This window comes from Glycine max, chromosome 10 (genome assembly GCF_000004515.6).
Source record: "Glycine max cultivar Williams 82 chromosome 10, Glycine_max_v4.0, whole genome shotgun sequence".
Lineage (NCBI taxonomy): Eukaryota > Viridiplantae > Streptophyta > Magnoliopsida > Fabales > Fabaceae > Glycine > Glycine max.
In genome coordinates, this window is record NC_038246.2 from 2,454,964 (window position 1) to 2,516,078 (window position 61,115).

A 61,115-nucleotide genomic window follows, 5' to 3' on the forward strand; every position below is an offset into this window, starting at 1 on the left:
TATCAGAATATATTTATTATTTATTTAAAATACTAGACGTGAGATGATGTATTAAAAAAAATTCAAATTTTATATCATTTAAAATAAAATTAAGATAAAATATATAAGTTAATAACTTTTACAAATCTAAGAATAATTTTTACAACGCAACGAATGAAAATAGTGTAGCAAAGCCAAAGGTGAAATAACACATTAACACAAATCGAAAACTAACGTGCCAAAAGCAAGTGATTTAGATTTAGATTCAAAGAAGGCATAGTTCAAACCACGAAGCACGTCTTATCGATCCGGAGAGTCTGGTAAATAATGTGATGTCTAAAAAAAGTGGGAACATGATATGAAAAAACCCTCAGAGAATCTCATCAAATTTGCCATTTTTCATAACAATATATACAAGTGCCAGGCGGCACGTTGCCAGAATGTCTTCAGGTTAAAGTTTTCGTGTCTCCCTTAGTAAAAAGAAATTCTTATCTAGACTTCATTAGCAGAAAATGTGTACCCTCAATTATTAATATTCATTAATTTGTTATCATTTTGAATACGAAAAATTCTTTTATAAAAACATTTGTATATAGCTTTTTTTATTTACTTAGCAACTATAAATATCAATGACTTATTATAAATATTAACTCTTATGTACCTTATCAATGACTTATTATAATTATGAAAAAAAAATGTTATGAATATATATTTTAACCGATTCCAAACGAAATTAATAATATGAATAGATAAAAAAAACTTTATGTAACTGCGGCAAAGTCAAATCAGAAAAAAAAAGTATTTTCATACATGTTTCACTAAAACTCCTTACTATTTTTCAATATACTAGTGTTTCTTAATTTAGTATTTTTTCTATTTTAAAATAATTATTATTCAAAATTATTACATATCCAAATTAAAAAAAAGTCCACTACTTATTCTTAATTTTAAAAAATAGCATAATTTACTTAAGTATATTATTATTTCCCTTTAAAATACTGTTATTTCTTTTTATCTCTCTATTTTTAGTTTGTTTTGTTACGAAGCTCGTGTTCTTATTTATGTCTTTTTACAATTTAAGAAAATACTAGTACATAATTGAGGTAATTCATAAATAAATAAAATATTAAATATTAATTAAAATTGAGGTAAAAATAAATTGATAGCATCGTAGTTATGATTTTTAATAATTTAATAATTGCTCTTACGATTAAAAAATGTTGTTTTAACAACAACAAAAAAAAATCTTATAAGTACTAGGTATAGTTTGGACCGTACGAGTCGTGCTGAGATTTCCCACGGAAGAAAAGAATCCGTTTACAGCACGCTTCGAACCTGAGGATGACACGTAGGATAGTTAGTGGAGTTGTGATTCACTCTCAGCAACAGAGCGTGTAGATTAGAAGAGAGAATTTTGAAAGCCAAGTGGGGTTGGCAGAGAAAACCTAGTTTGTGTATTTTGTGTAACTAAGTCTAAAACCATTTTCAGTTAGCAAATCGTTCTTAGTTGTTTGTTGCTTTCCCATTACTTTTCCAAATTCCAAGTTCCGATTCCGAGTCTTCAACACTTCCCTTGTTTTTTGGTTTTTCTGTTCCATTTAGGTTGTGGTAAAAAAGTGAAAGTTAGAACCATGATAACAACAGTATCTTTGGCATCCCTATCTGGACTGCATTTTATATTATTGCCCGATCTATCTTTGTCATATCAGATTTTTTTAATATTACTATCATACTAGTATTAAATAAGAGTTTTTTTTATAAATAAATTTTGATTTGAATTATGTTTCACAACATATTTTAATTTTTTTTATTAATTAAAAAATTCATTTGATTATTTGATAAATATTTTTTAGTAATTTCTCAATAAATTCTGACACTTTTAAAACACTGCTTAAAATAATATTTTTTTAAATACTAGATTTAAATTTGTAACTTTTTATATTTTCTTCTATTTTTATTTTTAATATATTTATCAAATTTTCTGTTTATTTTTTTAATAAATCATTACTTCACTAATTTTATCACTAATTTTATCGAACATCTATAATTTAATAAAATAACTTTTTGACTTTCAACAAAATTTTCGATTAATTTTATGAATCATAACCTTATTAGTTTTGTGACAAATGTTTTATTATAAATGTCCTTGAAAAATTCGAACCCTTCCCTTCTTCATTTATCATTCTCTAACCCCTAGATCAAACCATATATCTCTGCTATTAAATAAGAGTTTTGTATATAACTTTCATGTTAACTATCATTATAAAGTATCTTTAAAAAATAGTACTATTAGTTTTTTTTTCTTATAAATTAAGTCACATTAATTAGTCACTCTATAATTTTAATTATTCTAATTTGTCATAATAAAATAACTATCATTTTTAATTTTAAAATTAACAAATAATTTAAAACAAATAAAAATAAATAAATTAACAGTTATCTTGATAATGGAGAAGTGGCATCCTTGTGGTGCACACAGATTTGACAACTTAAATGAGAACCATTATTATTGGTCCGTTGGTCCGAAAATAAATTCTCTGAAAGGATCAACATAGGTGGATGAGCAAAGCACTTTGGCACGTCCTTTTCTTTCTATTGCATCGCTATAACAGTTTATGTCATTCTTTATTAGAACTACTTTTCAAAATCCTCACATGAAATATTCTACAACATGGCAATGCCAAAAAGGAGTGCGATTACAAGATTTATTAAGCATGGGCCAAATTCACCGATTCATCATACAACAAACATTGACGGAAAAGGTGTTGATGTTGCCCAAAGAATCATTCCCGAATCGGAATGAAAGTAAAAGAAAAAATAAAAGGGGTCATAATTTGGAATTTGGGTACAAAAATAATGACTTGCTGATAAAAGCCAATAAAGCAATGTATGTTGTGCGCATTTCCTTCTTTCCTTTTGGTTGCAACTTTCATCTTAACAATCAGAAAAAGAAAACACTACAACATGTTGAAAACAAAGCCATAATAAAATTTTACCCATAAGCTTTAATGGTCCTCGGTGAAATCATTAGCTGCCACGAGAAAAGAAGCTTCATATACGTCAGAACTTGCACATATCTTTTCTAACACAAGCAATGAGTACCCTTCACAGCGGTAATTCTTTTTATGTTTCTGCAACACATGCACCAAAGAATGAATAAGAAAATTACATGGTTTATTCCTAGCTGAGTTGTAACAAAAGTAAAGTATAAATAAAAATACTACTTTACCTCATTTTAATCAGAATTGAGATGGTATTTTACATTTGAGTCAGACAGTGATTAATTAGTCTGCCAAAAAAGATTATTCAGTTTCTGTGGTTGTGTGCAAAATCAAACCCTGCAGCTGCAATAAAGAGGTATGGAGTAGATTTAGGGAAAAATCAAAAAATAAAAATAATTACAGAGAAGCCGAGAAAAGGAGAGAAGGGAAAGGACAACCTTAATTGGGAGTGTGAGAGTAACAGAATGTTTACATCACCATTGGGGCTAGAATTCCCCAGAGCATTGCCCACCTACAATAACAATAGTGGGGGACCAAACTACGGATAAGAATAAGTCATGCAAGAGATCTCAACCAAAAACTTTATTAGGAAGGAAGGCACAGTCAAATGCATTGCTGTCAAGAAATCTATGAACTAAATAATATTCCATGAACTTATGAAAACTGAGTGCCAAAAAGTTTGAAATGAATATAGCCAAGAACAGACAATCTAAGTATTTTTTTTTCCATGAAATGGATCCCCAATGCTTTAACCAGTTTTATCAATTACATAAAACATGCTTCTAGGAAAATGTTATGTATTTAAAGATGAGTATGTGGAGAATTTGTAGCATGTCTTCAATGAATTTTTTAATTGTAGGAAGCATAGCATACTTGGTGACAAAGTAGAGTTTGATTCTTTTGTAAAATGTGAATGACATTCAAGCAAGACAGAAATTACCTTGTATCGTACACTTTGCTACTTCAGATTCTTCAATTGGTCAGGTTGATCAGACGGAATATGCATTATTATAGCATTCATCAGAAGAAACTCAAATCAGTGTAACTGTAACCGTGTGAATGAGGCAACAACTCTTCCACTTCAATCCTTGAACTGGAGCAGCTAGAGCATTTTTTGATTCGGTTACGGCTAACAGACTCAACTTCTGCCAGAAACATGCTATAAACTGGTCTATGATCTGAGAATCTTGACTCCCCACGAACGTACGATAATTGGCGGAGGCCTCTTCCATACCACAAGATACGATCACACCTTCATGAACAAAGATTTGGATTAGATTCACATAAACAATGACATGGTACTAGATCCAAATAATGAAGGACATTTCTTATGATAATGGCATTATTCATATGTCTCCTCTCTTTTCCATTTATGTATTCATTGATACAGGTGATTATTAGCATAAAAGAAGAATACCATGCTGGAGTTCTTCTCTTTTGTTTTGACTGTCTTTCATCGCCTGCATATCTATCTGAATTGTTTGAATACTTGTATGTGGGAGGGAAATATATTTTCCCCTCATTCCATCCTTCAAAGACTCGACCTTGTCTCCGCTCTATATGTAGCTGAAAGAAGAAGCTATGAAATGGTTAGGATGATATTATATATAATTTAAGAAAAGAAGCTACACTCTAACAAGTTGTAAGGAAAGTATCATGCCTGGTCATTCTCCAACAGAACCTTCCAATTATGCATCTCAACAAGAGCCTTTGCTGCACGGTAAGAAAGGGCTATCCGGTAATTTAAATCCCCCAGCCAAATTATTCGACTACACCAATTAAACCACAAGTTTAGGTCTTGGCCAGGGTAAAACTTAAGACTTAGGACTGCATTTTATTTAGTTTCACGATCTCTAAGCATCAGTTGCTAGTAAAGATTCAAGGAAAAGAGATGAAGGGCTTACTCATGATCCAGAATTGTCTGAGGAGAACTCTCATCTCCCATGTCTTGAACTCGGGGAAACCTTGTCTTTCTGAGAATCTCCATTACATCTGAATTCCTCCTTAGTTCATCACCTTCCTTTTGTCCAGAAGTCAAATGACTACAGATGAAGCAAAAGCTTGTTTGGTGCAAAGACATGCTAATTGATATTGAACCCTGGAAAACTAAAGAGAATGAGAATGCGGTCTCCAGGTTCACAATAAACTCTTCTCATAAAAAAATATATACATCAAATTAAAAAATTACCTTGTTTCCAAGATATCCCATTAATCCTCTGCCAACACAAGACACTTTCATATTGTGAACATCATCTCTTATATCACTTTTCACCCAAACTGTTAGAAATATTCCAACCATTTGCTTACTAGCAACCAAACAGTATCTTGACTGTCCTGTCTGTCTAAATCTATCCTCCATAGAGAAGCAACCTCTATATGTCATTGGTGAATAATGTGTTACAACTGGGGAGTCACCAGGGCCATTTTCATCATCCGAGGAAGCCCATCTATAACAGGGGTCATAGTCACTTGGCCTGTGACCAAACATCATTCTATCACATACGCTGAGACGACGATCAAGGCATGCTTGTGGTAGTGACATGTCATTGTCCATTCTCATACTATGACTCAAGGATTGGAATGACCGGCGATGGAAGAAAGAGGTCGTCTTCTGCCTCATTGATCCCTCAAAATCAGCATCTAACTCTACAATAGGGTCAGGGAGCGGTGAAGTAGTGTGGCATTCACCGCTTGTTCCAGGAAGACTGTTTAGGGTCTTCCTAATAAGAGATAGCCACTTTCTGGCAGGGCCATTATCTTCTGTGCCCAAAACATTGCCAGCATTGAGAGGTACAATTTCTTGAAACCTGAGTGCAAGAAAAGTCAAACTAGTTCACTCTTGAACTGTATATGGTGAAAGGAGAGAATATACAACACACTATACAAATACAATGAGAAATTTACCCAAGAACATAGATATCAGCAGGAGGAGAAGAGTGAAGCCAATCTTCCAGACTCAAATAACTTGGAGGAGATTTTCCAGCTACATTCCAAGTGGCAGCAAAGATTCTGTATGCAGGAGAAAAGAATAACTCAATAGAATAATAATTATTCTGAATCTGACTACACCAATAATTAAGCACAACAATGTACAGTAACATGAAGCATACCTATAGTTATGCACATCTGTAACCGGAGCTGCATCACGGTCAATTCTACCTCGCCGCATTCTATCTGAGTGTCTCCTCTTTGCTCTCTCTGCATTAAAATATAAATTATCTCTCCGAGAGACATAGTAGGAGACAAAAACAAGGGGGGGAAGCAAAAACAGAAAATTTCTGAAATGTATCGGTACTGAACCTGTTTTGCTTCTCTTGATAGTGTCTTCCTCCCTCTGTGAGCAGTTCCTCCACTCTTGATTGACACCTGAAAAAGAAAACCATAAAGTTAATAAAGTCACACTCTTTCCACTGTAAATTTTATCAAACCACAGAATGAATCAAACACACAAACCAGAAAAAAAAATTATAACAAAAGATGAAAACCAAGGAAGGAGGAAAACAACGAGCTGAAGAGTTCAGATCTTTGCTTTTTAGTTGCAGACTCGTTCAAACAAAAACTGTTACACGAAGACAACCCAAGTTCCAGAAGAAGAAGAAGAATGGAAGTTTGTTTATTATTCAGAACATAGAAAACTTATGAGGGCAAGAGAAATCTGATTCAAACAAAACCAATCCTCATCTTTAATTACAATAAAATCATGAGAAAATTGACCAATCACCTGCGTAGAGGACATCATCTGCCTGAAAGTCCTCGTTTTTGCTTTTAATGTTGAACCACTTCTTGACCAACGTTTTGGGCCATGAAAGCTTCAGAGAGAAAAAACAACAACAGAGAGATTAAGCAATGGCAGAAGCAGAACACAAATGCAAAGGAATCTGAAGGGTAGAGCCATTCAAACCTTGCTTTTCTTCGAGTTGTCATCTCTCATTGTTGGGACAACTTCATAAAGCCTTCTGAATTAACAACAGAAAACAACCCAATCCAATAATAACCTTTCCTTGTTGAAGAGAAGCTCGAGTATAATAATAATAAAGACAAGAGGAAGAGGCTCAGGACCCTAAGAACATGGGTTTCGTTTCACTTTAATTTTTGGTTCTGTTTATTAAAAGGGAAGAAAAAGACATAATAACGGGATGGTTGATCAAACATGAAAGCACTCACTCGGTAAATGGGAGAGGATAGGAACACAACAAAGTGGGGGAAACAGGGCACTCCTCTGTTTCTTAGGTAACGTTGAGGGAACAGAGGAAATCCCAGTTTGTCACCATTTTAGGCAATGTGGTACAAATAAAAAAAAAAAAAACACTCACTCACATGGTCGTGTTTTTGGAGAGGATGAAAATCCAAGGGAAGAAAGAAAGCGCAGATGGGACAACCCCCCCTGATATGTTATAAGAACTATAAGAGATTATGAGGCACAATGTGCTAGTTTGAGAGAGAGAGAGAGAGAGATTCTCTCTTGCAAAACCAAACCAAACCTCGTTATGGGTACAGAGCAAAATATCGAATTTGAAGGGAGGGAATAAAGTGAAGCAAGCTTCGCTCTCTCTCGAGGCCTTTTACCCCAAATCCAAGGCTAAACCAAGCTTAGGAACTTGGAGACACTAGAGAGAAGCAATGGTTATATTGGTCTCTCTCAGACACACACACATTTTCTATCTAAAATAAACTAAAAATGTGCATTTTCACTCTACTAACTTAAAGTTAGGTTTGATCTTATTGTGCCAAACTCCAGCAGTGGTACTAGCAACAGTATCACATCACTTCCTTACATTGTCTTTCTTCCAGCAGATAAAAAAGCGGTTAAAGGGAGAAAAGTTAAAGAGGTGGATGTAATGTTGAGGCTTGCTTTGTTTTGTTTTCCGTTTAATTTTCTCTTGTTTTGTTTATTGTTTGTTGGAATCATTTGCATTGCACAAATATTCCTTTTGACTGTGACTGTGTCTATGCATATTTGTTGCATACATTATATACTTTTGCATATATTATATACTTAGTCACTGTCGAACTTGAAAGTCGAAACGATCCTTTTGGATTTAATTTTCCTATTTTGACAAATATATACACACTTTTACATGCGTATGAAATCTTGACTTTGTTTATAGTTTTTTAAGTGTACAAAAGCCTACTAGAAGTGTGGTTTAGCTGGTCACCCAATATGAAAAAGAAGGAACTACTCTACCACTTTGGGTAAAATAATAGATAATGTCATTGACATGCTATTTTATTATATCTTTTTATTATTAAATAAATTTTAATTTCATTTCATTTGCTTATACTTAAATTTACTATTATTTAATAAAATTTATCTAATAATAAATTATATATTAAATAAATACTACTATCGTTTCTCTCTACCTAAAATATAATTAGTGTATAAGCCTTCTTATTTTTGCAAGGCTGGAATCTTGGATGGTATGTTTGGTGATTGAAAGAAAACAGGAAAAGTACTCCTGATTACAGGGTCCCAATTTGCAATTTGGTTTTTGATGTCGTACAACATAAAAATCAATGCCTTTGATAAATTTATAACAAGATTTATTTTATTTTATTTTTGAAACTATTCTAGATTGGTTCAAGAGCTCATTATCAACTCAGAGTATGAACCAATCTGTTCACTTAGTTTGTGATTTGAACACTTCCAAAATCAAACGCCTGCTTCCTGTTACATTGATCATGTCAAAATTCTAGAATATGTTGGCTCTCGTGTTGTCTGCATTACAGGCACAGTTAAAGAGGTTCATGGAGATCAATTTGCATCACTTAATAGTAGTTCATTAATTCACAACATAGCTCTATAAATGCAAGTCATAACTTCAGTTCAGAATTTGTGTGTGTTTTTTCTCTCGCTTAGGTTGCCATAATTGATAAAAGATATTCGGAAAAGACCTCAAATTTTTTTTAGTACTAATATATTTTTAAAAAAAATTATTGTAAAATTATATTTGAAAATAAATTTTAAATAAAATAATGATAATTTTAATAAACTATTTTATGAGTAAATAAAATGCTTCATTTTTAAATTTGTTTTAGGCTTTTCAAGTCCTTAAACTATCCCTAATTTTGTTTAATGAATAACTTTTCTTAAGAAAATTTTGTTGTATTTAAGAGTTAATTGACTCATTGAATAATCTTAAATGAGTAAAATTATTTGTGATTTTAGGTGAATTTTTATTGACAATTTAAACATGTCATACCTAATAATATTTAAAGTATTCTTATATTTTATAATATTTCTAAGAGAGAGTTTCTTTGTCGCCTATATCATTTGAGAGAAATAATATTATTATATGAAGAAAAAATTAACAAATAATTTAGACATTATCATATGCATAATATATTATTCTAGTTGCATTGCTTTTTAGTATAACTATTTCAAATGGAGTTAGATTTGACTCAATTCCAATTACTAGTTAATGGAGAAAATTGTCATGTTTTCTAATATTACTTTTAACATATTTTTAAATTACATAAAACATATTAACAATAACAATATATTTTAGTTTTTTTTACAATAATAACAACGAGAATTAAACCTAAATTCTCACATATATATATATATATATATATATATATATATATATATATATATATATATATATATATATTATTTAAAATCCTCCACTAAGTCGATCCTAATGAATAATATATTGTAGTGTCCTAATGAATTTTGAGTTTTGTTTTTAATCAATTTTGGTGCCTGTTAAATAAAATTATTTTTAGAAAGAATATGTTTTAAAACATACTACTATTTATTTTGAGAACAAGTTTCATTTGAATAAATATATAATAAAATTACTTATAATTACAAATAAAAATAAATAAATATTAATAATATCTAACCATACAAAATTATGCAGGCACATTAATAATTAAGAAAGTACAAATAAAATTATTAAATTTTTATCTTTTAAATAATTAAAAAAATTAATAAAATATACTAAATATCTTTTAAACACTTATTAAGAGTATTATACATAAATGGCTTAAATACATTTTTTCCTTTAATTTAGAGGTTTTTTCATTTTCGATATTGTAATTTTTTTTCTTTTCATTTTAGTTATTGTAAAATATATATATTATTCCTAAAGTATTTTAAATAAAATTTTTATTGTTTAAAACATTTTTTACCGTTAAAAGTGTTATCAAAACACTTCAAGAAAAAAAACAAAAAAAACATATTTTACAAGAATCAAAATGTAAAAAAAATTTACAAAATCAAAATTAAAAAAACACTAAATTATAAAAACCAAAAATATGTGTAACTCTCCATAAATTTATCCCTTCAAACCACGTTGAGGCAAAATTATCAAAACGTTGCTTGTCTCTCGACGTATGCTTACGGTGTTCAGGGTACATAGATCACAACCAAACAAATGATGTCTGAGGGCCAAAATGAAGCTTTAAACCAAAAAATCCCAAACATGCCTTTACAGAAAAGAAATTTTTACCAAGACATGGGGTCTTGTATTAAGTACTTTACATTTGCACATGGAATGCGTTGATGTAATGTAAGTATTATAAGTTTGCTTTGTGTGACGCGTTGTTCAATGAACTAGTGGTTCACACTTCGCATAAATATAGGATCTTGGTAGACCACTGGGGTGTTCGTAAACCTATTTCATCTCAAACAAATAGTGAGTTGACACCCATTATGTTATTTACTAACAAATAAAGAGAGAGAAACAAAAATACAGATATAATAAATTTTTTAATATGATAAAAATATTAAATAATATTTAAAATATTAAAATATTTATATACCATTATTCTTAATTTTATCATCCTTCTTAACCCATGCGATCTCATTGGGTATTATGAAATGAAGCTATATTTTAATGGATTAAGCAATTAAGTGCTATCTTGATGGTCTAATATTAGTAACGTGGCACATATGGGAGATCGTGTCTGCAATTCCTCATATCTTAATATTCTCATTTTTCAACGATCTTTTCTTTTAGCAATCAATTATGTTCAAATTGCTGAGGTAACAGGTAACTTGTCGGATTTGGTATTCACTATTCAAAGGAGGAGTGGTCAAATATTTATCGGTTTTATATTAAATATTTTAAATTTTATCAAATTTTGTAATGCATTGTAAAGATTTTATGCGCACAAATTATATAAACTAAACTGATTCATATGATAGTATATGATAGTAAGTACTATTAAATTAATTTTTCAAAACAATTATTAAATTAAATGATTATATACAGTAAAAAAAAATTCACCAAAAAAAAATACAGTAAATCTTAATCATTTATTAATATAAATAATTATGTGCATCTACTAAAAAAATGTCATTATAATAATCGTTGTTAGTTAAACTAATATTTCAAGAATTAGGAAGGAAAAGATTATTAAACTAACAGGTTACGCAAAGCTCAGCAAATTTTAGGTCAATCTCCCACTATTTGTCGTATAAACCTAAATCTTAGCCCTCCAATTATTCATAAGTCATCAAGACTTGTCCAGTGGTTGTCGCAAAACAAACCAACCATCGTATTGTGTTTTAGTGGTCTGAATGGATAGGGAAAAAAATAGAGGGGAGAATGAATAACAGCGTGGGAATTCATTAGATGAGTTTCTATAGTGTCAAATCTTAACAGCCTAGCCTAAATTAATTAGCATGAGATTGTTATAATTTAATTAGTTAGTAGTATTAAATATTTAGAAGGGAAATTTTATCTTTCAAAAGGATTTTTATCTATCTAAAACAATATTATCTCTTGTTAAATTACCATACCAGAATATATATAGTTAATAGCAAACCAGAAAATATATATTAATAGTCTGTGATACAAATCCCTCAATTTTGAGTTTGCTTAATTCAGTTGTTAATTAAGAATCATTCGCCAGATACTATGTTCCAAGGCAGGGGAAAACATTTCATTTGGGTTTAAAGGTCTTAATAATTTACACTTGTTGACCGAAAACCACAAATTGAATATGACAGATGCAAGATTTCTATGATTTGGTTTTATCCCCTCTTCATACGCTCACAATTAAGAACAAATGGGGTCCCAATCTAAACGTTTACTTCAATTTGGATATTCTAAAATGAATCGTGAAAGTTTGTTGCTGCCTTCAGAGTTAAAAAAAAATTGGAATCTGCCATCCACCAGGGAGACTATACTTGTTTATCTCTACGATTCCTAATTAGGTGTTTTTCCTTCTCCCTTTTATGAGAGATTCCATTTCCACACAAGGACGGATGCAGAAAACATAAAAGGGACTCAAAAATAAATAATTAAAATTAAAATATATTTTTCTTCCTTATAAAATTAATAAAGTTTATTTTTTATTCTTGAAATTTATTTTGTTACTTTTTTTATTTGAAGTCATGTTTGGATGACTTTGGTATTTGTCTACTGAAAATTACTTCCCTTTCTCTTCTCCCACACCGTGCTCCTTCCTCCGATCTTGTCTCACCCCGGCTTCCACTAGCTCGCAACGGCGGCGCCGTCGCTCTCAGTCGCCGCAACCACCGCTTCCGTCGCTTGGAACGATCCTTCCACTATCTTCGCTCCCTCCGATGCTTCTCGTGCCCCATTCTGAACGTCCTCCGCAAACACTCACCTCCGACATCACCACCAGCAGTCAGATCCAAACCCAAAACGCCCAAATCCGGTTCCAATTACAATTCCCTGTTTCTGGGCATTTGGCCATGGACGATGATTTTTGCTGGGTCGATTATTCCATTTGATTGGGGTGATCTCACTTTGATGAACTACAATGACTTCACGTGAATAGAGATTTTTAACTTCGATTACAAAATTAGCAAAATTCCTTTCTTTTTGTTTTGGAATATCCCACCGTTACGGTGTGGATTTCCTTCTCTGCCTCTGATTTTTTCTATTTGGTATTTGTTATTTTTGTCAATTGTTTTGGTCTTGTTGATCGTCCGTTTTCATAGGAGTTTCATGATTTGTTGCTCATAATTGATAATGTCACAATAAATGGAGACATTTGGTCATATAATTCAGTTTTTCCTTCTTTTTTTGTGTCACATAATGGATTTATGTTATGTCTTTGTTTGTAGGTTTGAGACATGAGATTTGCTAGTCAGTTATATTTTTGAGGTACAGACTTTTCCAAGAGTTGCTATAAATTAGAGAAACATAGAAATGAATGAATGTAGTAATAAATTTGCACACATTTTCATAATTCCTTAGAACAGTTTAGATCTTTTCTTCTGCAAAATTTGGGTACTGCATAAGGTTTGGCAGTGCCCATGAATGCCACAACAGCTGAACCCCCCAACTATATATCTAATTCCATAACATTTCAGCTTTGTTCGAGTATGAAAGAGGGGTTTAAAAGATAAGATTGTGCAAAAAGATCCATTCTTGCTTTTTTTTTTTCAATTTGTGATAATTTTTAACCGTTTTAATTTTTTATTCAATTTTTGGTGATTTTTAATTCTCATGAATTATATAAATTTATAAGAAAAAAATAACAAAATGAGTTTGGAATCATGCAAACTTAACTTCAGACAATCATTATAATTTTATAAAAACGAAAAATATATTTTAACTTATAATTAATTATATTAACTAATAAATATTGTCATATGATGAGTATTTTAAAGTATTATATATATATATATATATATATATATATATATAACTATAAAATAAATTTATATTATATTGACGGTTTAAATCTGATGCAAGTCTTTTGTTTTGACTTACATGCTCCAATTATGAATAGATCTTATCCTTTAATATTTAGTTATTCTTTTTTAATTCTCCATAAATGTTTATAACTAATGTTAAAAGAGTCCATTTTCAAATCAATAGTAATAGCTGTACAAACAAATGTTCCAACCAATTTAACCAGTAAGTGTTTTTTAAGACAGTACTTAGACTGTCCTCAGACTGCATGAATTGCCATGTGGTTCTCACACCGCAGCTATTAAGTTATCCATTAAAAGAAATATATATTGGGTAAAATGAATCAACACCAAATCATTTATTTTCATAATATACTACTAGTATTAGTTTGTCATGACATTTCTTATATTGAACATAACATCTTCATACCATTTTCTTTTTAGTTATTGAACAACCATTACATTTTTTAAGGAAAAAATTTAATTATTTCAGATCATTAACGCATGCCACATATAGCAATGTGAGACGTTAATAATTATCAGCATCATCCTTTTGTTTCTATAAAATGCATGTAAGAATAAGAACTCAACACAAATTTATTCATAAAATTGTCCTTAGCTAATCAGAAACTTATTGACCTTTTTGGGTGTTTTCCATCCAATTTTATTTCGAGTTGGACAAGAAAATGGTAGATATATAGGTTAACGAGGCAGTCAAAGGATGCATTGCATCTTTAATTGCATGTACATTGGCCAAAGTATCTTCTACTCTAGGGTACGTGGAATATGGTGTTTCTTTCTGTTTTTTTGCTTTTTCATATTTGAAGCATCCCTTATTAAGCCACCATTCCCTTTTCTCCCACACTGTCTTCCTAACCATTTGATTTGAAGGTGTCCATTGGGCCATTTATTTTTTGTTTTTTAGTTTTCTTTTTCTCTTATTTGGTCGAAATCTTTTAAATGGGTATTTTTATCCCCTTGTCCTTTTTTCTTCATAATCTGGCAAATGACAGGTACGCCTCTATGCCTATCGTACATGTGTACTTACTGACGGGACATCTAGGCTTTAAATGTCCAAACAGCACTTACCCAAATACGTAGTTGTCTACACTACAAAATACGAATACAAATAATAATTACTCATATTAGACTTGGATAAGAATAGGATAATTAAATGCATATTTATTTATTTGAAATCAAAGAAGAAAATACAATATAAGTTTTACAAGTCATCGCCCCCTTATACTTTTTCTTTTATTGGACAATATGCTCAATCATGGAGGGCATCCCTTGAACGACCACAAAACAATTCTCTTGTGTCTCAAGCCTCGTCGATATACGTTAATAATAGAAAGAGGACAACAAATGTTCAGTTATAATCATATCATAGGACACTATATTTTAGCACACATAGGATCCCACTCATCATTTGTCAATTTTTGGGAACGTAATACATGCATGCCGTGGAGCAAAAACCTAGAGCAAACCTAGCCTTAAGTCTTAATTCATATCTTACGTGGGGCCTTTGTTTTTTTCTTTTTCAAACTCCTTGCTAGTACTATTTTACATTCAAAAAGATTGGTTAAGAAATCAATAAATAGAAAATTTTATTAAAATTATGCTAAAGTTGTATTGGAAATTATACTGTTACGTTCTTCAATAAAATTATTTTACTTGTAATTCCTTAATCAGTGTCTTTAAGGTACTCTTGCTATTTTTTCTTTAAAAAATTATGATCAATAAACACCCACTTTTTTAATCAGTACTATTTTAAATTTGTGGTAGGAGGAAAAAGAGGATAGTTGTTGGTGTTGGAAGCAGAAAAAAAATGTTGAAAATGAAATGAAAGGATATGATATAGGCCAACATCCATCCAAGTGACAAAACATAGCAGCAGTGAAGCAAGGCAGGAAGAAAACCAGAACACGATAGGAGCAATGAAATGATCAAATGCTTTTTTAAGCTAAAATTATGAACAAGTGGATCATTGGGGTTGTTGCCAACACAAGTTACAGAAAATTGTTACAATATTGTGTGAAAACAATGTTCAGACAGGAACAAATATTTTAGTTTATTTGACTCTATTTATTGGTGGGAGAACTAAAGGAAAAGGCTGATATATATTGATGTGAAACTTTTCACGTTGGGGTAGAAAAAAAAAAAGAGAAGATTTTCACGCAAACTTCTCTAGCTATGGTTGAGACTCGAGTCCCTTTCCTCATTTCATTGAACTAGCAACTAGGCAAAAGATCTTGTCATTGTCTTTCGTATAACATTTTCCAAGCTTTTATTTGTCATTTATTATTATTATTATTATTAAGACCAATGGGCCATTTCAAGTTTTCAACTTTTGTACCCTCTTGACACTTCACAACGGAAGCGGCCCCTTCTTAAAGGCAAATTAAATCTTGCAATTGTTTATATCACATACTTGTTTTCCCATATATCTTAAAATTTCACAAAACTGGCTCGGCCCTTAAGGTATAATTACGACCTGAAAACATGACATAGCACGAAGGTATAATTATCTGCTGAAAACATGACATAGCACGAAGATCAGGGACTACAACTGGCATAGATTTTGGTCAATTACGACCTGATTTGGCAAGTGACACTCTAGCCAAAAGTACTTCAATCCTCCCATTCCCCATAAAATAATATGAATTAATTTAAATACACTTACAATAAAAAGTTTTTTTCTTTACAGTATCATCTAATAATAATAGATTATTATATATGATAATACTGTGGAGGACAAATTCTGACATAATAGTAAAGTTATACCTTGATTGGTTATGAATTCAAATATGACAATAGTTAGGTTGCGTATAATGACCTTCTCTCATATCTTTGCACAATGAAAATGACTTCTAGTTAGTTAATTTCTAATTGTAAAAATCATTATATTTACCATGCATAGAAATTAAATTCAAGTGTTACAACTAGGTGCATTTGTCTTTGTTCGGTTCTTCCAGACACTCAATATACACAAGAAAGCACATTTTTTACCCAGGAACGTATTGTTCTCTCAAAGTGATGGTTATCTAAATACTATCAATATTTATATTTAAATCGTTCTACATTTTTTGTATTGTTTTTAGTTCCTTTTTAGTTACTCTCGTGCTTTTGATATCTGTTTCAGCCACTCCATTGTTCATACAGAACATATACAAGAATTTGCAATCCAGCAACTTTCTCCGGTCAACAACATGAATTTTTTTTAAAAAAAAAATGAAAGCTAGTAGTTTCAATCGCACACAAGTCATGCTCTTTAGAGTTTTCGTTCCTCACAAGGACTCAATTTGAAAAAACCAGCTTTATGGTGTCCTTTTCTTTTCACCCCAGTTGTCACTGTTTTTGGACCCAACAGTACTCATTGGCATTCTATTTTTACATTTTCGAGATATTGCAATACACACATTCCATTTGTTCTCTAAATTTATTTTGGTAGCAATTTGATACGGTGGAACTCCCAACTTAAATATGTGAAAATAAACGCAATTATGGCTGGTCCAGAATTGACAAGAATTTTTCTACAACTCAACATATTGCTTGTCTCAATCAAAGTTACGAGGCAGATTGATCATTAAAGGCATTATGTACCAACATGTTATTTTGAATTACACATCTCTTTCATGGACGGTATGGACAACTTAAATTTTGTGAATAATCTTAATAACGACTTACAACCACCAAAATTATAGGAAATACCAACCAAACAATATGGAGGAACATCAACGCATAGATGCAGAAGTTCACTTCTCTACATCAGAGGGAAGAAATAATATTTTGTATTCATCTATACTATATAAATTGCAGCATGTATTGATGAACATCAGCACAAAGTATCATAAGAATAAAGAGCAGCCAATAACTAACACTTGTAAAAACAATATTCAGTCATGTTTGGCTGGAGTCTAGAAACTTCACAATCGTACAAAATGAAGAATAAATGAACGTATTTTATCTTGAACTAAAGTATAATAGGTCCTGTCAAAAGTATTGCCAACCATACATTAATTGAGGGACAAATATTGCATATTTTAATTGCAGGACCACTTTCATTCTCTAGAAATATTATCCACATGCAGTCACATGGGTGTGACTTGTAAGACTAAAACCAGGAGGGACGAAAATCACTGAGAAATAACTGGCACAAGGAACACGATTGTCCCAAGGAGACATGCGAGCAAAAACCAATACTAGGTACTGGTACAAAAAGGAAGGCCAAGGCAGTCTGATTTGTATGAAGTTAGCGAAAGAAGAAATGAACTAGATCTTATGAATGTAAATGCAATATCATAATCATAAAAATAGAAAGCATTGAAAGACTTAGAGTACAATCTTCTAAGTAAATATTTCTTAATACAAACTTAAGATAGCAAATTCCTCTGAATATAGGCAACCGATTAAATTTTACAAAGCAGAACAAGATGAATTCCCTAAAGCATATAATGTGGCTGGTTGATAGAAACCCACCTTCCTAGCCTAAAACACACGATATTATGTTTAAATGGAATGTAACTTAAACTTTTAGGTATTATGTTCATAAACAAATTACATCAATAACATTCATTTGTCTACCAACTACAACATAGGCCCTTTTACCACAGTAAGGAAAACAAAATCATATAAGAATCATCCAACCGTGGCCTTCTTTGTCACACTGCCACAAGTCAAACAAGAAATATAACAACAGAGAACTATATATCGAAAAAATATCTTAGTGCGTGTTTGAATTTAGATTGAATCATCCAAAATTGTGTTAAAATAACAGCTAAAGAGAATTAAAGTAAATGTTCACATGTTTGATCTCAAGTTACAAATTTGATTCTAGGTCAAAATATTTTAAACTGAAGCAATTTTAGGTAGTTTTTGTAATAGATAAAAAAATGATACTGAATTGTACTAATAACATGCTTTTAGAATATAAACATCCAAATATATTTCACTTCATCTCAAAATTAATTTTGTAATCACTCGCCTAAAGATTTAACTTCAAAGTAAAGGCGGGTTCATACCCTGAGCCAGTTTGTTCAATGTGGATGGCCACTGCTTTAAGACTAGTGGTATGAAGCAAGTATTCAATCCATCTATAGAGGGAGATTATGGTGTCAGCAAATGATCAGTTGTTCATTACTTATGTATGATCAATAGAAAGCATATTACAACTCTATATTAGTCTTTGGTGGCTCATTATAATCTTAGACAACTTGACTCAACTAGCATGAGAATGTAGGTTAAGTCTCTCTGTCTAATCTTCTTTGGACTAGAAACCAAAGGCAATTTAACAGACTTCATTTTGCCCATACACCAAATTATCAATATATATCACGAAAGATTCAACAAAGTTTTACATTAGTTGTCAACTTTACATAACCCTCATATTATCAAATATTGAGAAGGGCTACATAACCATATAAGAATTCAAATTGAAATAATGAGAATTTTCAGTGTTTAAAAGTATGGCAGCAAGTTTTCTCCTACATTCTCTCCTTTCCCCTTCTCTCATTTTGACCCAAGAACAGTTGAAGTAAGCCTAAGCAGGTATTGTTGTTCACATCCATAGAATAAAAGTATTCTGTTTTTGGCTTTCTTTTAGCATTAACCTATAACCATGCTCCTAAATATTAAAACCTTAATTTATTCTTTTTCATCTCTAGCCTTAATATTTACTGCTTCTTGATAATTCCAGTCCAGTAACTAATATCTAAAATCCCACTTAATTGTTTTGTGAATGTCAATCTTACCAACCTGAAGATTTTATTTTACTTCTTCAAACCTAGGACTTCATATGAACAAACTTTGGGACCATAGGACCATATAGGCTTGTTACGCGTGCCTACGAGTCTTCACCCAAATACATTGTTGAAGACTGACGAACAAGAAGCAAGGACATAATATCAAAAGCAACCGTGAAATTTATTTGTGAAGAGAGAAAGTGAAAATTCAAAAGTATTTCCAATAGCATTTTGCTTCTTTTAATTGTGTTCTAAGCACATTAATAAGTAAAAACAAACCATAACATGCATAAAAGAGGTGAAAAAGATAGTTAGATTCTATGGAGAATTGGAGATCACTCCAAGACAAATCGTAATGAAGTAGACAAACAAGTAGTAATTCTCTTGATTTCCTCAATAATCAGTTGCATATAAATCAGGAGCGAGGAGAAAGGGACTAGTTGAATTACCACATGCATTGAAAGAAGAGCTCTTTCAAAGAACATGGAAATCAAATGATTTGTCTTGTGGTAGAGTTGAAGTTGAAATGAAGATGAAGCCAAAGTTTATAGGACCTACACAAAAATAGACATGCTAGTATTTTTCAATACGATATATATAAGTTAGGTAAAAATAACAGGGACCAGTGGCCAGTGGTCCTAAGGAGATGTGAAAAGCAAATGTACACACCAACTGCATTGGTAAATATTTGATGTTTTTCAAGCACCGTGAATAAGGAAAATTAAAAATATTATACAGTCTTTATTAATTTCTACATAATACATAGTTTACATAGTTGAGTGTTATTAAATTTTTTCATAAATTAAAAAATATAAGTTTATGCAGTTTATGTAAAATTGGTCAGGACCATGACTATGTGGTAGTCTTAAACTACCTGATAATTTCCCATGAATAAGGCCACAATTATACAACTTACCAATTGCATAAGAAAGAATTTGTTTAATAGAATTTTGCAATTTTGATTTTAATATAATTAATTTTGAAATGAATTGCTTTATCATTTTATTTTAAAATGAAGTCAGTGATAAAATTTAGTAGAAATTTTTTATAGAGTAACATAAAAGTTACTTAAAATTACTTAAAAAAAATAATTCTAAATCTGAAATTAATTCTTCGATATAGAACCAACCATGTAAATATTTACATAAAATTTAGTATTTAAACATAATTTTACACAAAGAACATAGGAATTGAATGGGGTAGAGGCATACAAGTACTTACCCTTGTTTGGTAGCCAGCTGCATAGTGGGCTTTGGTCCGCTCCAAATCGATATTTTGGTTATGCTCGGTGAAGCGCTACAACTAGTTTTTAATTTTTTTTAATAGTTGAATTTTTTTTTATTATTCGATAAATAATTTTTTAAAGTAATTTTTAGTATTTTTTAAAAAATTAGCTTAGTAGATTTTAGATTTTTATATTTTCTTATTTTTTATCTTTAATATATTTATAAAAAAATTTATCATCATTTTTAAATAAATTATTATTTTATTATTTTTTTGTCACTTTATATTATTTTAGTTATTTCAATAATTAATTTTATCAAATATTTATAATTAAATAAAAAATCTTTTAACTTTCAATTAATTTTATCGAGCATAACCAAAATTCATCTCTTCCCATTCTAATAACTTGTTTTCTTTTATATGTATAATTTTTAACATTAGGACAATGAATATAAAATTTAAAGCAAATTTTCATTAAAGAAAGTAATATTTGATATTATTAATATATAGTTATTGTAATTTTTAATAATAAAAAGTTTGTATTTAATATTTTCTATTTTAAAAATATCAGGTAACTTTTTTTTGGTGAATAAATATCATGTAATTGTAGTATTTATATACATTATAACTCAATGTTTTCTATTTTAAATTTAAAACAGTAAATAATTATAAACCAGTTGGTAATATTTCTAAACTAATTTTTTAATTAAATAAAATTTCTTAGAAGTTTAAAATCTATAAGGGGGGGGACGTAATTATTTTGATTATGTAGTGGAGAGTCCTAATCCCAAATTCGTAGCTGAGAAATCCCTAAAAACTAAAAAGGGTTTTCAGTTTTGTTTTGTAGCAGAGAAGAACGTAATCATAATCCAAATTCCAATTCCAAAACGAGCCACCAACAACAACCCAACTGGTGTCGCTCTGTCAGTTCACTTTCCTCGGTACTGTATCTGTTTCTCTTCTCAGCTTTTATGCTTTCTTTTTCCTTTCGTTTTTCCCCCATTTTCCCAAAATTCATGACCGTCTAATTCCCTATTGTTACAGCAGCACGCGCATGTTTAGTTCTCTGTTTTTGTACATTTCGGAATAAAAACAAAATCATGGGTCTGTCCGCGTCTCTGACGGCAACCTCAGCTCCTAATAATTATTCATCACCTTTTTTTTTCTTTTCTTTTTAAATAAATATCAAATTTTTATGCTGATATTGAAACTGTTGTTGTTTCTGTTGAGCGATATTTGAGCATGGCATCTTTCCCTGTGTTTATTTGCAGAGTAGCATTGTTGGGGCTTGAACCAACCCCTTGTTTTATTCGTAGTCATTGAGCTGTGGCATTGTTTGTGTGTATTAGCAGTGTTTGGTTCGTACTATGAAGAGGACTATGCCATGGAGTGATGACGATGAGTCATCGTCTTCACATTCAGATTCTGAATGTGATAGTGAAACTGGAGGGGGAAATTCCAAAGGTATTATCCTCTTTTCTCTGTCTAGTTGTTTTTATGACTCTGCTGATTGCTCTCAAGTTTGATTTATTCAATGTGAAAGTTATACATTTTTATTGTGTTAAAATTTGCTTATTTTGTATAACTTGACAAATTTACTCTCTTGAATTGAACAATGGATGTACATGGGTGCTTATTGTGTTATGTCCCACATTTTTTGTATTTTGTTCTGTCGGTAGTTTGGATTATCTTTCCTGTTGTTGTTACAGCTATTTTCTTCATGTCTAGACTCTAGATTGTGGGTTGATGCTCATACTAGCTATGAAACTTTGGCATTGATAGTTCCTTTGAGTGTTGATGCGGAATTATGAATATTGCCGATGTAGATTCAGTTGTTGAGGACTTAAACCCATCCCCAACTTGAGTTAGTGCATGTCTGCAAGATAGTTCCTGAGCACTATACAGTTGCTGATAGACAAAGGCTAAATGTTTGGATTAAAGTTGGGAAAGTACTTCTGCAAATTCTAATACAAAAAATGAAGAAAGAATTTTTTGCTTAGGGAGTAAAAATACTTTTGAGCTCTCACAACTGAAATCCAAACATGTACAAACTACAAAATCTTTGGGAGGAGGATGTATTTCTATTACCTAATGTTTACAAACACCAATTTGGCACCCCCATCTCTCGCTTTTTGTTACATTATCATTTCCCTCTTCTATTTCTTTATCCCTAGGTGTTGATGGGTGGAGTGTCCACAAAACATTACTCTTATCAATCAGAGGAGTTGATTCGGATTTCTATACATTGCACAAGCATAAAAAAGATTGACTGATTTAAATATACAATTAACTATATGAACTTTATGTCTTCGCTGAATTTCTTGAAAGAGTTTCTTTAGCATATAGAATAGACATTTTCCAGCAAACAAAAATGAGAATACCAGGACTACTAAACTAAACCTCCATTCACAATATTTTATCCTGACTTTACTCCATATTTGGTGCCATGGTGTTAGTTCACGAAAATAATCCATATTGCCATATCTTCACACACTCAGTTGCCTTTTCAGTTTGACATCTTGACATTTGTCTCCCTAATTTTATTGCTGTTTAATTTTATGAAATTTATGTCTACAGGTAAATCTAGAAAGCAGACAACTAAGAAAAGTGGTCTAATTGACTTTGAAGCTCTGAAGCGACACGGTTATAGAGGTGGACCTTCAGTCCTAAAAGTACCCGCACCCAAAGAGGATGACTCGAAGAAAAATTGGTCGTGGTCCACTGGAAAAGAAAAGCATGTAGACAAGGAAATTGAAGAATCATATGAAGAGCGAAAGAAAACAAGAGAGGCTATTTCCCTAGGAGAGGAGCTGCCAGCTGCTCTGACTTGGAATGACAAGAAGAATCTTTCTTTCTCTCAGAAGGAAAAGAGGAAGAGAGAGCTGGGTCAAGCTAGCAGAGGCAAAAATTATGTTGAAGAAGAGAAGAGGTTGTTGAGAGAGAATGGAATCTATTCTGGTTTTGATGCTTAAGTTGATATGCCAGCCTAGATAGAATGTCCTTCATCTTGTACAAAGGCATTGCCTCATTTTCTTGTACTGAAAAGACTTGGTTCTAACTTGTAATTGTGGTTTCAAATTTGACACATGAATTGGGGGAGAATCTACAATGGTCTCAACTCAACTTAATGACTGAGCTTAATTAAGCCCCTTTTTTTGTTGTAGGAAAAAAAAAGCTTTTGGAGGAATTGCTTCCGATGTTTAATGTATTTAGATGAGGTGACTTTTGAACCAATGCAAATTCCTCATTCAAATACAACCTTATGAAATTATGTATTTATATATAAGGAGAATAGCAATTTCCTAAAAATATTACGAAGCTTTTATTGTGATTAGTGGTTTTTATAATTTATAATGTGCAGTTTTTCGTAAAGAAAAAAATGGAAATCTGTTAAATCAGGTAAAACATAAAAAGAACCTGTAGTTCAATTTGTATTGGCCTGAATTTTTAAGATTGAAGTGTAATTTTCCCTCCCTCATTATGCTTACATGGGATATTGGCAGTGACCACACTGAATAGAGAATCAGGCTGGGAGGTGGTGGTTATTCTAACTTGTTATAGAGAAATAATAGTTTATTTTCTTTTAAAAGAATAAAAATAAGTGGTTGTTTTTATAAACATAAAAAAAAAAAAACATGATCGGTAAATATATATTCATTTGAGAAATTGCTAAAATAAAAAATGATTTTTATTTAAATTTTTCAATCATTTTATTTATCTTTTAAATTTAAATAAATAATAATAATTAATCTTCCTCTCCTTTCCATTCAAACAAGTGCATATATATGCATTATAGGTATCCCATTCCGAATATAATTTGCTTGTAATTCAAATGGCCACAAACTTAATAGGAAGAACAAGCGAGTTATAATATACGAAGTGATAAATTAAATTAAAGACTAGAATTACAAAAAAGTGTATCAACGTTTATCCTAAACCGACCATCAACCACTTCATTCAAGTTAAGGTGGAGTACGGAGTACTTTGTTTGCTAGTTGAAGGAGAGTTAATCTATCTCTAATCTGTATCAAAAGCCATAATGTAATGATGAAGCACGCCAAAATCTCGCTTAATAATCAACTCATCCTCTGGAGAGGTCCAGATCAAGTTGCTTGAACTCAACATGCATGTGATAGATCATAGATGTATGATTATCACTTCGACTTATAATCGCTAGTTTTTTTTTTTCAGATTTGAAGTTCCCTTTGAAGCTCCATCAAACCGCATGCATATAACGACTTCAAAATTTGGAAATTAACGTGGCAAAAATGTATTAGTGTGAAAAATCAATACGCGTGGTGTGGCACAATGAGTTTAGATCAACAATGCGAAAGTTTAATTTTTGGCTCTTCACTTTGTGAGCATGAAACGCGTATATTATGAAACGAATCCATAAATTTCCCTTTTCTGTGACGGTAATTGTTAGTACCCTTGTTTCCCCAAGAAACAATTGAATCTTGGATTCGTAGTTGAAATTTGGTGTTCCGACTATCACATAATTTTAGGCGTGTGCGCATCTCCCCTTTAGAGATCTATTTGAGGGGCAGGTGAAAACCTGTGATGGAAAAATATCTAAACATGAAGCAAAATTACCGCTTTGTTATTAATGACTTGAGGAACTATTTGCATTATTGTGAAGTATATTTCATCTTTTGTAACTTGAAAAATTGAGTCACAAAGATTGTTAAGCAAGTAATCAACTTTCAGGTGTTCGGTTGTTAACCTGCGTATAACTATCCATCCAGATAATGTCCCCCTTGTCAAAGTCTTGGCGAAAGCGGTAATCCAAGTGTGATTTTATTGATCCTGCCCAAACACAACTATCAAGATCACTGATGACCTAATAAGTGTGGACACTTACACGAGACACAAACATCCAACAAAATTTGAAGTGTCTCGTTAGAATTTGAAATGATAAGTTATGTTATGCCGTATTGTCCATTAAGCGTCAGACATGAACATGAAACATGATTCCTCTTATCAGGTGTTCATGCTTCATAGCTGATGACCAATGTGTTTATCGGACAAGGTAGACCAACAAACGAGGCATTTCATTTTATGGTAAGATAGCTAACTAAAAATTAACGCAAAGAAACTAATATATGGTTGGTACTTGCTACATGTATTTTTCTAGATAAAATTAGTAGCAAAATTCAAACATAATAACCTGAGTTCCATAAACATCAACGTGAAGAAACCTCTTTATTATCAGATTCAGAAATGTTGAAGAATAAAATAATGAAAAATGCTAGTTCAGCACATTAATGTTGCAGAAGAAACATACTTTATGTACCAAGGGTCAGCTTGTCAGAGTATGTGGAAAATGAAAATGAGGGGTTAAATAATGTATTTGAACACAGTCCAGATAAATTATCATTTCCATATATGCTGTTTTTTTTACCTATTTAAACAAGCAGACTCTTAAGTAACATTAGTCATACCCAGAAAAAGAAATAAACATCAACATCATAATAAAGAGAATATATATTGAATGATACAATGTGATGCAATGATGTATACCAACACATAAAAGCAACAATAATATTGCTAGTATAACCAGGCCAAGGGTAATGCAAAGAGGAGAAAAGGTAATTAACTAACCTTTACACTGAAAAGAACACTGCCATCTGAAACCTGTTCACCCACCGCAAGTTGAAGCCCATGCACATAGCCAGAGGAAGGTGCCTTTACAACATGCTAGAAAAAGTACAGAACGTTGTTGGTTATAACTTGCTGAATAGATAAAGAAAGAAGATAAAGAGAGGCGTTTCCAACATTCACAGAGCAACTGTACACACCTCCATCTTCATTGCTTCTAATACTAACACAGGTTGTCCTTCCTCCACTCTTGTCTTGTTCTCCACTAGAACCTTAACTACCAAGCCTGCCATGGGTGCTACAACTGTCCCTTGAGGATTGGCTGATGTTTCAACTTTGGGTTTATGTTGGGATTCTTCATCCTCAGACAGCTTCAGGCCTAGTTTCTCTCTGAAATAATGATGACAGGACCCTTGCCAAATATGAATATGCCTTATTTGATCCTGAATTCCAAGAAAAACCATATTTGCCTTATAAGCTTAAGAAATTTATTTAACAATCAAGATGGATACAGCAGAAAAATGTTTTTATCAAATCAATCCACATAAACTCCAAAATCATCTATGCAGAGGAAAGCACTTACCTTTGAGTAAACAGCTACATTAACATCATTGATTACACCACCAGCTTCAACTCTAAAATAGTTATCTTTTACATATATTGCTTTCACTTCTAAAACAGGAGATCCATTTTCTCCTGTCTGAAAGATATAATATCATCTTAAGTTAACTTTTTGGAGAATTTGTGGCATAATTGAACCGGGAAAAAATTACTTTCATTTGGTACCTCAATTAGGTATCTCCCATCAGGCTGATAAGTGATGGTAAGCTTCATGATCTTTGAGCTACCACTACCATATTCATTATCCCACTCAAGTTCCATTCTACGCTTAGCTTGATAATGGACTCTGAATGGTGGAGAAGAATACCATATAGGGAGCAAGCTGCTGCCCCCTGAACATACATATGTAAATACCAAGGAAAATTACAAAAACAACTCAGCATTACACAACAATAATGGGACCAATTACCAGGGGGATTTCTAGCCAACATGAAATGCTCTTTCTCAATGAGGCATGCGGCCACAAGGGATGCATTAAGTCCAGCAGCTTCATATGCTTCTTTCACAGACACTGAATTGTTAGCATCAACAAAGAGGTCTTCTTTGTAGTTATCAATAAAATGAGTCTCCACATTGCCATTTGCAAATGCCCTGTGATTAGCAAGCTTTTGAAGAAAGTGGACATTGGTTGGTAGACCTGCAACCTGTGGAAGAAGATATTAGCAATTTAAACATGGAGCAAGATTTCAAAAAGACAGAATACAGCTAGAGAAAGAAAAAATAATTAAAATCACTTGAATCTCTATTGTATATGAGAAGGGGCATGAAAAGGCCACCATTGGCCCCAAAGGTTACAAATACAGGATCTAACAAAGGGTAAGTAATATAACATCTCAACACAGAAAAAGGCGATTTACTGCAAACCCTCAACCACAATCATGATAGCTTCATAGTTCACTATAGCACAGGCAATACAAAAATTTAAGTATACCTGAAACTTTGATAAACTATCCTTCAGTTTGACCAAGGCAGCAGCACGATTTTCTCCCCACACCACAAGCTTAGCAATCATAGGATCATAGTGCATGCTAACTGTGTCTCCTTCTTTAACTCCAGTCTCCACCCGAACTGCCAAAATAGCAAATTTTCAGTATAAAAAGAAAGATCCACAAATCTATATTGAAGTTTCATAGTTATTCCAACCAAAGTGGGGAAAATTCAGATTCATCATTAATAAATTAGTAGGCTAATTTTGCATATCTGACCTGCAGATGAGACTGGAACATGATAATGGTGTAGAACTCCAGTTGCTGGAAGAAACCCTTTTTGAACATTTTCAGCATAGATTCGAGCTTCAAAAGCATGACCTGCCATCACAAAAAGAGTTATAATATACTGAATCTTTAAGGCCTCTACATAATAGATGGATGGAACTTTACACATGATAGTAAAATTTTCTATGTGCTCTTTATTTTCAGAAATAACAGTTCAGTTTGCCTCATTATGGGGTATACTTTTGAGAATGTCATTAAGATGACTTCCACCAATTAGTCATAAATATTGGTAGGAGTTTTTTTCCTCCTTGCAGAGTATATAACAGAATTTAGGCCTATGTACTTATACATGACTTCCAATCACCCTAGTTTACAAAAAAAATAATTATATCTTAAACCTATTGGTACCAGTTATACAGATTACTTTACTCTTTAAGTGATGTTTTCTGTTTTTTGGCTCAGGAGCTTTAGTCAACCACACACTGACCCAACTGTCAACTTCAATTCATAAAAAAATCATTAAGTTTAATATGGAACTAAGCAGAGAAAACCCCAAACTCACCCTCACCCACACACACAATAAATGAAAAATTAAGGGGTAGGAAGAAACTAAAGATAGGAAAAGCAGCATCACCTGATAAGGGTACTTGTGATTGACTCAATGGAAGAGCTTCTCCATTGGCAACAAGGATTTGCCATTCAACAAGATCCTGACCAACAATCATTTCTGTGACAGGATGCTCAACCTGTATTAACATTCCCACATGTTATACTTTTGTAAGCCTTGATTTTAGGAAAAAGTGACTGAGTGACAGTAAAAACTAATACAAGCACCTGAAGACGTGTATTCATCTCCATGAAGAAAAATTCATCAGAGACTGTATCAACTATAAACTCCACAGTCCCAGCATTGTAATAATTAACTGCCTTCAGCCATCAGAAAGAAATATGAATCAGTGGATGATATCAAATGGAAAAGAAAAATATATCAATGAACTTCTAAATCAATCTGATCTTGAACACAAGGTATCTAAAGGCTTTTATACTCAGAAGAAATCAATGAATCATTGATTTCAGATCCTTCAAATAGAAAGTACAGTTTAGCATTTTGAAATAGAAGGACCTTACCTTTGCCGCAGAAACAGCGGCTTGACCCAAGTGTGCACGAAAGTTGGCAGAAATATTTGGCTGCAAATTTACAAGTTCTTAACTCCATCAATTTTTTTTAAAAGATAAATTACTTAATATTAAAGACATGATGATGGAAGCCATACAGCTGGAGCTTCTTCAATTATTTTTTGGTGTCTTCTCTGCACACTGCAATCTCGCTCATACAAATGCAGAACATTCCCATGCTTATCCCCAAATATCTACAATGATAAACAGAAAAGAATTTATAATAAACTCCAATCCATGAGACATGACAGTTTTTTATTGATGTCCGTTATTTTCATTCCATTGTTCCAGTAAAATTCTTAAACAAGTAAACAAATAATCCCTGGGCTAAAGATTAGCATAAATACCTGGACTTCTATGTGTCTTGGCCGTGTAATATACTTCTCCAACAATATCGTGTTGACACCAAAAGAAGCAGCTGCTTCCCGTTGTGCTGCTAAGAACGATTCAACAAACTCATCTGGAGCGTGTACAATCCTCATTCCCTGCAATATTCACATAGTCCAAATTTCAACATAATAAAACTGTAAGCTCAGAGCAACAAATATTCTCAGAATAATCCCTCTATCATCTATTTTCATCTCAAAAGAAATCCAGAACTCTCTAAATTTTCAGCTCTCAAACTTGCAGAAACAAACCTAAAAGAGTAGCCACGCATTATGATAACAATCCACCTTACGTTATCACATACCAAAGAAAAGGAGATGCCCGAGGTCAACACACAATATCAGAATCACAGAACCAATTTAGCAATTTAAGACCATCACAACAAATTTGAGACGAGAACCACAAAGAATGGCAAAAAACCTCCGTTGTTTGGACTAAATTCTCTAGGCAACAACACATTTCACTGTCCTACTAATAATCATCCAGCTCAGAGAGTACTTCTGTAATTGACTAGAAAATGAAGAAAAGTAGCACTAGCACACCCATGCAGCTGCGTTAAGGAACAGGAAACGGAATAACTTGTAAACATGAAGATTGGAAGCACCTTTCCACCGCCACCATGAGTTGGCTTAATCAGGACTGGATATCCAATCCTATCAGCTTCCAACTTCATTTTTTCAATATCTTGATCATCTCCATGATATCCAGGCACAAGAGGCACACCTGCAGCTCCCATTATTCTCTTGGATGCACTGCCACAATCCATACCAAAAAAAAAGATTGATAATCTAAAGACGCATTCATAACACATTCATAATGAATTATGAAACTTAACAGTACGATACCTCTTGTCACCCATATCTCGAATAGCAGACGCAGGAGGCCCTATAAACGTGAGACCACTGTCCTCACAAAGCTTGGCGAAGTCAGCACTCTCCGACAAGAATCCATATCCAGGGTGAATAGCCTAATAACGCAAACGACACGTGTCAACATTCGATTAGGTCAATTAATTAAAGAAAGACGAAAGACAAAAAATGAAAAGCAGAGGGAGAGGGAGTGAAGTGAAGAAGAGTTGACCTGCGCGCCGGAGCGAATGGCGGCGTCGACGATGGAGGCTCCGTTCAAGTAACTGAGCCGCGCCGGTGGCGGTCCGATTCGGATGGCCTTGTCGGCGGACGCAACGTGGAGCGAGTCCTTGTCGGCGTCGCTGTAAACGGCGACGGTTTGAATGCCGAGCCTCCGCGCGGTCCTCGTGATCCTGCAAGCGATTTCACCGCGGTTGGCTACTAGAATCTTCTCGATGCGGTGTCTGTTGCTGCTCTTCCCCTCAGAGAAGGCTCGTGCACGCACGTGCGAGTGGGAGAGCGTGGTTCTGCGGAGCAACGCCAGAGAAGCCATGGAGGTTGGTGCGAAATGGAAAGGAGGAAGGATTGAGTAATAATATGAATGCGTGCCATGATCGGACACTGATACTCATAGGGGTAGTTTTGTCCAATCCACAAGTGCTCTGCTGTAATGGAGTGGGATATGGATGAATGAAACTTTGGCCAGCTTAGTAAGCTCACATTCAACAGCTTCATCTTTTTGCTATTTATATTTTAAAAAAGGCTAAACACCTGTTTTACTTCCTCAACGTCACAAATTTATTCTTTTTAAAAAATACAAAATTCAAATTTAGTATACGTAAATGTTTAAGAATAAATTTCACTAATATTTTTTTAGGATTAATTTAATATTAAATCATAAATTTTATGAATTAATTTGTCATTACATTATTGATTAAATTAATTTATCATAATTTTTACAAATTTAAAAATTAACTTTGAATTTGTTATCTTCATAGACTACTTCATCATTATCTTCCATTCCCAAAAACAAAATTAGTATTTATCTTTTAAAAAATGTCAAAAGCCTACTATCTATGTCATGATAAAAAAAAACTTAAATACATTTTTTTATTCCTGTAATTTAGTGTTTTTTTATTTTCATCCTTTTCAATTTTATTTTTTCCTTTTTAGTTATCATAAAATATGTTTGTTTTACTTTTTATCCTTAAAATATTTTAGATAGCATTTTTTTCATTGATCAAAACACTTTTTTACTATAAAAACATTATTTAAAACATAAAACAAATACATTTTTCAAGAATTAAAATGAAAAAAAAAACTTTTAAACTATAAGGAAAAAAATGTATTTAACTCTAAAAAAAACCTACTATGTTATGTAGTTATCTACTAAGGGCAATTGTATAAATCTCACCAAAAAAATTTACTAAGGGCCATTTGATATGAGCAGGAGACTATTGGGCTTTATTTTCGTGGTTAATAATCTTATGGCCCAAATGAGTTATTTATTGTCACGCTCGAAATGGCTATAGTAAGGCAAGCCTTGCTCTTGATCATATGAACATGCACTTGATATTTGATTGAAAATTATTGATTTTGTTGGAAAACATAAAATCCAGTGATGGTTTTTACATTTCAAGAATTAGTCTCAATCACTTTTGGCTGTAAGAATATCTTATTTCCAGGAAAAAAAAAATACTATTGGATGGTAAATTTAAATGTATATTTAATTTGTACATTTAACTATACGCTTGATCAAATAATTTCATAAGTTTAAATACTAAGATTTTTTAAATAAAAGTAACGACCATTCGTATTTGTTTAAGGAAAAACTCAATCTCTATAGACCTATGCAATGATTTTTTTTTTAAAAGAGAGACCTATACGATGATAAACTCCTGCAAGGGTACAACAGGATTCATTTGACTTGAAAAATGATGTGTGAAAGTCAAGAAGTTGTCTATCTATAACATTAGAGTACATTTTTTAGACTCTGTATATAAAAGAAATAATAAAGTGAGACAAAAATAATTATATGTATACAGGGAACGTTTCAAATAAAAACATATCTTATATTTAGCCCTTAGAACAAAGTTAAAAACGATTGATGGCTAAGATTATAATTAAATTTTAATAAGTCAAGCGTCTGATTTTCCAATTATATTCTCCATCCCTTTTGGGTATTCTCCTTTTACACAATATTAAATATATTTAGATAAAATAATATTGAAATAACTGAGTGTGGTTAAGAAAAACAAGTTTATTAAGAGTATGATTTTTGGGTGGCCACTGCAAACACAACAGAAAAGCAAAGATTGAGATTCTTTGGGCTACCTCTATTTGCAAATGTAAAAGGTTGCGCAAACACCCACTAAGGCTTACTAGCTAGTAAATCCCTTCCCGTTTATGTGTATAAGATTACCTAAATGCAGTTAAGTGAATTATGTGGGTTTTTTTTTTTTATCACATGGAGATTTTTTTCAAAATTATTAAATGGGTTTACTTTTACGACTTCTGTGTAGAAGTCATAAAAATTTATGACTTTTGTTTACTCTCAATTATTTTTATGATTTATCCCTAAATGAAAATTATTCTTAAATAAGAATTAATTCAAAAATACACCCATTTGTTAATTTAAAGAAAGATTTACCCTCAAATGATAAAAAAGCCAAATTATGTGAATATACCTCCATATTTTTTAGAGGCTTGAGAAAACATGATCATACGAAATCCAAAGTGTAAATGTCTGTGCATACACCTGAAACCAACGGCTTCACCAAAGCAATGGTTTTAATATATAAGACGAGAGATTAGAAGTTCGTATACTACGCATCTCATTAAGAATCGTAAAAGCCAGGTTTGGATTCTCTCCATTTATTTTATTATTAAACTTTTGAGAAAATAAATGTTACTCTCCATAAAGTGTGCATCATTGTCATTTGACTTATTTTTCCAAAAGCTTCTAAAAATTTAAAAAATAGAGGAAAAAGGAAATGAAGAGGATCTATTTCCGTAAAAGCCGATAATTAAAACAATGCACAAATTGAAACAAATGACCAATATTCTTATTCTTCTACACCGATTTTACAAAGATATTAGAATCATCTTCTTTCATTGAGCATAATATCCATAAAAAAAGAATCATTAGGCTGAATTGCTTCATTGGTTTCATTCTGTGGCCATCCTATTGGTGCAATTCAAGAGAAACAAGACAATTTTATTTTTTACTTTTATTTTCAATACTTTACTAAATTTCTTCATTTTTCAACTTATTTAATATTATACTACTTATTTTAATTATTACAATATTTATATGGTTTATTTTTAATTTTCAACAAAATATTTGATCTTTATATAAAATAATGAAATTTCAAAATGAAGTAAAAAAACCTAAATGATAATAATCTAAATTATATTTTTATCTACAAAATAAAAGAAAACTATACGAAAGAGAGAAATGTTAATATCCACCCTAGTTGAAGTGCATTAGTAAGGATGACAAAATAGGACAAGATGGAGATCATGGTCCACCAAACCGTCATGGCTCGCCTCGCCTAACCTGTTGAGCCAAAGGCTAGGTGGGGAGGGTTAGTCCACCAACCCATAATACTAATTGTTTTTATATAAATAATAATTATATTGATATATGAGATTACTAAAAAAAAGGTAGGAAAGATCTTTTAGTTAGTTTATGTTTAATTACTTTATATTATTTAAGATTTGAAGACTAGTTTTAGAGTTTATGACTTTTTGTTGTGATTTAGCTACTTCATAAACTTATCATTATTAGTTATTATTGAAGATTATTAGTATTTTGTGTGTTTTAAATATTTGTGTGATTTAAGATTTTAAGACTAGTTTGATATTTTGAATATTTTACATTGTCAATTATTTTTTAAGAGTTTTTATTTTTTTTAAAGGACGGACTAAGTTACTAGCCTACCCACAACCTGTCCAACCCATCAAGTTTGAACTGGCTAGTGGCTGGCTAAGCCAAAATGGGCCGGCCTAAGCCATTTTATCATCCTTATGTATTAGCATTCAACATCAAAAAAATTTGGACTATAAAACTATTGATTGTTTTGTTTTTCAAAATTTAATTCAAGAATATTATCATTTAATTTTAAAAAATAAAAATAGATTTTATTTATCTCTCAATTCCTTTCACCATTCCCACTTTTATATATATATTATTTTTAAGTTACAATATAATGATATCCTTAAATTAAATTTTAAAAAACAAAAGATTCAATATTTTTTTGTATAATTTTTGTTATATTAAATGCTAATGCACACTAACTGACATTAGCATTCCCCTCTACAACAACATATAAACTTATGTCATTTTATAAATTGAGTTCACAATTATTTTATTCAATATTTATAATTCAATTGGGTAATAATTCTAAAAATTAGTTTTCAACTTTCTTCTAATTAACTTGTTAGCTCTCTTTATCAAATAAGGTACAAATAATAATAATAAAAAAGTAGCAATCACTTCATGTTAATTTAAGGATAAAAGGATGGAGGAAGGAGTGAGGGACCAAGAAGAGCAACCCTTCTATTTTAAAAGGGACTCATATCTATATATATATTTCCAATTTTAGAGGAAAGAAGGGAAAATGTTTTATATAGTAAAAATATTATTTTATTCTTTTTTTTATTTATTAATTTTTAACTCTATTTCCTTTCGTATGCATTCTTCTTTCTTATCAAATATTTTACATTATTATATAATTTACTTTTTAATCTCTCTTTCTTTCCTTTTAAGTTATTTCTTAACCAAACATATCTTAGAATTATCCTTCATTTATTTAATTATTTGTTGCAAACATCTCAACTTAAGAAAATTTAATTAATGCAATGGATAATCGTCAATAACTCAAACCGTGACTACTTTATACACGGTATATACCAAAAAAGAAAGAAAATTCCCTAAAAATCCAACATGTGAAACGGGAGCTGCTGCAGGAAGAAGAAGAAACCACTATGTTGATGAGGCTGAGAGAGTATTTGAATTTTGAAGGCACCCACTTTGCATATGATCATGCTTTAACCAAACGACATGATACAATCACAGGATTTGATGATTAGCTTTCGGCTTTGGTATATACCTTGGATGTTGACGATGGGGTCATTCCCATATTGACACACACACTGTGCAATGCTCTGGCATGACTTTGCCACTTGCACCGTCCATTCCATCCCTAATAATAGCAATTAGTAAATCTCGCTATCCTATTTTATATGTTTATCATCTTCCTAAGACTATAAGCACTACACTATGCTAGGACCCAGAGATAAACCAAAGTCCAAATATTTTAACATATGTTACATCATCATTCATCAAACAGCACTATCCATTTCGCTAAACGTTGATCAACATCGCCAAATTTAGTTTCGTTTTGATAGATTTTATAAATTTTAATAAGTTTTTTAATCAATAATTGTACCGCCCGTTCAGGTAGGCTAATGAAGTATAACGTCGTCCAGGCTTATGGGTTGTGGACCAGCTGATCAAGTGAGCCCATCGAGTATAATTTGTAACCACACCTATTAGGTTTAACACTTGAGGAATTGTCAATCGTTTAACCAAATAGGTCAATTAAGTATTAATAGCTTAATTCGATAGACAATTGAATGATAAATTGGTGCATAAACATTGTAATTTAATGTATCCTAAAAAATATAATTTATTGTCAAATTAATCAATAAATAATAAAATTTAGGTTAAATTATAATTTTGGTTTCCTAATTTTTAAAATTCATGATTTTGGTCTCCTGAATTTTAATTTTAATTGTAACATCTGATTTTTCTAGTTTTATAAATTGACGATTTTAATATCTTGATATAGATCTTTTTATATTAGGGAGACTTTTGATTTTCTCTAGCTGCGGATATATCCATTTATTGTTATATCATTTTGGTTTAATATAATTTATATTTTTCTCAAAATATATGCAATATTAGAACTAAATAATAGATACCCATATTCTACAATTAAATAATGAATGATAAATACATAATAAGGCATGATCCATTATTGCCAATCTCATCACAATTCACAATCTTAACAATTTCACTAATAGAGTAAAATAATACACTTTGAATTCATTAATATGCAATGACGTCCCTGTGCTTTTTAAGTTTTATATCTCTTCAAGTTTTTTATCTCTTGAACTATGAGCCCAATCTCACAATGAATTACATGAAGAAAGTATATTTAAATAATTTCATATCGATGCTATTAATTTATCTCACTCTATTAAGTTACCACACTCACAAACATATATATGGGACATATATGAATATTTTTTTTTTCATAAGAACAAGAAAAGTAAACATAAACCATACAATCATAGATAAGTAACCAATATTAATCAATTTGTTATTACTTAAAAAATTGTGACATTTTAAAAAATTCACATAATGTTTACTATTTTATATTTGCAATGATTGATGTTTTAAATTATTTATATAATAAAAATTATTTATCATTAATAATTTAAAAATGAAAAGGAAGTGTCATGACAAACAGGACCATAGAAAATCTCTATCCACTCCTCAATAAGTGAACACAGGTTTGTCTTTTACCCTCACCAGGTGATACAATAGAAGCTAATTAAAAAGAGTAGAGGAAGGTCATACAATATTTCTTTAGCTCACGCTCTGAATAGAATTAGAGAAAAAAAAAAATTAAAGGTAGAAGGTCTAAAAGATTTTATACGATCATATAATTATAATTTATTATATATAATAAATTTTTATAATAATTATTTTAAAAATCATATTAACAATAAATTATAATTAAATAAGGATTTTATATCGTGCATCACCGTTAATTTCTGGAATTACTATTAATATGTAAAAAGATGTGAAGTGTCTGGTGTCTGTGTGTCTTCACTAATTTGGCCACGAAAACAACGGGACGTACTTCAATCTTAAACGGAATTTTGTTTGGGCGGTGACGAGGGTTTGTTGAATGACGCACCAAGATAGATTAGTCATTACATTGCACCAAGTCACTACGACACCGTGTCACATCATCCCCACATCACTTTTGTCCAATCCTCTACCACTACCGTATTCAATTCCAGGCCATGAACAACTGTCACTGTTTTTCTTCACATCTGATTTTTAATTAGTATACTCTATATACCCTATTAGTATTTTATACACTAATGTATATTTTATTGTACTTCACATTATATATCGCATCACATGCTAACTGGAATTACATGGATACTTTTTTTTAGGCTAAAATGGATTTTTTCTCTCTATTTCTCAAACTTGGTTTTTTCCCCTCGTAATCTCAAATTCATCAATCCAATCTTTATACTAATCCAGATATGTGAATTTAATCCTTATGTATTCACAGTTCAGGGATTAAACAGAGATTACATTCATTTGTTTTTAAAAATATAACAATCAAAATCACTGATTTAACATTGCAAGAATTAAAATTAAATTTGATTGAAATTAAAGTACATATACAAAACATATTTAAGTCCTTTTGTTTAATATGTATCTAATTTCATAGTAGTAATTTGGTTAAGAGTTCACTTTAATCATATTTGTATTATTTTAATTCGACAAATTTTTATATTTGACTACCGATCAAGTAGAACTCATTCTACTCCCATAATTCAATAAAGAAGAAAAACTTATCTTTATTGAGATAAAATATATTGTCTTGTGAAAAGTCTCAAGGATTCTCATTCCTTCTTTCTTATGGTTTTAGCAATTCTCCAAATACCTTTGATGAATTTCCTTTTATAGCTTTCAGTTGACCCATGATAATTACCAATTCCACTTACATTTTCATCTCACCATTTAGCAATTATTCATGGATAATTAGGATTAGGATTTAGGAATGTGTTCCCTTGTTTATACTTAGTTTCACATTAATTTTATTATGTTTGGCTTTAGGAAATCAGAAGAGAAAAGAGCTAATTTTGGTAAAGAGTAAGAAAGGAATTTTCCATCTCACATTAGGCATAGAAGACTCCACTGGAATGTCATGGATAAAAAACAATTTCTGCAATAGTGAAAACAATCATATTCTAGGCTAGAAAACTTCTTTTCAAAGTATATAACACATTTATATTCTTAAAATTTGAATTAAAGACTTCTGATTAAACTAAAACAATCTCACACCAGTTAATTCATACATGCACTTGATATTACACACATTAACATCTAATCCTAAAATCATGTATTATTATAAAATAATTAATATACAAAAATCTAACTATCGTATTCAAAATCATGTACTATAACTCAATAGAAAAATGTTCTTATAAGTTATAAGGATATTTTTATGATATAGCCTGAAATTAAGTTTTTTCTCTAAACAATTTTAAGGATAAAAGCTCAAATCTGAAGAAGACAACCATTAAAGGAAATAATTAGTAGGCATAATCTAAAAAAACAGTTGTATGGAAACAATACCTCATAAAAGTAGCCCAATGAAGACAAAATAAAAACTTACCTAATACGTTGAGAACATTAATTTAAATAATAACCACTCACTCAATTCTTTCATCGATTTGAAAATTCAAATTAAAATATGCATTTAATTTTCATTAAACCTTTAACTTTTAACAATTAATATAACTATAAAAATATTCATGTATTACTCTAATATTTTTAAATTTCAGTAAAATATAAAAATAAAAGTATTTTAAAACATGACAAATATTGTCATTACTTAAGGATAGTGATAAAATTATGTATTCTAAGAAAGAATAATGTAAAGTATAAGGTAATATATTTATTGTTAATAATAATATTTTTTTTACCAAGATAATAAGAATTATATTTTAGTAAATAAAAAATAAATTATTTAAATTAAGATATATATTTCTATATTTATTAATTTGATATGGTGTATTAAATTTTAAAATTTAAGTCAACCTAATTTAAATAATACTATCTAAAAATATAAAATATTTCATATATGAAATGTGAAATGTTATATAATTTACTATATAAAATTTAGATCTTAATTAAAATATAGTTTTTTTATATTATCATCTGAACAATAATTACTGTAAAAAAATCATATTTAAAATAATTTTTAGTTAATTAATGGTATAATATTTTATATTAGCAGTATATTAAAATTAAATTTAACAGTATAATTTTAAAAATTTCTGAAAATGAATATTTAAAAGATTTAATTTGATGTGTCAAAAAATAATATTTAATTAGAATACATTAAAAATATAGTAACTTTCTTATCTTATCATCTTATTATATTCTTATAGATTGCTATGTAAATCAAATTATTATTTTTTTTGAAAAATTATAGTAATTATTTACAAAATATATATTTAAAATATCTTTGTAATTAATTAATACTTTTTCGGTTAAAACTAAATTAATATTTCAATAATTCATATATTATTTTTATTTTTTTTACAATTTGGCATTTCTCTCATCCTTGGAACGGTCAGGACAGGACAGAGTATGCCACCAACCCACAAAGCTAAACTGAAAGAAAGGTAACACTGCTTAACAGCACCGGCAAGAGAGAGAAACAAACACAAACACAGACAACATTGTGTATTGTGTTTTTTTCTAGAGCAAAACACAGAGATCCAACCAACATCAACATGGGGTGACACACAAAACTTTATGCACATAATAATAATAAAAACACCTGAACTTGTTCATCGCCGCCAGTGGAAATCAGAACCCAATACCTCAAAGTTTCAAACTTTCAATCTGTTACTGTCATTTTTGGTGAGTTACTTCATATCTCAATTACACTTTTTGTTTTTGGCCTTTCCACTCTTTCAAGGATTGATCTCTTTCCTATGACTCTCAACTGTAACCTCCTCCTCCTCCTCATCCTCACTGCCTCTTCTCAATTCAATTCAAGTCAAGTTAATTCAATTCTCCTTTTGTACTGATCTTCCGTTTTTTTATGTTTTAATTTCAAGTTTAAAATCTGGATTTGATTGATCAGGTAGTTTTGATCATATGGTGGCCATCTCACGTATGATCATCATAATTCTTGTTAAAATTTGATAACGGATTGATGATTTGTCATCTTCTGGTGCCTTAGAAAAATTTCACGTTTTTTTTATTTGCCAAATTCTGATATATTTTTACTTTAGTTTTGTATTTTCTGTTGTTTTAATTGGATTTTTTTTCTTGTCTGATCAGGTAATTTGTACTTACTCCGGTATGTCAGGAGGTATTTGTTCATTCATTTTTTGGAGGTTGATTCACTGAGACCCAACTGATAAGGTATTTTTGCGCTGTTTCATATCATTTTTTGAGAAAAGAAAAAAGACGTGGCTTTGATTTATCTGAAACTGAACGCTTGTTTTCTTTTGGTTTTGTCTATTCCAATGAATACAACACAAGCAGAAACGGCGTAGACTTTGGTTTGACTTCGTAATAGCTAGCTTCTTCGAATCTTTCAAGGGTTATGTTCCCATAGCATCGGAAGAGAAAGTGGTGTTGTCTTTTTGCTGGAGCCATGGCCACTAAGTCTCAAGCAAACTCCAGGAGAATGTATTCATGGTGGTGGGACAGCCACATTAGCCCCAAAAATTCAAAATGGCTCCAGGAAAATCTCACAGGTAATGCCTTCTATGTTTCTCACATCAAATTGAAAGGAAATCTGTTTTCTCTTTTATTTCTTTGATGTCTTATATATTTGTTGAGATTGCTATGACTATAAGGCATTCAAAATTATAGTCTATAAATGTTTTCTTTTCCTGCTAAAAGCTTTATAATATTGGACTGGCATTTGAAAGTATATTTCATCTTCAGTAATGTCTGCCATAATAATATAATGCGGTTTAATCTGTTACTTCAAAATTTACTGGGACTTATATGATGTCCTCAAGTTGAAACTTTATAAAGGGCATATATGGATTTTTATGGAAGCATTTTTCTGAAACTGCAAGTGTGTGTCTACATGTATATTTTCAAATCATCTTTGTTGTTTTAATATCTTCTCCAAAATATTTTTTTTTAATAGCTTTAGGTGTTGAATCATGGATAGATGTGATTTATTTTGTTTCACAAAATATCAGTTCTTTCCTCTAGGGACAGGTTACATGCTCTGTATGTGCTAGTCTGTTGAGCCAAAGTCTTTTTCCTATATTCTCAATTGCATTGTTTATTTGCTTAATCACTCAGAGAGATGTGACAATATTTAATTTTTCTGTTATCATCCATTTGGTGCCGTTTGTGTTTTAAGCACGTTTGAACTTATCACAAGGATATTTCCTCTTGCACAGATATGGATGCCAAGGTGAAGCAAATGATTAAGCTTATTGAAGAAGATGCAGATTCCTTTGCCAGGAGAGCAGAAATGTATTATAAAAAACGCCCAGAGCTTATGAAAATGGTTGAAGAGTTTTACCGGGCATATCGGGCATTGGCCGAGAGATATGATCATGCAACTGGAGTGATCCGCCATGCCCATAGGACCATGTCCGAGGCATTTCCTAATCAAGTTCCCATGATGCTGACAGATGATTTACCTGCAGTTTCTCCTATGGAGACCGAGCCACATACTCCAGAAATGCGCCACCCTGAAAGTGCCTTTCTTGATCCAGATGAACCTCAAAAGGATGCTTCTGCTCCTTTCCATGCTATCAAAAGAAATGGTGGTTATGCTGGTGAACCCTATTCTCCTTTGAACAAAACCGGTTTGAAGCAGCTCAATAATCTATACATCCCTGGAGAACATGAAAATCTTCCAAAGTTTGCTAGAAGGGGGCTCAATTTTTTCGAGACGCAGGAGGAGAGTAATGAGAAAAACAGTGGAAACAACAACAATTTGTCCCAGTCTGAACGTGTGATGAAAGCTGAGACAGAAATTTTGGCCTTGAAGAAAGCCATTGCCAAATTAGAAGATGAAAAGGAAGCTGGCTTGCTTCAGTATCAGCAGAGTTTGGAGAAATTGTCTAATCTCGAGTTAGAAGTGTCTACTGCACAAGAGAATTCTCAAAGACTTGATGAGCGAGCAAGTAAAGCTGAAGCTGAAGTTCAAGCCTTGAAGGAAGCCCAAATCAAATTACAGGCTGAAAGTGAAGCTAGTCTTCTTCAGTACCACGAATGCTTGGAGAAAATATCTAATCTGGAGAAAAATATTTCTTTTGCAAAAAAGCAATCAGGAGAACTTAATGAACGAGCTACTAGAGCTGAAACTGAAACTGAGTCCCTAAAGCAGGACCTTGCTAGAGTAGAAGCTGAAAAGGAAGCTACCCTTGTTCAATATAACCAGTGCTTAGAGACAACATCTAAACTGGAGGAGAGAATAAAAGAAGCTGAGGAGAATGCAAGAAGGATTAAGGAGCATGCAGATATAGCAGAAAAAGAAATCAAGGCTTTGAAATTAGAAGTCACTAAACTTAATGAAGAAAAGGAAGATGCCACTCTCCGTTATCAGCAATGCTTGGAGATAATTTCCAGTTTGGAGTATAAGCTCTCTTGTGCTGAAGAGGAGGTGCGTAGTCTAAATTCCAAGATAGTTGATGGGGTTGAAAAGTTACAGAGTTCTGAGCAGAAGTGTCTTCTCTTGGAGACATCAAATCACATGCTGCAGTCTGAATTACAATCTTTGGCACAAAAAATGGGGTCTCAAAGTGAAGAACTTAACGAGAAGCAGCAGGAATTGGGTAGACTTTGGGGTTGCATACAAGACGAGAGACTGCGATTCATGGAGGCTGAAACTGCTTTCCAAACTCTTCAGCAGTTGCATTCTCAGAGTCAGGAAGAGCTTAGATCTCTTGCTTCTGAACTTACCAGTAAAGTGGAAATACTGGGGAATGTGGAATCACGTAAGCAGGCTTTAGAGGATGAAGTACTCAGGGTTAGCGAGGAAAAAAAAATTCTAAATGAGGTCAAAATTTCTTCATCTTTGTCCATACAAAATTTGCAGGATGAGATTTTGAATTTGAGGGAAACAATAGAGAAAGTTGAACAGGAGGTGGAGCTTCGAATTGATGAAAGAAATGCTCTTCAGCAAGAAATTTACTGTCTTAAAGAGGAGCTTAATGATGTGAATAAAAAACATGAAGCCATGATAGAGGAGGTCAGGTCAACTGACATAGACCCACAGTGCTTTGGATCATCTGTGAAAAAATTGCAAGATGAGAATTTAAGGTTGAAGGAAACTTGTGCGGCTGACAAAGGAGAGAAAGAAGCTCTTTTGGTAAAATTGGAAAACATGGAGAAACTTCTGGAGAAAAATACTGTTTTAGAGAATTCCCTTTCAGACTTGAATGCCGAGCTGGATAGTGTGAGAGGAAAAGTAAATGTGTTGGAAGAAACATGCCAATCTCTTCTAGAGGAGAAATCAAATCTTGCTGCTGAGAAGGCCACCTTGTTTTCTCAGTTACAGTCCACAACTGAAAAGCTGGAGAAGCTATCAGAAAAGAGCAACCTATTGGAAAATTCACTGTTTGATGTGAATGCTGAACTTGAAGGATTAAGGGTGAAGTCCAAGGTATTAGAAGACACATGCCAATCACTTGACCATGAGAAGTCCAGTATCTTTCAAGAGAAAGAAACTTTAGTTTCACAGTTGAACATAACTCATCAAACACTGAAAGATCTTGAGGAACTGCACAGTTTATTGGAATTGAAGCATTTGGAACTAAAAGGAGAAAGGGAGTCTGCACTTCAAAAGGTAGAAGAGCTACTAGTTTCCTTATATTCTGAGAGGGAAGAGAATTCCAGAGTTTTGAAATTGAATGAAGATGAATTGGCTGAGAAGGAATTACAAATTCATATTCTACAAGAAGATGCAAATTGTAAGAAAAAGGAATATGAGGAGGAACTGGACAGAGCTATACATGCTCATCTTGAAATTTTCATCTTGCAGAAATGTGTTGATGATTTGGAGAAAAAGAACTTCTCCCTTCTAGTTGAGTGTCAGAGACTTTTGGAGGCTTCCAGAATGTCTTACAAAATGATATCTAAATTGGAGACTGAAAATGTTCAAAAGCAGGTTCATGTGAATTCTCTGTCTGAGAAAATTAAAATACTAAGGATTGGGTTGATTCAAGTGTTGAAGACTCTTGACAATAACGGTGGGCATTTCAGTGAAGATATGTTTGAAGAAGACCAAATGCTCCTGAACCACATATATGGAAAACTTCAGGAGAGGCAGAAATCTTTTGACACAGTTTTCAATGAAAGCCAACAAATGGCCATTGAGAATTCAATTCTGATTACATTCCTAGAGCAGTTGAAACTAAAGGTAGAAAATCTTGTGACACAAAGAGATTCCCTTGATGAGGATTTCAGTATCCAGTCTAAGCAGTTCTTGGCATTGCAAATAGAGGTCCAAAAGGTGTTGGAAAATAATCAGGAGTTGAAGTTGACAATAAGCAAAGGAGCGGAGAGAATGGAAGTAATGACAACTGAGATAGACAATCTACGGAAGCAGCTGTCAGACTTGGAAAAGAGTCACAACAATTTACAGGAGGATAGTTGCAAGATATTGGAAGAGAAGAAGTCCTTGACGAGAAGTTTTCTATATCTGGGTGAAGAGAAAAGTAACTTGGAAGAAGAAATATGTGTCATGATCCATGAGACAATAGCTCAATCTAATATTTCCCTGATTTACGAGAATGTTATCTTTGAAAAGCTCCTGGAACTTAAAGAGCTAGGTGAAGATCTTGATAAACATTGTTCAGCAAATAATGACCTTGATGAGAGATTAAAAGTAATGGTGTGCAAATTAGAAAATGCAGAAATGGAAAATTCACATCTTAAAGAGTCATTCATAAAGTCAAATGTTGAACTACATTTAGTTGAATCTATCAATGATCAATTGAGCTGTCAGATTAGTGATGAGAGGGAGATGTTGCATCAAAAGGAAAATGAGCTGTTGGAAGCAGCTGAGATGTTTCGTGTTTTACATACTGAGAAAACAGAATTGCAAAGAATGGTGGAAGATGTCAAGATTAAATATGATGAAGCCAGGGCGATGCTTGAAGAACAGGCTAATCAAATTTTGAAATTGTCCACAGACAAGGATCATCAAAATGAAGAGCTCACATGCCTGTGTGAAGTGAACCAGAAGTTGGAGTCTGAAATGGGGTACCTACGTCAAGAGCTTGGAGAAACTAAACTGAGGGAAAAGAAGCTAGGTGATACAGTACTTAAGGGAACAAATGAGATTGAACAATGGGAAACTCAGGCTTCAACACTCTTTGCTGAACTTCAGATTTCCGCTGTCAATGAAACATTATTAGTGGGAAAGGTCTCTGAGCTAGCTGAGATGTTTCGTGTTTTACATACTGAGAAAACAGAATTGCAAAGAATGATGGAAAATCTGAAGATTAAATACGATGAAGCCTGGGTGATGCTTGAAGAACAGGCTAATCAAATTTTGAAATTGTCCTCAGACAAGGATCATCAAAATGAAGAGCTCATATGCCTGTGTGAAGTGAATCAGAAGTTGGAGTCTGAAATGGGGTACCTACGTCAAGAGCTCGGAGAAACTAAACTGAGGGAAAGGAAGCTAGGCGACGAAGTACTTAAGGGAACAAATGAGATTGAACAATGGGAAACTCAGGCTTCAACACTCTTTGCTGAACTTCAGATTTCTTCTGTCAATGAAACATTATTAGAGGGAAATGTCTGTGAGCTAGCTGAGATGTTTCGTGTTTTACATACTGAGAAAACAGAATTGCAAAGAATGGTGGAAAATCTGAAGATTAAATATGATGAAGCCGAAGTGATGCTTGAAGAACAGGCTAATCAAATTTTGAAATTGTCCACAGACAAGGATCATCAAAATGAAGAGCTCATATGCCTGTGTGAAGTGAATCAGAAGTTGGAGTCTGAAATGGGGTACCTACGTCAAGAGCTCGGAGAAACTAAACTGAGGGAAAGGAAGCTAGGTGATGAAGTACTTAAGGGAACAAATGAGATTGAACAATGGGAAACTCAGGCTTCAATACTCTTTGCTGAACTTCAGATTTCTGCTGTCAATGAAACATTATTAGAGGGAAATGTCTGTGAACTAGCTGAGATGTTTCGTGCTTTACATACTGAGAAAACAGAACTGCAAAGAATGGTGGAAGATCTGAAGATTAAATATGATGAAGCCAGGGCGATGCTTGAAGAACAGGCTAATCAAATTTTGAAATTGTCCTCAGACAAGGATCATCAAAATGAAGAGCTCATATGCCTGTGTGAAGTGAATCAGAAGTTGGAGTCTGAAATGGGGTACCTACGTCAAGAGCTTGGAGATACTAAACTGAGGGAAAAGAAGCTAGGTGATGAAGTACTTAAGAGAACAAATGAGATTGAACAATGGGAAACTCAGGCTTCAACACTCTTTGCTGAACTTCAGATTTTTGCTGTCAATGAAACATTATTTGAAGGAAAGGTCTGTGAGCTTGCCGATGCATGTGATAATCTTGAACACAGAAACTACTCCAAAGACATGGAAACTGAACATCTAAAAGAAAGAGTTAGCAAGCTGGAAGTTGAAAATGGAAGACTGTGCGAACAATTAGCTGCTTATGTTCCTGCTGCCAGTGCTTTGAATGATTGTATAACATCTCTGGAGATGCAGAGTCTTGCACATGAAAAGCCTCACGACTATGAAGAATCAAAGGTATTAACATATCGTTTTAGTATTTGGTTGTAACATTATTATAGCTTTTGTCTATGTTATTCCTTTGGGCTATAATTTTACAATTATGGGGTTAGATCCTCATTCTTATTGCACTCCTCTGTGTTTTGAGGCACTGTATTTGACTGTTGAGCTAAATTCCAATCTTCAACCATATTATGAAGTGTCTTTCTTTACTTCAGATGCATAATATGACTTCATAAAAACCTTTGTCCCATGAAATATGGGATGTAATGGCGTCTGGTTTTGCAATTAGTTTGTTTGTCAATGCTTTGTATTTTCAACCAATAATAGTTTGCGTGGTTAGGATAAAATGATTTTGTTTTGTTGATTATATCAACATGTGAAGCATGTAGGTTTGTAACATATAGTTCATTATTTCATTGGCTATGATTTATATGGAATAGATCAATTTCCAAATCTATCTAATTAAATAAACTACTTTTTTTTTCTCCATAAATTAGTTTGTCAATAATCTGCTTTTTAGTAATAATTTGATCATAATCAGCATTTTCAGGTTAAAAGTTTGGTGAATAATGAATGCACTGAAAATGGTCGACAAACAGATGAAGATCAGACTGTTATGGCACCAGATGCACTCTCTTATTTCCAAGACATGCAGAGAAGGATCAATGCAATTGCAAGGACAGTTAAGCAGTTAAATGAAAGTCTTAAACCGAAGAATGAAGAGAACATTCAAGCAAGCAAGCATGTTACTCAAGCAGATCAAGCAAGGCCATCTATCCCAGTTACCGAGATTGAAGTTCTGCCGAAAGACATCATGCTTGACCAAATATCCGAATGTTCGTCGTACGGGATAAGTAGGAGGAGAGAAATTCTTGAGGCTGATGATCAGATGCTTGAGTTGTGGGAAACAGCAGATAAGGATGCCACGATTGGCAAGCAAGCTGAAAAGACACAGAAGATGGCTGCTGGCAATCATCAAAGAGGAACAACCAAGGAACCCAAAAATAGGTATCCTTCAACAGATTCCTTGGTGGAAAAAGAGTTGAGTGTGGACAAGTTAGAGGTCTCAAGAAGATTGACACTACCACGCGAAGAAGGGAACCAAAGCAAGATTTTAGAAAGACTTGATTCTGATGCACAGAAGTTGACAAACCTCCAAATCACCATACAAGATTTGATGAAGAAAGTAGAGATAAATGAGAAGAGCACAAAAGGAAAAAGTGTTGAGTTTGGTGAGGTGAAAGGGCAGCTTGAAGCAGCTCAGGAGAACATCACAAAGTTGTTTGACGCCAACCGCAAGTTGATGAAGAATGTGGAAGAAGGTACCGTGTCTTCTGTTGGGAAGGATGCAGCAGAGTTAGGTGAAATTGGAAGTGTCAGCAGAAGGAGAGTTTCAGAACAGGCACGGAGAGAATCAGAAAAAATAGGACAATTGCATTTGGAGGTGCAAAGACTGCAGTTTTTACTGCTGAAACTAGGTGAAGGAAAAGAAAACAAAGAGAAAACAAAAACGGCTGATCGAAGTCCACGAGTCCTTTTGCGAGATTATCTCTATGGCGGGACGAGAACCAACAACCAAAAGAAGAAGAAAAAGCTACCGTTTTGTTCATGTGTGCGACCTCCCACCAAGGGAGATTGATTGTTACCATATAGTTTGAAGTAAGTGAGACGTTTAGCCTTCTTGTTTGTAAATTTTTGTTTTTAAAGATGCTTCAAGACCCTACATGTTTTGATCATGCTGTACATGTTGTGCCTCATTTACTCGTAAGAAGAGGCCAAGGCTAGGATGGAATTTTTGCCATTTTTTTCTGTAATATTTAGTTCTGAATAATCACCTCCTTTTTTTTTCTATCTGGTTTAGATGAGTAATGAGTGCTTAGTGTTTTGGCTATTACCTTGTTTAACATTGTGGTGCAAGAGACTATTCCTTAACAGAAGCAGGCTCACCAGTTTGCTTTCATTGATTTCTTCCATCTCCATTTTTGGGCTATGGACTAAGCCCGTATAGAAACTAAAGGCTCTTGCTGTGGACTAATTTCGTTAGTTTAGTTGTGATAATTTGGTAGTACTTTTAGAGATTATATGTGTGGGGGAATGCGCATAAGTCACCAATTTCAATCTCTTACACTCCATTTGGTAGAGGTAAAAGAGGGTGAAAAAGGAGTTAAATGAACCGCAAAATTATGTGAGCCCCACTCTTTTATTTTCTATTTTAATTTAAAACCTTCATCTCTTTCCACTCTTAATCTTTGAATTGACTTTAATCTGTTGTTATCAATCTAGTTGTTAGGCATTAATTCTTTAGCTGAACATTATATTCTCTATTAGTGTTATTTCTTTGAAGTGCACCGTACAGTCTCCTCCCAAAATGAGGCGAACATATGTGTGCAACTTTTTTTTTCATCAGTAAATATTAGTTATTACTTAATTTGTTAAATTTTTTGTTACCGGAAAGATTCGAATCTACAACCTTTTCATTCACCACGAAGTCAACACTCAACCTTGTATCTCCTGTCTGCGTGTAACCTAATAAGTATATTTTGTTTTTGCCGGCAATGATTTATGCTTGAGAACTCATGATCAGGAATCCACATTGATTGGTTCTAGTTCTAAGACGTTTCCAAAGGATTTTTCAATTCTCATGGCAATTACTTTACATTCCAATATATTATCAAGCATGATACATAAAGATTATTCAACAGCCTATACGTAGGAGATTTTCTTCTAACTAAGGAAGCAGAGTCGAGAAATTATAAGACCCTTGCATCTTTCATTTTCCTATGCCTCTAAAACTTCTGTGGCATGTTTCAGAAATTCTCATGCCACACATTGTAGTGGTAAAATAACTAAGACAAAACAAATAAGCTTTGTTATAAGCTATTTAAAATATTCCTTGGTATATCACAGTCAAACATTGTTCCAACCCTCTGATTCATCTTTCTTGGGATTCGTTTTGCTTGGACGTAGATTGAAGTTGCATGCTCCAACGGCCTCTTCAACAGTAAGATAGATCCATTTCTCCCCTAAATGATTTTGGAACTTCGATTTGTTCAGTTTCTTCATCACCTCGCTTACAGGATTGACCAAAACAAGCTGCATGCATAATAGAAAATTAGAAAAATACATATATACATCATATCAAGCATGCTAAAATTGAATGTTATAAGAAAATTTTGGTTCATAATTAGCACATAACCCGAGAGAAAGAATTACTTGTAGCTCTCTTCTCTCTGTAATCTTCTTGACCTCTTCAAGCATACTTATTCCACTTGTATCAATGTTTCCAACAGCTGCCAAAGCCAATAAAATTACACTCAAGTTAGATTGGAAATTCTAATAAGCAAATAATAGTTACCATAATTTTTTTTAGGAAAAATATACTTGCACACCCAAAAAGTTGTTACTTACCACTCATATCAATTATAACATACTGCAAACTAGTCTCCCCTGTAGCTTTGATTCTTTCTTCCTCTTCATCAATCCATCTTGTGATCCTATGCACAATAACAAAGTTTTCTGGTAAGTTTACTTCTGTTGTAAGCCTGATTTTTTTTGCATGCAACAGAAATACTCCAAGTTTTGCTGGTAGCTTACCTTTCTCTTAAATAGCTTGCATTGGCAAAGTAAATTGGTGCATCAATCTCTAGAATTAGCATTCCAGGAACATGTTTTGCATTTGGATAGTGCTCAACATTTCTGTATATCACAGAATTTGGAATGTTTCCCAAAACAAATGTCCTTGGCCTTGCAATAAATAGAAGTACCCGAAGTACAGATATCGCAATCTGAATACACACACACACAGGAAACAACATATTAGTTTCATAAACCTTTACATAAATCCCAGAAATGAGTAACACAAAAATTCAACAGAGTGGAGGGTAGTTGATTGACGCATACAGCTATGACTAAGCCAATTTCAACACTGCCAAAGACCACGCCAACGTATGCACTCATGCACACGACAAAGTCAAATTTGTCGACCTTAAATAGATGGATGGCTGCTTCATAATCTATGAGGCCAAGCATTGCAGATACAATAATGGCTGATAGCACCACCAGGGGAGTGTAATGGAACAATGGTGTTAGGAATAACAATGTCAACATTACTGCAATTGACATTATGATGTTGGATGCTGCTGTCTTGCATCCAGCGTTATAGTTCACAGCTGAACGCGAAAATGGTCCTGAAACAAATTCATTTTCAACCACATATGTCAGCAATTGATGTGGAAATGTAATTATTCATTGATTGTTCTTAATTGTGGGTGAAGAGAAAATAAGCCTGAGAGCTCATGAAACAAGGCTAAACAAGAATAGAGTATATGTTTTTGGTAACACTTGATGATGATCTAACTAAGCCAAGTAAAACCTTTACCAGTTGTGAGGTAGCAAGAGGTGAAAGAACCAACTACGTTCATGGTCCCAATAGCTATCATCTCTTTGTTGCCATCAATGTTGTAATTTTTATACATTGCAAAGCTTCTTCCCACTGCTATTCCTTCCTGAACAATATCATCAAATTCAACACTCAACATCTTGTTGAAATCTACTCTAACAGGATTAGCAGATATAGGATTTTGTCTGTTGCACTAGGCCATTCATTTCCTAGATTATAACTATGCTCATGATTTAATGGCAAAATATGTAAGGTAGGAATCAAGAGAGGCTAAATGGTTAAAATGCAAATAGTAATAGTTGGATCAGCAAGCAATAGCTCTTTTAGGGTGAATCTCTTTTCACTTTAAATTTTTTATAAGATGGGCAACCTTACTTTTTGCCTTTTTGAGTATCAAACTCTAGAGCCGAATTTTAATATCATTTGTTAGGGATATAACTGGGTTAGAAAGAATTCGATCGAATGGTTGAGAAAAGAGACGTTACTAAATGTGTTTTTGACGAAAATTGACACAAAAAAAAGTAAACAAAAAAGGTTTGAATCAAATAAAAAAAATGATTTGGATTCTGTAATTTTTCTGTGTACTTCATCAAATTTACATATTTATGTTTTCTAAATTTCTATTTTAAAAAAGAAAATAAGAATTTCCTAATCATAAGGTGAGGTATTGTATAGAGTAAAATAAATGAACATCTCACTAGCTTGCATATTACATTGCTCTAGGACGATTGGTGTAGGTTATGTGATCTAATGTAAATTTACGTGATGTTATTCATTATTTTCCTGTCCAACGTTTTTTTTTTTTTTCATTTTTTTACCCAAGGCCGCACAACCAAATTTGACTATCCAAATCACCATGAAAAGACGAGGACCATGACATCAAACTAAAAACAGAAAATGGCATTAATAATAGTGCTATATGGCTTTGTCGAGTTTCCTTTTTCTTTTTACTTGGCGAAGGATGTGACATATTTTGGAGTTGGGGTTTGTCTTTTTTATGTTGTGTGCACGTGTTAAGTCCTTGTCCATTTTGGGTTGCCGTGTAGCAAAGGCATATTAGGCATGCATTTCGACAAAGTAATTGAGTTTGAGAGGTACACTCACCGCAAGCGATATAATGCCAACGACAATGCCTGTTTTGACAGCTGTGGTCATGTAAGGCGTCACAAATACCAGATTTGTCAGTGATGGTGGATTCAAACCCTTCTTCAATTCTCCTATCTGAACTCATGTTCAAAATTGCACCACAAAGAAAATTAATTATTACAATATTATCATATTAGATATCTATCCTTTCTCTAGAGACAATATTAGAAAATCAATTGTAGGCAGTAGCGCATGCTTATCAATCAATAATAATAATATTGATCAATAACTTTTCAAAAGGTAATCAGGCATATGTATTGTCCACATAAATCACGATAGTTGGACTTTATAATTGTGTTTTCTCGAGATGTATCTGACATACACAGTGTGAACTTTGTTCTCATGCTTAAAAAATTATTCATCTGCTGGTCCTACTGGATAAGAAAGTTCATGATTATGGATGGTATGGGTAGGACCCATTGGCACTCAACAGTGTTTGGTTGTGTGGTATTGTAAGTGAAGTGAACGCGTTACAAAAAAGACTGCAAAATGCAAATTAAGTTTTATCTATATAACTATATTTCGTCCAATCAAAATTCGCATAAAAAAGTTTATTCAATCAAACCATACTTAATTTACAAACTAGTATAATTAACATACTAACCTGTAATACAATATTTCATATACTTCATTAAAAAAAATATTCCATATACTTCTTTTATATATTTTGTTGAGATCGTGTGTTTGTGATACTTTTAAAATAATAGTTTCAATTTAAATAAGTTAAAATTATCATTTGGCTGTTAAGGACAAGTTAGTTTTTTTTATTTAAATTAGTTTTTTATTTGATTTTTTAATTATTAGTAACATCTCCTAAAATTAAGAAACCTGATCTTTTATTAAGTTATTTCAATATATTTAAATATGATTTTCATTCTATAAAAATATAACCTCATGAAGTTTTCAAATAAAAGACTTTCAGGTTGTCTCCTTTGCTACCTTTCTGTTCTAAGTTTTCTTTATCTTAAAATTAAAACCAACATATTTTTTAAACTGTATTTTACAATTATACTATTTATATATTAAGAAAGAAAGACACACAAGTAATGAGATGAAAATGAAATACTCACCACTTCAACACCGTGCTTCTCGGCGTGAGTGAAATAAACCAAGAGACTTCCCAGTATAACAGATGTCAATGGCGCCATTGCCGACACCCAAAAAAACCTTGGTCGTTTTTTGCTCTGCATATCACAATCCATTTATTTATTTATTTAATTAACTGAGAAAACTTAACCACACCTATTATGCTATTCATTATCAGCGAGGAAATTGAATTTCTAAGCAAGTTAAATTAAATTAAGTAAATTATGATAATCTAAACGGCATTTTATATTTTACTATATAGTACTATAATTAATACTTTGATTTTGTTATAGAAGCAGCTGGAGACGTGATGAAAGAAGGATAAAATGTCAATTGCAGCTGAGATAATTTGCTTATTTTGTTGGTAAAGAGAGAAGAAGCTAGCTAGGTTAGGATTGAAAATAGGTCTCAACCAAAAGATTAATTAAGCCGATTTTGAAGTCCCGTTTCTAGAAACGAAGAGCATAAATAAATGCAAAGAAAATAATAAGTGGTAGGAACCCAAACTAATCCTTTCACAGCTATATATCAAGTCATGTTTGTTGGTGAGAAGGTATATCAATATATCATCTGACTGTGCTTCTTTTTCTTTGTTCAGTCAACATATTATAACCTATATATATATATATATAATTTGTTATATTAATATAATAAACAAATAAATAAATAGTTTTATACGCAATTATATTAGATTAATGATGTCTAACTCAATTTATTGAATAGTGTGCATCCATAAGTTATTATAAATTTTCCCAGGATTTAATCCAGCTCTCGTCCGTTTCCCAACAATTAGATAATATATATTAGATACTTTATCCAAAAGAATATGGATTAGGTATTACTTACGAAGTATCTTGTGCTTAGGAGGAAGAAAATGAAGACAAATCCTAACACAGCGCTTTCCCACCTCCACTGCAAAGGAGACATACTTATGCTTAATTTTAGTCCAGTCAAAAAATAATAGCGTAGACGTTACATATAAATTTATTTTAATTAAAAGGTAGTTATATATTGTACTATAATTTTGAAGCTGGTAGGTGAGGTATCTATATATGTAATATTTCAGTATGTTTCTACTTAATTTGTATATATACCTCATGAGTTTGGGTGAAAACAGAGCGCATCACTGATATGATATCAGCTCCATGGGTGAAATGCACAAGGCCAAGAATCGATTTTAGTTGCTGCAGACACACCACCGTGGCTGCTCCTCCCATGAACCCTACTATGGTTGCATGTGAAAGAAAATCCACGATTAACCCCAACCTGCAATCATCATCATGCGTTAATTGTGCGTGATATTAATTAATATATATATTTTTGTGTTCATTAACATTAAAATTTAAATAAAGAAAACAATTTTAGATGTGTTGATAACACTACCGAAAAAAAAAGTATTTTTCCGACGGCCAAAATCTGTCGGAAAGGTTAAAATTTCGTCGCTAACTGTAAATTTCTGAGGAATTTCTGACGAACAAAAATTCATTGAAAAAATGATCGTAGGAAATTTTAATCGACGGACCTTTTATATTCCGACGAAAAATTTCCGTGAGAAATGTCCGTCAGAATTTTGTCACAAATTTTTCATGGAAAATTTTCGACGGAAAGTTTCCGTTGGAAATGTCTGTCGGAATTTTGCCACGGATTATCCGACTGATTTTTCATCGGAAATTTTCATTTTCCATGAAAATTTCCCATGAATTATTTCTTATGGATTTTTCCGTCCAAATTTTTTGACGAAAAATCTGTCAGAAAATTTAATTTTATAAATAATTTATTATTTTAATTGTTTTTGTTTTTTATCATTTATGATTGACAATTTAGCAATTATGTTATGAATTTTATTATTTACCATAAAAATTTGAATTTAATACATACTTATAATTAAGAAATAGTAAAATTGATAAATCCAAAACATAGATAAATAAATCATTAAGTTAGTAGCAAGACTCTTTCAAACCACTCCTACCACTATAATATCTATCATACATCCAATGACAATTCCAAAGAATATTGTTCATATTATGTATATTTAAGAAAAAAATAGGGACATGAATATTTAGTCATACATAATCTTACAATGATTTCTATTGTTAGTAGCAAGAATTCTTATCATACTTTAGGTGGAAATAAAATGGCATACATATATAATGTTTGACTTTCTAAATGAACAAAGCATGAAATATAAATAACATAATCACAATCAGAAATATACTTAATATATTTAGAATACATAATTTCAAGCAACTACAATAAAAAAACCCTCAACAATTTTTATAAATATTTTTATTATTAAATAATTCTAATATTTTTATTCTAATTTACTAGTATATTAATAGTTGAATCCATTATAACAAATTTATTATCTACATTTTAATTGATATAAATATTTTGTAACAAATCAATAAAATAGAAATTCTAATAGAAAACTAATATAAATTCTACATTTTAATTTATTATCTACGTATTGTTTTTGTTGTCATTATGTATATTTTTTTTGTTTCTTCATTATATTTTTTTCTATTTTTCTTTCCATTTTTTTTTCCATTTTTTTCTCAAACTTAATCTCAGCCACACATTTGATCCAATGGTCTGCCTTTTCTAATTGGAAACTCTTCAATTATTTTGGATGGGAGACAATCCAGATCTAGAGAGGGAGTGGAAGTGTGAAAAAGATGTACAATAGGAAATAAAAAAAATGGGAGTGGGAAAAGACAAGAAGAGGTGCAAATAACAAAGCCCAAACCTCACCCACATCAAAGTCATGGTTTTCTTTTGAGAATGAAAAATTTAGTAGTTAAATGAGTAAAGTTAAAAAGATGGACTTAGATTCTTTACCGTTAGTCATGCATTTTTTTGAGTCTAAGGTTAGTCATGCATTTTTTTTGAAGAAATTCCTTTAGATCTTAGTATGGTTGAAGTTGAGTGCATTGGATGTATGTATTATTGGACTTTATCTTTATTATATTTTTTCTTTTCTTTTATAAAGTTTTTTTAAAATTATTTCTTAGTCTTCATGGGACAAACTCCAAACTCTCTTAGTCTCTTTTGCTTTATCATATTTTTTGGATTTCTTACCTAAGTCATTCTTTACATGTCAATTCCTGCAAATAATAAATATGGGTATGTTTGGATAAATTTTATATAGTTTCTCTAAAAGAATATTTTTAATTAACTTATGTATAAACTAATTTTAACTTAAAAGAAACTCATTTTATTTTTGTCTTCTTATCTTCATTTCCTACCGAGTACTTATGGATAAATTTATCCAAACATGCCCTATAAAAGTTTTTATTGATGGAGCATAACATACCATTTTTAGCATCTCTTTAGATAGTCATCTTCTTTATGACAATTGACAAGATTAGACATTTGACTTACAAAAGCCAAATTCATCGCAATAAATAAAATAAAGATGAATCAATTTTTCTAATACATTACTATTGTTGATCATGTAAAATCAAAATAGTTATTTTTTATTTTACAATAAGAAACGAAGTTTAGAAACACGAGAGGCTGTGACATTCCAAGATTTTTATAAGGATCAAACACAAACTTGTTAAGGTAAGTAGATCTTGATAATAATAAAAATCAATTTGATTCAATTGTCATATGTATAGTTGTTAATTTTATCTATATCATATAAAATGCATCTCACACTTTAGGGTTTTTCAAAATGAATTTTCCCTAGATACATAGTACACATGACAGTCTGTTTTATTTTATTTCAAAATTGAATCGATTTTATAAGTTAAAAAAAACCTAAAGTTAGGGTTTTCTCAACGTTGCTCCAATACCTAACCAAAGGGCAACTATACTACCAATCAAAAAGAAGGTGATTGCAACTTGCCGACCAAATGGGTTTTGGAATTTAAACATTCTCCAAAATAGGAAGATCAATCTTATTTTGATATCTAACTATTTTTTTTTATAGATTCCTCAATATTATATCACTCTCGAGATTTTTTCCATTCTAATATGAGACCTTAAGATTAAAATCTAAATTCTTTATTGAAAATACTCTATATAACTACATTTTTTTATACTCCATTAACATGTATAAGTTGCCTAAAAATTCAGTTTACACAATAATACATAGCTTGACATAGGTAGATGTCTCCCAATCATTTTTTTCTTTTGAAGCAAGTGAATATGTCTCATGCTAGGAGAAATGACAATTAAGGTAGCTACAGCATGCCCAAAAACTGCCTAACCACAAAAATTCACATGATCAAAAGCGCATAAAAACCCAAACTTTCCACTCCCTGGCCTCCACGTAATAATTGGTCGTGGGTAAAATCCATTCGTTTTTCAATCATTTTTTATGGACAATTTTTCTTTGGTAAATTTCATGGAAAAATTCAAAATTTTCGACGGAATATTTTCCGTGGGAAAAATTATATCGGAAAAATAAACATCTTTCTGGTCGTGTAAATTTTAGTACTACGTAGTACGTCTATTATAGATGCTGTTTGGGCAGATTCCTGAATTTGATATAAAAATATATAATACTAATATGCCTAGGGACGAATCCATTGATAAAAGAAAATAATATTATAAAGCATATTTTATAGATAACATAATTCTTCCAATATTATACTTCAAACTTTAACAGTTATTATTGACAGCAAGAGCATCCGTGTGAGCTTCGTACTATTAATAAACTCATGTGCTCCAAAATTGTTTTTTGTCAGCATATGCTCCAAAATTGTGTGTATGGAGGTGAAAATTAGAGAAAGATGGGAAGAAAAGAGGAGCAAAATTAAAATTAAAAGTAAAAGAAAAATAAATAAATAAAATATGAAAAAAATGGAAGTGGAACTGTGGAAGGAGATGTGGGAAAAAGGAATTAGATGTAGGAATATTATTATTGTTTTTTTTAAACAGCAGTTATTATTATTGTTTCTATTATTTTATATCTTCATCCAATAAAAAAATACTAGTTGTTGTATATATGAACTAGCTAGATGCATGGGTTAAGGACACGTGATACACTTTATATGTTTTCAATTATATTTACCATCGTAAAAATTAAATAAATAGTTTATAATAAAAATGCTATTATTTCATTTAAAAATTGTTTAAATCCAAGATTACAATAAATATGAGTTTCCGGAATAGAAAGTGACATTAGAGTACATCATTAATGTATGATAAAAAAAGAGTATATGATTAATGTGATTCATTAAGAATTTACCTAAACAGACCCAAGGCAGCCTGAAAAACACCAGCAAATAATGTAGCTGTGAAAGCAAGGTGGAGGTAAAGCTTTGGGTCTTCATTGGGATCAACCGCATTACTCAACATCGAACCCATCAGAAGCGATCCAACTGCCACAGTCCCCACTGCCAAATCCCTCGAGCTACCCATCATCGCATAAATCAATGGTGGTATAAAGCTCGAATCTGCACATGCAACAACACATATCATACACATTTTCATACATATATTAGGCACAATATTAATCAAATAAACCAAAATAATTACTAATAACATTAGTTTTAAGTAGCTGATCATGAACTAGTAAAAAAAAAGCAATTAAGGAAAAAATAGTATGTAGTTCGAGATTAATAGCATGAACCTGATCCGGTAAACAATCTCTAAGTACGATATATATAGAAAAGTTTTATAAGTTGAAAAAATGAAAAATTCATTTACATACCACTATATAAATTAGTCGAGATCATAATTAATAAGGTTTTGAATTTCAGTTTTATAAATAAAAAAGCATGATTAGAAGATGAAAATTCTACTTAAAGAAAGAGACCAATTAGATTTTTGATGAAAATTAATTATTAGTAAGTAAATTATTGGTGTTCATATCAATGTCATACTAATAAAAAAAATAATCAAGATAATAGATACATAGTTATCTTATATGATGTAATAACTTCTTATAATTAAGAGTTGATGATGAGTATGAATGAACTACCCACATAGTCCAAGAATTGGAGGGAGGTTGGCGAGCTTGGCATAACTGATGCCCTGAGGAATGGCCAAGCTAGCTATGGTGATGCCAGCTATGAGGTCAGCTTTGAAGAACTGAAAGGTGTATCTGGGTGCCCATTCGAAGATGGGGAAGAAGTACTGAAGGCCAAGCATGAACTTCTTGGAAGCTGGCTTGTTCTTGAACTGCCTCAAAGGGTCATCTGGGAAGAAAGTCTCCTTCAAAGAGTACTTAAGAGACTTGAAAAACGGTTGAGGTGGTGGAACCTCCACTTGGTGCACTCTCTCAACGTTGTTCATGCCTAAAGGGTACTCATAATCTACACTCCCCATATATTCAATGATAGTATTTCTTGGCTAGCAAAATATGTGTAATATAATTAAATGTGCGAGCTAGCTAGCTAGGCAGTGATGGATATTAAGGAGGTGTTGGTGTGTGATATTGTGTGGGGAGAGTTCTCAATGAGATAGGTTTATATAATGGTTTTTGTGAACAATTGGGTATGACATGAATTTGTCCATGTGTGGGGGAGGATTCTTTTGAGGGTTTATAGTGCGGTAGATGGACCCACACGAAGTCACAAGGTTATTGGGGAGGCAAGCCAAACGTGGCCTTATATTTCTCTAAATGGAAATGAAAAGTCTGGAACTGCCCACCTCGTGCCAATTTTGATTTTCCTCTTGGGATGAAAATTACATAAAGCTTAGTATAATACTTGTGTGTGCAGCCGAACATGGTGGAAGAAAAATCAAGGAAGGTTACGCATCTTGATGTGAGTGGGATGGCATCGTATGGGTTGATTTGTCCGTTTTATGTCTAAGGTATATATTATTCTCTCTCTTTTTTTTTTTACATGAATAAATAAGTTTATGTTATGTGAATAAAAAATTGTATATCCTATTCTTTCCATACACTTTTACACTTTTATAGAAATAAAAAAAATGCTTTAAGATGTATTTGTATTCTCTGAGTAAAAAGTAATGCAATAAAAATGAGATTTGCTAACATATATTTATATATTTTTTAGAATAAATATTTCAACAATTAACATTTTTTTTGTATTTGCAAACATAAAAATGAGTAGTACTTTAAAAAAAGTGCACGCATGGTTTTAAGAATATGCTAGTAAATTACATTTTTAGTGCATTTAAAAAGCACAGTTATAATTTATTAATTTTTTAAGGCAAAATAAAATTATATATATAAAAGAAAGTAGAGTTACAGCTTAAACTGTACAGGCTGTACAGTATATACTATATATCTATACCAAAAGGCTAATCCAAAAGAGATGATAACCCAAAAAACAGCAAATTTACAGGAGTGAAGTAATTTTTTTAAAAAAATTACAATAGGTAAATTTTAAAAATATTACATATTATGGGTAAGTTGTGAAAAAGTCGTATTTTAGATTACGACTTCAAATATTTTATATTAAAAAAAATACTGAAATCATGTTTTAGCTCACGATTTCAAGTATTTATATAAGTTATACTTGTTTTAAAATACAACTTACTCATAGTAGTATATAATATTTTCA

At 32.0% G+C, this 61,115-nt stretch overlaps 5 protein-coding genes across 9 annotated transcripts; 2 read left to right on the forward strand and 3 right to left on the reverse strand.

Moving 5' to 3' along the window:
• Positions 1 to 3,208: 3,208 nt before the first annotated feature.
• On the reverse strand, positions 3,209 to 7,728 carry LOC100797409 (type I inositol polyphosphate 5-phosphatase 4). The gene is made up of 12 exons (XM_006588574.4): positions 6,883 to 7,728; positions 6,703 to 6,790; positions 6,282 to 6,347; positions 6,092 to 6,179; positions 5,886 to 5,990; positions 5,170 to 5,788; positions 4,886 to 5,079; positions 4,642 to 4,750; positions 4,399 to 4,547; positions 3,922 to 4,233; positions 3,419 to 3,492; positions 3,209 to 3,323 (listed from the first exon to the last, which is right to left on the reverse strand). The coding sequence occupies exons 1-10, from the start codon at positions 6,910 to 6,912 to the stop codon at positions 4,002 to 4,004; spliced, it is 1,680 nt and encodes a 559-aa protein (XP_006588637.1). The 5' UTR covers positions 6,913 to 7,728; the 3' UTR covers positions 3,209 to 3,323; positions 3,419 to 3,492; positions 3,922 to 4,001.
• Positions 7,729 to 21,330: 13,602 nt separating this feature from the next.
• Positions 21,331 to 23,666, forward strand: LOC100801123 (uncharacterized). 3 transcript variants are annotated; one of them, XM_003536608.5, is made up of 3 exons: positions 21,331 to 21,505; positions 21,836 to 22,028; positions 23,142 to 23,666. In XM_003536608.5, exons 2-3 carry the CDS (start codon positions 21,932 to 21,934, stop codon positions 23,534 to 23,536), a joined length of 492 nt encoding a protein of 163 aa, XP_003536656.1. In that variant the 5' UTR covers positions 21,331 to 21,505; positions 21,836 to 21,931; the 3' UTR covers positions 23,537 to 23,666. The 3 variants fall into 3 exon arrangements, with proteins under 3 accessions (XP_003536656.1, XP_006588638.1, XP_006588640.1); XM_006588575.4 differs by having other exon boundaries at positions 21,917 to 22,028; XM_006588577.3 differs by lacking the exon at positions 21,331 to 21,505 and adding an exon at positions 21,519 to 21,668 and having other exon boundaries at positions 21,917 to 22,028.
• Positions 23,667 to 24,377: 711 nt separating this feature from the next.
• LOC100804850 (methylcrotonoyl-CoA carboxylase subunit alpha, mitochondrial) lies at positions 24,378 to 31,176 on the reverse strand. Of its 2 annotated transcripts, XR_001383032.3 has the most exons (17): positions 30,641 to 31,111; positions 30,406 to 30,527; positions 30,165 to 30,312; positions 29,521 to 29,658; positions 29,272 to 29,367; positions 29,126 to 29,185; positions 28,832 to 28,924; positions 28,632 to 28,743; positions 27,989 to 28,090; positions 27,715 to 27,851; positions 27,193 to 27,427; positions 26,949 to 27,115; positions 26,746 to 26,862; positions 26,363 to 26,605; positions 26,166 to 26,261; positions 25,288 to 25,370; positions 24,378 to 25,119 (listed from the first exon to the last, which is right to left on the reverse strand). XR_001383032.3 is itself a non-coding variant. In XM_003536615.4 (16 exons), the coding sequence occupies exons 1-16, from the start codon at positions 30,959 to 30,961 to the stop codon at positions 25,362 to 25,364; spliced, it is 2,196 nt and encodes a 731-aa protein (XP_003536663.1). In that variant the 5' UTR covers positions 30,962 to 31,176; the 3' UTR covers positions 25,144 to 25,361. The 2 variants fall into 2 exon arrangements, 1 of the variants encoding a protein (XP_003536663.1); XM_003536615.4 differs by lacking the exon at positions 24,378 to 25,119 and having other exon boundaries at positions 25,144 to 25,370; positions 30,641 to 31,176.
• An 8,685-nt stretch (positions 31,177 to 39,861) lies between these two features.
• Positions 39,862 to 48,849, forward strand: LOC100806987 (protein NETWORKED 1D). Of its 2 annotated transcripts, none has more exons than XM_006588578.4 (5): positions 39,862 to 40,156; positions 40,583 to 40,666; positions 40,790 to 41,004; positions 41,671 to 47,015; positions 47,542 to 48,849. In XM_006588578.4, exons 3-5 carry the CDS (start codon positions 40,902 to 40,904, stop codon positions 48,637 to 48,639), a joined length of 6,546 nt encoding a protein of 2,181 aa, XP_006588641.1. In that variant the 5' UTR covers positions 39,862 to 40,156; positions 40,583 to 40,666; positions 40,790 to 40,901; the 3' UTR covers positions 48,640 to 48,849. The 2 variants fall into 2 exon arrangements, with proteins under 2 accessions (XP_006588641.1, XP_006588642.1); XM_006588579.4 differs by having other exon boundaries at positions 39,863 to 40,156; positions 47,551 to 48,849.
• A 790-nt stretch (positions 48,850 to 49,639) lies between these two features.
• On the reverse strand, positions 49,640 to 60,092 carry LOC100810196 (sulfate transporter 3.1). Its single transcript, XM_003536625.5, has 12 exons — positions 59,568 to 60,092; positions 58,829 to 59,036; positions 54,726 to 54,897; positions 54,478 to 54,543; positions 53,616 to 53,729; positions 52,504 to 52,620; positions 51,379 to 51,505; positions 50,901 to 51,187; positions 50,595 to 50,785; positions 50,409 to 50,494; positions 50,214 to 50,290; positions 49,640 to 50,093 (listed from the first exon to the last, which is right to left on the reverse strand). Exons 1-12 carry the CDS (start codon positions 59,908 to 59,910, stop codon positions 49,908 to 49,910), a joined length of 1,974 nt encoding a protein of 657 aa, XP_003536673.1. The 5' UTR covers positions 59,911 to 60,092; the 3' UTR covers positions 49,640 to 49,907.
• Positions 60,093 to 61,115: the final 1,023 nt, after the last annotated feature.

What these genes read in the sequence shown, in the direction of transcription:
- LOC100810196 (XM_003536625.5), bottom strand. Translation starts at nt 59,910, where the DNA reads ATGGGGAGTGTAGATTATGAGTACCCTTTAGGCATGAACAACGTTGAG. An exon ending in AAATTGGCTTAGTCATAGCT is followed by an intron (nt 50,786 to 50,900) that starts GTATGCGTCAAT and finishes GTGTGTATTCAG; the next exon opens with ATTGCGATATCTGTACTTCG. An exon ending in GCAAGCTATTTAAGAGAAAG is followed by an intron (nt 50,495 to 50,594) that starts GTAAGCTACCAG and finishes TATTGTGCATAG; the next exon opens with GATCACAAGATGGATTGATG.
- LOC100804850 (XM_003536615.4), bottom strand. Translation starts at nt 30,961, where the DNA reads ATGGCTTCTCTGGCGTTGCTCCGCAGAACCACGCTCTCCCACTCGCAC. An exon ending in ATGTAGCTGTTTACTCAAAG is followed by an intron (nt 26,606 to 26,745) that starts GTAAGTGCTTTC and finishes CTTGGAATTCAG; the next exon opens with GATCAAATAAGGCATATTCA. An exon ending in TAGAAGCAATGAAGATGGAG is followed by an intron (nt 26,262 to 26,362) that starts GTGTGTACAGTT and finishes TACTTTTTCTAG; the next exon opens with CATGTTGTAAAGGCACCTTC.
- LOC100806987 (XM_006588578.4), top strand. Translation starts at nt 40,902, where the DNA reads ATGGCCACTAAGTCTCAAGCAAACTCCAGGAGAATGTATTCATGGTGG. An exon ending in GCTCCAGGAAAATCTCACAG is followed by an intron (nt 41,005 to 41,670) that starts GTAATGCCTTCT and finishes CCTCTTGCACAG; the next exon opens with ATATGGATGCCAAGGTGAAG. An exon ending in ACGACTATGAAGAATCAAAG is followed by an intron (nt 47,016 to 47,541) that starts GTATTAACATAT and finishes GATCATAATCAG; the next exon opens with CATTTTCAGGTTAAAAGTTT.
- LOC100801123 (XM_003536608.5), top strand. Translation starts at nt 21,932, where the DNA reads ATGAAGAGGACTATGCCATGGAGTGATGACGATGAGTCATCGTCTTCA. An exon ending in TGGAGGGGGAAATTCCAAAG is followed by an intron (nt 22,029 to 23,141) that starts GTATTATCCTCT and finishes TTATGTCTACAG; the next exon opens with GTAAATCTAGAAAGCAGACA.
- LOC100797409 (XM_006588574.4), bottom strand. Translation starts at nt 6,912, where the DNA reads ATGAGAGATGACAACTCGAAGAAAAGCAAG. An exon ending in ACAACTCGAAGAAAAGCAAG is followed by an intron (nt 6,791 to 6,882) that starts GTTTGAATGGCT and finishes TTCTCTCTGAAG; the next exon opens with CTTTCATGGCCCAAAACGTT. An exon ending in TTCTGTTGGAGAATGACCAG is followed by an intron (nt 4,548 to 4,641) that starts GCATGATACTTT and finishes TTCTTCTTTCAG; the next exon opens with CTACATATAGAGCGGAGACA.